General features: G+C 44.3%; 5 protein-coding genes and 1 long non-coding RNA gene across 7 annotated transcripts; 1 reads left to right on the top strand and 5 right to left on the bottom strand.

Annotated features, from left to right (window-relative positions):
* Positions 1-13,728: 13,728 nt before the first annotated feature.
* Positions 13,729-16,565, bottom strand: LOC125549182 (CASP-like protein 5B3). Its single transcript, XM_048712650.1, has 3 exons — positions 16,289-16,565; positions 14,681-14,813; positions 13,729-14,111 (listed from the first exon to the last, which is right to left on the bottom strand). Exons 1-3 carry the CDS (start codon positions 16,417-16,419, stop codon positions 13,908-13,910), a joined length of 468 nt encoding a protein of 155 aa, XP_048568607.1. The 5' UTR covers positions 16,420-16,565; the 3' UTR covers positions 13,729-13,907.
* Positions 16,566-20,780: 4,215 nt separating this feature from the next.
* Positions 20,781-23,330, bottom strand: LOC125545944 (CASP-like protein 5B3). 2 transcript variants are annotated; one of them, XM_048710001.1, is made up of 3 exons: positions 22,988-23,330; positions 21,814-21,918; positions 20,781-21,340 (listed from the first exon to the last, which is right to left on the bottom strand). In XM_048710001.1, the coding sequence occupies exons 1-3, from the start codon at positions 23,087-23,089 to the stop codon at positions 21,137-21,139; spliced, it is 411 nt and encodes a 136-aa protein (XP_048565958.1). In that variant the 5' UTR covers positions 23,090-23,330; the 3' UTR covers positions 20,781-21,136. The 2 variants fall into 2 exon arrangements, with proteins under 2 accessions (XP_048565958.1, XP_048565957.1); XM_048710000.1 differs by having other exon boundaries at positions 21,814-21,946; positions 22,988-23,320.
* Positions 23,331-28,232: 4,902 nt separating this feature from the next.
* Positions 28,233-28,950, top strand: LOC125545943. Its single transcript, XR_007300357.1, has 2 exons — positions 28,233-28,557; positions 28,775-28,950. It is a non-coding gene; the product is annotated as an uncharacterized LOC125545943 (long non-coding RNA).
* Positions 28,951-29,094: 144 nt separating this feature from the next.
* Positions 29,095-32,102, bottom strand: LOC125545942 (CASP-like protein 5B3). The gene is made up of 3 exons (XM_048709998.1): positions 31,788-32,102; positions 30,212-30,344; positions 29,095-29,616 (listed from the first exon to the last, which is right to left on the bottom strand). The coding sequence occupies exons 1-3, from the start codon at positions 31,883-31,885 to the stop codon at positions 29,413-29,415; spliced, it is 435 nt and encodes a 144-aa protein (XP_048565955.1). The 5' UTR covers positions 31,886-32,102; the 3' UTR covers positions 29,095-29,412.
* A 16,612-nt stretch (positions 32,103-48,714) lies between these two features.
* LOC125545941 (CASP-like protein 5B3) lies at positions 48,715-52,272 on the bottom strand. Its single transcript, XM_048709997.1, has 3 exons — positions 52,091-52,272; positions 51,013-51,145; positions 48,715-48,909 (listed from the first exon to the last, which is right to left on the bottom strand). The coding sequence occupies exons 1-3, from the start codon at positions 52,219-52,221 to the stop codon at positions 48,715-48,717; spliced, it is 459 nt and encodes a 152-aa protein (XP_048565954.1). The 5' UTR covers positions 52,222-52,272.
* A 13,427-nt stretch (positions 52,273-65,699) lies between these two features.
* Positions 65,700-69,063, bottom strand: LOC125545939 (CASP-like protein 5B3). The gene is made up of 3 exons (XM_048709996.1): positions 68,677-69,063; positions 66,699-66,831; positions 65,700-66,200 (listed from the first exon to the last, which is right to left on the bottom strand). The coding sequence occupies exons 1-3, from the start codon at positions 68,805-68,807 to the stop codon at positions 65,997-65,999; spliced, it is 468 nt and encodes a 155-aa protein (XP_048565953.1). The 5' UTR covers positions 68,808-69,063; the 3' UTR covers positions 65,700-65,996.
* Positions 69,064-70,675: the final 1,612 nt, after the last annotated feature.

Below are 70,675 nucleotides of genomic sequence, written 5' to 3'. Positions count from 1 at the left end.
CGGAGCCTAATGAATAAATGCTTGAGTTGTAGAGTTATGTTGTGATGCCATGTTGTATTTACCCATATCGAGCATATTGTGTGTATGATTGAAATGCTTGGTATGTGTGGGATCCGACAATCTAGTTGTTTATCCTTGGCAGCCTCTCTTATGGGGAATGTAGTCTAGTGCTTCATGAGCCATAGTAGTCCGCTACAACCCGGTTCACCGGAGTCCTGTTAGCCGCCACTACTGCTCAGCACTTGACTGCTGGCATGTGTTTCACTTCGTTCCTTTGTCTGTCCCTTCGGGGAATTGTCATGCGGTGACATCCGAAGTCCTGTTAGCCCAGTGCTACAGCCCGGATTCACACGCTGCTGACCGACATGCTCAATGTGATTCATGTATGCCTGTTCCCATAGGTTAGTGCCGCTTTGGGTTCACGACTAGCCATGTCGGCCCGGGTTCTCTGTCATATCAATGCTAGCGACACTATCATATACGTGAGCCAAAAGGCGCAAACGGTCCCGGGCCTTGTAAGGCGACACCGTGGGGAACCGTGTGTGAGGCCGCAATGTGATATGAGGTGTTACCGGCTAGATCGATGTGACTTGGAATCGGGGTCCTGACATATGGTTATCTGGGCTGCGGATATAGTTGAAGTCCCCCATGAGAAGCCAATCTTCATTTGTCGGAATAGATAAGGAAAACAACCAATTGGTATAAGTTGTACGTGGATCACCCTGGCAGGGTCCATACATATTCACAAGAGTCCAGGATTGTGAGGATTGTGTGGATTGAAATCTGATGACCAGGGCAAATTCCTCTGAAGCAATGACCGTACCAGTAAAAACAGCACTATTCCAAATGGTGACAATCCCACCCGAAGCCCCACGCGAAGGAACAAAAGCAAACTGATCAAAACGACGAGGGCAACATGATTTGATGAACGCATGATCAATAACTGGTTTCTTAGTTTCTTGCAGACATAAAACCGAATAGCCACTAGCAGCGATAGCATTAGACAGAGCTAATTGTTTGTCGCTAGAATTTAACCCGCGAATGTTCCAACATAAAACATTCCAATTAACCAAAAGACCCATGAGATGCGAAACACAAGTAAGTTAAGAAGAGGAGGACGACCCTGCAGCAGAAGAGGCCATGAGCGCATCTTCAGTCAGCTCCTCCATAGGAATGGCACATTTGAGCACGCCCACTTGTTGGATCACCTGGATAGGAGTGGGAGGAGGCACTGCATCATCCTCAATTTCCGTGATAATAACTGAAGAAGGAGCCGCCGGAGTGCGCCTTGGTTTAACCTTGGATGTTTTCTTCTTATTGTCAGAGAGAGCATGGACCCGGAAGCCATCGTACTTATTTGAGCGTGCGCTGCGCCGAAGGCTAACTGCAGATTCAGGGACCTAGATTTTTCCACGGTAACTAGCAGTTGCAATGTTGTCCTTAAGGGCCACCAAAGAGTCATCATCAGCAGAAGGAACAGTGGAGCTGCTCGGCATCAGGGTAGGCAAGGCATCCAGGTTGACAGCTTCAGTGATTGTCCCGCACTGCATAGTGGTGATAGAATCAGCATTCTCTCCAGTGACTTGATGTTCTGCAGTGACAGTAAGAGTGCCATTGTGGTCAGACACCTGAACATGGACATTCAGGCTGTCTCTGAATCCAAGACCCGAACTCCAAGGACCAAAAGATGCCAAAATAGGACTGACAGCCTGCATAAGAAAAGAGGAGATTTGTCTCGCTGGTCTAGCGTTATGAAGGAGCAAAGATGCAACCATGTTTCCCTGATCAGACCAAGACAAATGCAGACCAGAATTATTGAGGGAGAGATCAATATGAAGTGCTGGAGCAGGTTGTGCAGGAGCCTGACTAGCACTGACGGCGTTAGTAGTGTTGTTTCTCCACAGAGAATTCAGCAGGTTAACAGGTACAAGAACAAATCCATCAGAGTTAACACTGGAACTGGAGCTGCTGTGCTGAGAGATAGAATCATTCCAAGCCATGGCAGGGTTGTCTTGAATGTTGTTCTCTGGAAGTATACCGTCAGCAACCTGAAGGCCTTCACTTGCAAGCCATGCCTGAAAGTTATAGACAGCAAGAGGGGTGGGGGCAGGCCAAGCTCCCCAGTTCGCCTGAAACAGCAAGTTGTTGCCCTGATCAACCATGACATCATCAACTTCATTGTTAGCAGCATCGTTGACCTGATCAGCTGCCACATTTTGGGCCATCCAGTTGTGGAGTTGAGCCTGATAAATCTGCTCAGCAGTCAGACCCTCCCCAAAGAGAGGATGAGGGACACCATCATCTGGAGGGCGATCTTCTCCTACCGGCGGCACTTCCGGTAAGTGAGCATTCCAATCGCTGCTACGCAGCATGGTGACCGCAACCATCCAGTTGTGACGAGCTCCTCCAATCTGTCTCATCACAATGCTTTTAGGAACCAATTGAAGATGGATGACCCTAGCTTTTAGCAGAACAAACCTTCTGTCACCTCGTGGGTTATGCCACTCAATCAAAGTACCAAAAGTATCCACAGACTTGTGCAAATAGTGCTGAGTTTGATAGTCAAACGGGAATCCAACATATAGAATCCAAATCTCAGGCCCAAACGTGGTGAGACGCATGTTTAGCGCAGCATCATGGGGGACAAACGAGATAACAGTATGTTCCTCTGCTTGAAACTCATCTAGCTCAAACATGGTGCCCACAACAGAGTCACGATTCAAAGAATCATCAAATCCAAAAATGCCAATCCCTAATGGATGATCTTTAACTTCAGTGGGGAAGAAGTGGGATTCATGGAGCAAACCTTGGATAGTATCCCTGAGAGCTGCTTTCTGATGTTGCGGGATGAACCTGTTAGCTTCTGCGATTGCCAAGAAATCATGGCGGAGAGGAGGTACCGCACTAACCACCGTGTCACTCCGCATCTTCCGATCAGGTGGACCAAGCTCCACCATCATGCCCTGCAGGAGGTAGGGGATGATGTTGACGGGGAAGTTGGCCATTGATGGTGGCTGAGGTGTCTGCAGAGGAGCAGAGGAGGGAACGCAGGGCGAGGAGGAATGTGTATCGGCAGGCAGCCGGGAGGGCTTGGGAACCCCAAACTCTTTCTTGGAGCGTCGTCCTTGGTTGTAGGATGAGACTACGTGGCGTTGCCTACTAGTACTAGAGCGATGGACGGCAGCAGATCGAGCGTGCGGAAAGGGGGGTCGATAGGCAGGTGAGGTAAGTAAATGATGATATGTGGAAAGAATCCCAGTAGTGGTTGATTTGACCGGACGAGAATCAATTAGAGCATCGTTTCCCAACGTGGCTGTAGCAGAAATATTTTTGGATGCCAATTGCGTCTCAGTATCAACAAAAATGGGAGACTTGCCTTTCAAAGAATTATCCCGACCAAATACTGCGGTTGATTTTCCAATCACCGAATCCTTTCCCTCTTTGGGCCTCCAAAAATATTGTTTGGCAGTTGGATCAAAGCAATTATGCCTAGTGTGGCCCAAGAAGAAGCACCAATCACATTTGAGGTAAGCTGGACACTCGAAAAAGATATGCCTATTAGAGCCGCAAATAGAGCAGGCCCGAGAAAGCGAGCCATGCTGCAGGCCCAAGTCACGAGTAGGCCCTTTTTCATTAATCTGTTGGTCCGGGAGAACGCAAGAACAAATGTCATTAAGACATTCTGGGCAAGTAGTATTCGGACATAAAGCAGCCTGGTGACCCATAGAGTGGTATGCGAAGCACAAATTAAGCCTGCCATGAATGTAATCCATAGGAGGAATCGAGTCCAGAGACCAAATAGTCTTAATGTGAGCATCCGAATATCCAAAAAGATGTTGGTCACGAATATGGAATAACATAAAATTAGGAATTTTGTCCCAGATATTCGCATAAAACCGACAACCCTAGAATCTGTAATTAATGTCATTAATTCTGTCAATATTGCAAGGTTGGAAACTGCCAAAAGTAATCCCCGCAGATGAGGCAAGTGGGTAATTGCTTGCAATTAATGGTTGACCAAAATTTGAATCATGCAGCATCCGCTCTGGTGACCTTCTTGTCGCCGGCGATCTCTCCGGCGAGGTATCAAGAGGAGAGACCCCTACCTCGTTGGACAAAATACCAAATTTTGCAAGCTCCAAAGAGGACGAAGGTTGATCAATAGTAGCCTGCTCTATGAACTTATATTTGGATTTAATAGCCATCGGTGAGCGAGCAGCCACATCAGTGATATGATCATCGAGATGCCACAAAATATCAGGTATGAAATGGCCATTAGAATTGGGCCGAAATAGATTAAAATGGCACACAAAGTCAGGCCAGATTCTGTCCTTGAGACCATAAATGTAATGTCCAGCCTTATTGGAGGCCACAGAGAACCTATATCTTCTTCCAGAGAGATGTAAAACCTTGAGACCCGAAGGGTTCCCCCCAATGCAACATTGTAAAGCAATGGCCACGGAATATTCATTGAGGGGAAAACTTGCCGAGAAGAAATGAGCCACCAAGAAGAACTCTTTGTGCGAACCAGAGGGGGAGAAGTGCACCGAGGAGCCAAAACATTGACGCACCTGAGCCGCGACCGCAAGGCCGGAGGAGAAATCCCAATGTAGTAAGTCGTCCATGATGAACTAGGTGAGAGATCACCATCGTTGGTTTTGTCACAATTATCGTCATAGAAGTGTCATATGTATGACAGAAAAAAATTCGTTCGGCCCAAAATGTCACGGATGTGTCTCTTTTTTTGTAGTGGAACTTTCTTTGGCCATGTTATTTTGAGAAGACATAATTGCTTAGTTAGTATGCTTGAAGTATTATTATTTTTATGTCAATGTGAACTATTATCTTTGAATATTTCGGATCTGAATATTCATACCACAATTAAGAAGAATTACATTAAAATTATGCCAAGTAGCACTCCGCATCAAAAATTCTTTTTTTATCATTTACCTACTCGAGGACGAGCAGGACTTAAGCTTGGGGATGCTTGATACGTCTCCAACGTATCTATAATTTTTGATTGCTCCATGCTATATTATCTACTATTTTGGACATTATTGGGCTTTATTATCCACTTTTATATTATTTTTGGGACTAACCTATTAATCGGAGGCCCAACCCAGAATTGCTGTTTTTTTTGCCTATTTTATGGTTTTGAAGAAAAGGAATATCAGACGGAGTCCAAACGGAATGAAACCTTCAGGAACGTGATTTTCTCACCGAACATGATCCAGGAGAGTTGGACCCTACGTCAAGAAATAAAGGAGGAGGCCACGAGGTCGGGGGCGCGCCTCCCCCCCAGGCGTGCCCTCCACCCTCGTGGGCCCCCTGTTTCTCCACCGACGTACTCCTTCCTCCTATATATACCTACATACCCCCAAACGATCAGATACGGAGCCAAAACCCTAATTCCACTGCCGTAACTTTCTGTATCCATGAGATCCCATCTTGGGGCATGTTCCGGAGCTCCGCCGGAGGGGGCATCCATCACGGAGGGCTTCTACATCAACACCATAGCCCCTCCGATGAAGTGTGAGTAGTTTACCTCAGACCTTAGGGTCCATAGTTATTAGCTAGATGGCTTCTTCTCTCTTTTTGGATCTCAATACAATGTTCTCCCCCTCTCTTGTGGAGATCTATTCGATGTAATCTTCTTTTTACGGTGTGTTTCTTGAGACCGATGAATTATGGGTTTATGATCAAGATTATCTATGAACAATATTTGAATCTTCTCTGAATTCTTTTATGTATGATTGGTTATCTTTGCAAGTCTCTTCGAATTATTAGCTTGGTTTGGCCTACTAGATTGATCTTTCTTGCAATGGGAGAAGTGCTTAGCTTTGGGTTCAATCTTGCGGTGTCCTTTCCCAGTGACAGTAGGGGCAGCAAGGCACGTATTGTATTGTTGCCATCGAGGATAACAAGATGGATTTTTTATCATATTGCATGAATTTATCCCTCTACATCATGTCATCTTGCTTAAGGCGTTACTCTGTTTTCATGAACTTAATACTCTAGATGCATGCTGGATAGCGGTCGATGAGTGGAGTAATAGTAGTAGATGCAGGCAGGAGTCGGTCTACTTGTCTCGGATGTGATGCCTATATACATGATGATACCTAGATATTCTCATAACTATGCTCAATTCTGTCAATTGCTCAACAGTAATTCGTTCACCCACCGTAAAATACTTATGCTCTTGAGAGAAGCCACTAGTGAAACCTATGGCCCCCGGGTCTATCTTCAGCATATTAATCTTCCAATACTTAGTTATTTCCTTTGCTTTTTACTTTGCTTTTATTTTACTTTGCATCTTTATCATAAAAATACCAAAAATCTTATCTTATCATATCTATCAGATCTCACTCTCGTAAGTGACCGAAAAGGGATTGACAACCCCTTATCGCGTTGGTTGCGAGGAGTTATTTGTTTTGTGCAGGTACGAGGGACTCGCGCGTAGCCTCCTACTGGATTGATACCTTGGTTCTCAAAAACTGAGGGAAATACTTACGCTACTTTGCTGCATCATCCTTTCCTATTCAAGGAAATCCAACGCAGTGCTCAAGAGGTAGCAATCATATGCGATATGGACCAAGCTTGGGAACATGTTCTCGACCATGTCTCTCTCGCGCACCAACAACATACGGGTCGCCCTCACCAATGCCCAGAAGGGCTCCCATACGGTTGCTGCATATTTTGGTCATATGTGGGCCCTCTCCGACGAGCTCGCGGCAGCGATCAAGCCGATCGGCGAGGATGAACTGCTCTCCTTCATCATCGTCGGGTTGGACATGGAGTACTAGCCCATCATCTCGGCGCTCAATGCACGAACAGAACCGGTCTCCGTCGACATCCTCTTCTCCATGGTGGCAAATTTCGATCAGCGAGTCGAGATGTTCCATGGTAGAAACGCCGGATCCTTCAAATCATTGGCGAACTCAACATCTCGTGGTCGCCGGGAAACACCAGAAACTACCAAAACTAGCGGAGTGGTGGAGGTGGTGGTGGATCTCGTGGTGGTGGCGGCCAGTACGGAGGCGGCGGGGGGCGGTGTGGTGGTGGCGGTGGCTACCACAATAGTGGCAACAACCAGGGCGGTGGCGGTGGCTACCACCCAAACAATAGTGGTGGCGGCGGCTATCTTGGTGGCGGCGGCTACCACGGTGGTGGTGGTGGCGGCTATCCTGGTGGGGGTGGGGGTGGCGGCGGCTACTACCACCAGGGCACCCTTGCGGTGGAAACAACACCCCCCCCCCCCCGGCAACAACAATCGGGGGCGCAATTTCCAAGGCTACGAGGGGTATGAATGGAAGTGTCAGATCTGTAAAAAGACAAACCACATAGCTAAATATTGTGATTGGCGCTATGCTGATGACAATTCTTAAAAGAAAAAAGTTGTTGCCGCTGATGATATGTCATATGGTGTAGATACAAATTGGTATATGGATACAGGTGCCACCAACCACATCATGAGCTGGACAAGCTGACGATGCGTGAGAAATACCGTGGCAATGACCAAATCTACACAGCTACAAATGGTCCAGGTATGGAAAGAAGTCACATTGGTAAATCAATCATTGAAACCCCACACACAAATCTTAAACTCAATGACATTCTGCATGTTCCTAATGCCGCTAAGAATCTCCTATCTGTCCATCACATTGCTCTTGATAATAATGTGTTTCTAGAGTTTCACCCTTTCTTCTTTTTGATCAAGGATCAGGTCACAAAGAGAGTTCTTCATAGGGGTGCCTGTGTGCAAGGGCTCTACTCGTTGCTCCCAAGTATTGCAAATTCAATAAACAAGTCTATGGTGCCATCAAGCTTTCTGCTGAGAGGTGGCATAGTCAATTATGTCATCCATCCTTTGGTACCGTTCATCAAATTCTTAGTAGGAATAAACTCCCAGTTGTTGGTGAGAGAAATTTAGAAACTATTTGTGATTCATGCCAAAGAGCAAAAAGTCATCAACTACCATATCTTGTCTCTACTAGTGTGTCTACAAAACCCTTGCAGCTTATTTTTTCGATGTTTGGGGCCCAGCACCCACTTCTGTTGGTAGACACTCTTATTATGTGAGATTTATTGATGATTTTAACAAATATACTTGGATATATCTTCTCAAAAAGCATTCAGATGTGTTTCAAGTTTTCCACGACTTTCAAGCCCTTGTTGAACGCAAGTTTGATTGCAAAATCATTGCCATGCAATCAAACTGGGGTGGTGAGTATGAAAAATTGAATTCCTTCTTTCAACAAGTAGGCATATCTCACCATGTGTCAAGCCCTCACGCACACCAACAAAATGGCTCTGTTGAACGTAAGCATAGGCATATTGTTGAAGTAGGATTAGCTCTTCTGGCTAACGCCTCTATGCCCTCAAATTTTGGGATGAAGCCTTTCTTACCGCCGTTCACCTTATTTATATGTGGCCGAGTCGAACTATTTCCAATGAAACTCCCACTGAACGCCTCTTGCATGTCACCCCAGATTACAACACTCTTAGAGTTTTTAGTTGTGCCTGTTGGCCCAACCATCGTCCCTACAACTCTCGCAAACTTAGCTTTCGCTCCAAATAGTGCGTCTTTCTTGGTTATAGTGCTCAACACAAAGGTGTCAAATGCCTAGATGTATCCACTGGTCGTGTGTGCATCTCTCGTGATGTCGTGTTTGACGAAACCCAGTTTCCCTTTGAAAAGCTCCATCCCAACGCTGGTGCCCTTCTCAAGAAGGAAATCCTTCTTCTTCCTTCTCATCTTCTTGGAAATGAGTGTGTGGGTGTTATTAATGATGATTCCATATTGACTAATTCCTCTATGGTTCCACATGAGCTCCCTGCTACAAGACTAAACCATGCAGAAAATGACGTGGAGAATGGTACAATTTTTCCTGAAAATATTGAGCAGCACACCTCTGGTCTAGACACAACAGATCTGGTCGGATCTCCCTCGGGACTGGCGCGGCAGCCTGCGCCCGAATCCGCCCCTGGATCGCTGTGGTAGTCTGGGCCCGTATCCACCTTGGGATCGGCGGCCTGCACCGACCCTGCCTCCCCCGCTCTACGTCAACCCGTGGCGGGCACGTGTATGTCGCGCCACCCACCACTAGGGCACAACCCGATCGACCGAGACCCACCCTCCGGGCGCTACGCACCGACGCCGCGCGTCTACACCAGGCGATTGCCCCGCTCTGTGCCAGGTGGGACCGGCGCTCCACCCGAGCCTTCTCCGTTGGATTCCCCTGGATCTTCTGTGGCACGTCCCTCTTCAATGACCTCTGCTTCTGCCACTGATGATCTGACCGTGGCAGCCGCCTCAGGATCGCCTCGATCAGCTGCAGATTCGGGCGGCTCATCTGTCCAGGAGGATTCTGCCCTCCCTGGATCTTCTGCGCAGCTGCAGCTACCTCGTACACGACTTCAAACAGGCACGATTCATCAGGTTAATTACAAAACTAAATATGGCTTGGTTGTATCTGATACATCTGCAGGAGAACCTCGTATTGTTCATGAGGCACTTGCTAATCCCAGATGGAAACATGCCATGGACGAGGTGTTTTGTGCCCTTCAGAAAAATCACACTTGGCACCGTGTTCCTTTCTCTCCGGGTACAAACCACATTGATTGCAAGTGGGTCTTTTGCATCAAACGGAGGTCAGACGGTACCATTGATTGTTATAAAGCACGCCTCGTTGCAAAAGGATTCAAGCAGAGGTATGGACTTGACTATGAGGATACTTTTAGTCCCGTTGTTAAAGCTGCTATTATGCCTGGTTCTCTCCATTGTTGTGTCTCGTGGCTGGTGTCTTCGTCAACTAGATGTACAAAACGCGTTTTTTCATGGTGTTCTAGAAGAGGAAGTATATATGAAACAACCTCCTGGGTTTGAAGATCCAAACAGGCCCTTCCATGTCTGCAGACTTGATAAGTCACTCTATGGACTGAAACAGGCTCCACGAGCATGGTACTCTCGCTCGAGCTCCAAACTGCAAAGTCTTGGTTTTGTTCCTTCCAAGTCTGACACTTCTCTGTTTATTTATCGCCGTTCCCACACAAATATTTTTGTGCTCATTTATGTCGATGATATTATTGTCACTAGTTCATCCAATGAGGTAGTCACAGCTCTCTTGAAAGATTTACAGTCAGATTTTGCTCTAAAAGATCTCAGTGACTTGCACTTCTTTCTTGGTATTGAGGTCAAGAGAAACCAGGAAGGTGGTCTTCATCTTTCTCAAGAAAAATATGCCACTGGTCTTTTGAGCAAGGCAGGGTTGCAGGGATGTAAACCATCACCAACACCACTCTCTAGTTCAGAAAAACTGTCTCTTGCAGAGGGTGTACCTTTGAGTCAAGAGGTTGGTACTAAATACAGAAGTCTGGTAGGAGCACTTCAGTACTTGACACTCGTGAGGCCTGATATTTCATTTGCTCTAAATAAAGTGTGTCAGTATCTTCATGCACCTACTTCTGGTCACTAGACTGCTGCTAAGCGCATACTGAGATATGTGAAGAACACACTAAGCATTGGGTTAACATTCACCAAGTCAACCTCTACACTTGTTGGTGCCTTTTCCGATTCTGAATGGGCAGGTTCCTTAGATGACAGAAGGTCTACAAGTGGCTTTGCAGTTTTCTTTGGACCCAACTTAATCTCTTGGTGTGCAAAGAAACAGGCCACATGATCAAGATCAAGTACTGAGGCAGAATACAAAGCACTAGCCAATGCTACTGCAGAAATTATATGGGTTAAGTCTTTGCTTAAAGAACTTGGAATATTTCACAGACAAACTCCATATCTTTGGTGTGACAACATTGGTGCCACTTATCTCTCTGCTAATCTTGTTTTTCATGCAAGAACGAAACATAGTGAGATTGATTATCATTTTGTTAGAGAGAGAGTTGCTAGCAAAGAATTGCAGATTCGGTTCATTCCATCAAAGGATCAGGTTGCTGATGGGTTTACAAAGGCATTACCAACAGGACCATTTGAAGAGTTTAAGTGTAATCTAAACTTGAGAAGTTCAGATTAAGGTAGGATGTTAAACGTAATGTTATGAGGTTGTTGGGCCGGACATCTTGTATATCATGTTGGAATAGTAGGTACATATTTGTGTTGTATATCCTTCTATCTCATGTTTAATATCTCCTGTAAGATCTCTTGTTGGTTAGCCTAGACTCTGCCAACTCTTGTATTCCAAGCAATCTATCAATATATACTCATGCGGCTCCCCTGTTGGGAGTAGGAACGCTTAACCACGTTTTACACTGGGATCACAATGAGTATTGCTCGGGCTGTGACCAGATTCTTGAATCTGCTAAGCACCTCATCCTTGATTGCCCTTTTGCGAAATAAGTTCGGTACAAGGCCAGCAACAACTTCCCAGCTGCTGCAGTGCTGCTCAGGCGGCCATGGGTGCAACCTCCATCTCGGATTGGTGGAGCAAAATACGTATGAAGATGAAAGAGAATGCAACAGACGAGTACACGGCGGCAGTATACATTGCTTGGAACACATTTGGATTGAGATAAACAACAAAGTCTTCAAAGCTTCAACGAACTCCAGTATTACGGTGTTGCTTCTTGCTACAGATGCGATAAGCCTCCTTAGGGAGGTAGGGGAGTAGTTTCCTTTTGGGTGTGAAGCTGACTACTCTTGGGCTTCAGCTTCTTTTCTTCCATTGGTGTTCTTATCCTTTTTTTCTCCGACTGCTCCCTCCAGCAACCTTGTACAGTATTCCCTCTAATATAATGAAAAGGCAGAGCTTCTGATTTCCGGTCAAAAATTTTTTGAGGGGCAAGAGGTTTCTAGGTATATGCTTGATTCAGATAATCGCAGGCATTTTTTGACAATGGAACACTTCCTTGACAGGTTTGTGTGGGTAGTGCCAAGGTCACACCAAAGAGGTCAACATCATACTTGAAGCACTGGCATCAAAAGACTTATGGCTTTGGCATGCTATTTTTGTCGGATTACTACAACGACATCAATGTCTTTCATCGATCTCTGTTTTTCAATAGACTTTGTGATGGGAATGTCCCGACGTGCAATTACACTGTCAAGAAGGATAACTATGCCATGGGGTACTACCATGTCGATGATATCTATCCTCAATAGCGGTGTTTGGGAAGACTATACCCGACCCCCAATGTACAAACGATGTCTCTTTGCACAAATGCAAGAAACTGCTGGGGAGGATGAGGAAAAGACATTTGGAGTGCTCGAAGCTCGTTGGACTATTGTTCGTGGAGCTGCAATGAGCTGGGATTCGATGACAGTACAGCAAGTGATGATCTGTCATGTAATACTACATAAGGCAGAATGTTCTTCGGTTGACTTTGATCTGAAGTTCACAAGTTGAGTGGGAAGGATCAGCCCATGATGCTAGAATTCTAACAAACAACATCTCTCGACCTGATGGAATCAATATCCCCAATGGAAAGTTCTACCAAGGAGATGTTGGTTATGCATATCGGCCTGGTGTTCTTCGACCCTTCAGGAAAATCGGGTATCATTTGAATGACTTATTTTCCACGAACTATCATAGGACTCCAGAAGAACTATTTAATCTCAGACACTCTAGCCTAGAGTTACGATTGAGAGGGCATTTGAAACTCTGAAGAATAGGTTTAAGATCTTCCTCTTCCTCTTCTTCTTTTTTTCAGCCATATGGCACTTAATTTCTATTGCCATTTCTAAGTAGGTAGGATAAACTGTCATTTGTTTCCTAGATAGGACTAAGACGATGTTGAAATCGTGTGTGGTAAGATCACCAGTAGTGAGAAATGGTGATCACACCTTATGCCATTCGCAACCAAACAACATGTAGTTCTTCTAGCAAGTGTGACTCAGGCAACCAAACACCATGATAAAAATTACTTCCCTGATACAGCTAGCCTACATGGAGGCTACCAAACGATGGGTAGATGATGGTTCTTTGTCTGGTTCCTCAGCCAGGAAAAAACGATGCCGAGAGGAAATCTGAAAACTAACAATGCCGAGAGGATGACAAGCCGGTGAATAGTTGTGCATTAGTATGGCAAGGTAGTGTGGTGAAGCAGCCCACCTTTCCCAGGTTCGGTGTGCATAATTGTCCACATTACTTTACTGGGACCTGGACCTGGCTGTCAAGTTCTTGGAAGATTTTTTTGAGCTCAAACTTCTGTTCAAGGCAATTGGGAGTGATTGCTGTGGATCACTCTACTACAGTACTATTCACATGCAGTTAGTGAGACTCCCAATGTTTGCTGGACCGAGTAGTACTTCACCAACAAGTCCTTTTTAGACAGAAAATATCCCGTGGAGCTTAGGCTCATGGACACCCCCTTATCTAGCCATCCATTTTTGCATCGTAATTCATGCAAGTACTTTTTTCTTTTTTGTTTCTTCAATATAGTTTAACATATGAACTTCAAACTTTTCAGCACAACAAAACATTCTTACTAGAATGTGGGAAAAAACTTTCAGATTTTTTCGCACATTATAAATACTAAAAATAAGATTATTTTTTTAATTAAAAAAAATCTCATTTTCTATATTTTTCTTTGACAAACAAATCTGAAAGTTTTATCCCGCATTGTTCTAAGAATGTTTTGTTGTCCTGGAAAGTTTCAAGTTCATTTGTTGTTTTGTTTTGAAGAAACAAAAAAGAGAAAGTTTTCAGGTAGTAAGTTCGTTGTGTAGCACAAATCTTAAAGCAACATTAGATGATGAGGATAGGAGGTGTCCAGGAGCCTGTGCTCTAAAAATCCGTGTTACTTTTTAGACTGGTGATGAACTGAACACATGAAAGAGCTAGCTGTTGGATTTTGGCAATATGCTTTCAGATAAATCTAGTACACCTTCTATTGGTTTAAGATTTTGCAGGGCCTGAAAACCTTTACGCTGCGAATTATGATGAGCACGTGAATCACTAGAAGAACGAAATCAGTAGCCAGAACCCCGAGAAAGAAGATGCAGCTTGCAGCAGCCATGTGATGAACGCCAGGACGACCGAAAGCGCGAACTGCCGGCAGGCCAGCCGCGAATATGCGTTGCATAAGTTCACATCCCACAGGAATAAAATTGTCGGGCTTGCGGAGGCACAGGATCCGGAGAACATGAAAATCGCCACGACCTGCAATGCATTCACAATTGATGTGTTCACTCAGATTGACCTTTGCTAGCTCAAGATTCCAAGAACTGCTCGAGTAAAAAAAAATCACTGGGTTTTTTTTTGCAGGGTAAGATATTTGGACTGTGCTTGTGAGATGTACCAACTTTGGCTGACAGAAATGACAGCCATTAGTTCTACTTCTAACAAGAAAAAAGAAGCTTCGATAAACTATACCGTTGGTTAACCAATAAGTCATGCAAAGCATATTGTTTGTTAAAATTTCTTGTTCAAATGGACAATTCGTTGGCAAAGTTCGATGGAGCACCTGTGCCAACAAAGGCTACCTTATTCTTTTAGAGGGAGGCAGAACAAGAAGTTGGCCAATAGAGAAGCATGAGTTGCACACATGCACTTATCCTGATTTTTTTTTTCTTAAGAACTAAAAAAAAAAGAACAGCCTGGTGCACGTAGAAGTCTCACAATGCAACAGCTGTACCGCTAAAAAATTGGGTTTAATTGCTTCAGTGCATGCCTTCAGTTAATTCAGACGTAGCTCATGGACAATAGAAGATACAGAGCGAACGACTTACCCAGTCAACTGTAACAATGAACAATAGATTATCCCGGGTGTGAAGATCCTTTTTATTCCTTAGAGAAAAGATATCCTTATAAGCAAGGCGCGAACTCCACATAAGCTGCAGGATCAACGCTAGAATCAAGTAACTGAAATAAAGGGAAACCAGAATACACTCATTAGATGATTGATTGATGTCAACAAAACACACTTGAGTTCCGGCCCAAGCAATTTTGAACACTGAAGAGTAGTCAAGAAATTAAATCCTTTATGCAGTTCATAGTCTGAATGACATGAACTTGATGTGAAAAATATAAATCCTTGGCGCACACCAGCGCACATACAACAGTCAAGACATGTGACATGTTGACACATAAAACCTAACTTCTAACAATTCTAATATAATATTATTATGGGAGAAAAAACTGCATGTAAATGAAAAGCATATAGCTTCGTTACACGTACCCTCACAAAAGCACATCCAGAAAGAAAACATGTCCAATGAAAATCATATAGCTTCGTTCCATTTTTTAACAAGTAAGGTGTTGTTCACAGAAAACATTAATAGAGGATAACATAACACTCCAGTTTTTGTTATGGAAAAGAACACCCAAGTTTAAGTAAACTCCAGAGATCATCGACAATTGAACATAAATATGTACGATGTCATGTTTGTAGTCCTCATGCAAATAAGCATGAAGTCTGTAATGGAACGAAATCCACTGCATAAACCATCTTAGAACTCCAATAAGGAAGTCATGTGAACGTGATGAAGCTCATTTCCTTTCCTCTGCTCCGGTGAGGCCATAAATCCTATATACATAAAAAGTTGATTCCCACTACCATATTTATCTCGACATGCACACATGCCAGATGCCACCTCACCAAAGACCCACCACTACATGCAAGAGAAACAGTTTTTCATTATTAGTTGATCTCATGCACACCTTCCACCTCACCACACATGCCACCTCATCAAAGGTCCACTCAAAATGCATGAAAAAAGTTTTCCGTTACATTATCCCACTTATATTCAAAAAAAAACCTAAGTACACAATAATCAAATACAACATATAATATTTATTTTTAGCTTTAGTTCATATATTATTAATTCAACTATGGAAGCTTCATACAATCAAGTCAGTGAAATACATTGCAATCGATTCCCGCAGCAATGCGTGGGGTATTCTCTAGTTTACTACGTACCAGTTACTAATTTTGAGAGCATTGAAGTTTTAAGCCTAGAAAATTTTGTGGCGAGCTTAGCTTGCAAGGCTGTGCAAAATGTGAATCCTTGTAAGCAAAACCAGTCACCTGCTTGCCTCCATCTTATTCCTACACAACCCAAGACCAAAGCCTTGAAAGACCCGAACTGAAACTTAGTTAATGCTCGATCGGCAGTGCCAAGACACTGGAAAGCTATGGAGCTCCAATTGATCGGCAGTGCCTTGTCCTCCAAAGCCAGATCAAACACAACAGAGGCACTCACATAGGTTGCTACTACTTGAGTGATGCTCATGGATTTGCAAGAAAACACACGAATGGGGAGGACATTCTACAGTAGAAAAAAAGAAGTAGCATTTGCGGGAAATGAAATTAGTAGTAGGGTGAGGGGAGGGAGTACAAGAAGGCGCCGTAGTTGGAGTAGCCGAAGCCGGAGACCAACGAGAAGACGGAGGCGGCGGCGAAGACGCACTGCGACAGCCGCAGCGCCATGCCGCTCCATGTCCCCGGGCTCCCCACGACGCGCTTCATCCCCTGCTCTGCTTGCTACGGGCCGCGGAGAGGTGAGGCGGAGACACCGATGGAGTCCTTCCTGGCGTGGATCTGTGGCAGTTGCTGTGTGCGCTTAGCTCGTGTGGGATGGGGAAGGTGATGGGTATGAGCAGGAGGTGGCTATAGACAACACTTGTTATGTGCGCCGTGCGCTTGGCTTGGGGTAGGCCAGATGGGAAAGGTGATGGAAGAGCAGGGTACCTCTGCCTGCTGGTTTTCGAGATACAAATGGAACGCAAGTAATAACTCAACTGAGTAACCACATCGTACGTAGTAGTAGTACATTGGTTTGTCACATTTACTCCCGTCCCAACCTGTCCCTTGGTAGTCCTCTTACTAAAAAAAAAACTGTCTGCATGCATTCGGGCCCACCAAAACCCTACTCCCTCGCCCGTGTTCCCACCCGGGCTCAACCGCCCGCATTCACGTCGTTATAGAGCGGTCTCTTCACAGTAACGCCAGCCCAGAGCGGACACGGCCTTTAATTGGCGCCGATATTGAAATGTCGCGCCGATCAAGAGAGAGCTGTCAGCGCCATGTCCCTGGCATCCGCTTCTGTTCAATTCCAGGGCAACGTTTGTTGTATGGGACAGGACAAATATCTACCACGCTTGTTCATTGTATGCCGCCATTAAGCAGGCTCGCCGACCAAGGAACCAACTCCGGCACCTTGCATTGACGCGCCCGGATGATTGGCCTCATCGGAATCCAGTATTTAGAGGTGGCCACTCCACACCACAACACATCTGCTACACATCCTCCTTCTTTGCTCCATATTCGCCATGATCACAAGAGGGAACAGTCTGTGAGATACTCTGTCGTCGGAGATGAAGCACGAGGTGGCCGTCCTTGCAGCCACCGTGCCAGGCAGATCGAGCAGGGCATGCCGACCAGCTCGCCTAAGGTCTCCAACGATGACCCTATGGGCTCTGACGATGACACGGCGCTGGAGACTGCGCCGCTGCATGCCGGCCTGACCATGGAGCAGATGCGGGTGCACTACAACGCCGTCATAAGAGAAGCAGAGGTAGAACCTGCTCCTCCCCGAGTAGCACCAGCTGGCAGAGTGCCAAATCTACGGCGAGTGCGCAAGCAAGGCGACCATGGCCGTCATGGCCACGACGAACCCGGACATTGTTGCGGAGCAGCAGACGCTCTACGAGGCCACACGTGCACCGCTTGCAACACAGAGTCGGCGCAGCCGGATGCGGCCGCCAGCTACGTGTCCTACGTGCCGCCGTCCAACTTTTGGGGTCGCACGTGGCAGGTGGGCAGTGATGGACCGTCCACGTTTATCATCGACCTCAGGTCCACAGGCTCCGACGACGTACAGTTATAGACTCCTCTGAGGATGAGCAGGGCATGGGAGGCGGCATGCATTGTGTCCCAAGTGGGCTGGTCTATCTCACATGTTCTACTCTTCCTCGTCGGAATCCACACCTCCACTACATGTGTCTTGAACCCTGCCGCCGCTCATTGAAACGACAGATGGAGGATGTGGTCGCTGATGCGGAATACAAAGGAAGTAGACGACGGGCGCCACCGTAGGATAGGTTTAGGGTCGGGTTTCTTTTTTTGTCCTAAATGTTCGACATGTAATGAAAATACACTGTGTTTGCATGTATCTCGTCCCATTTATATGAAAATCCGCCTTGTTTGCATGAACTTCGTCCAGTTAGTTGGAACGTTGTTTGAAATGTATGCGCGCAGCATTGGATGGCAGCCTTTGACATCGGTGTTCGCGGATTGGTCCCCCTATTCGCTAATCCGAAGCAAATTTATAGGTCAACATTGTAGATGCCCTAACGTGGATCATCAAATTTACAAGTTTTTTTATCGATTTTTGATCACTTCTGCTTCCGTGCAACCCTAAACACATCAACACAGGAGATCTCTTCGTATTACTTCTATATCTATACCAATATAAAAAGACCCAAATTGGCAGATCCAAACCATCTCAACCGTCAAATCATGTTATCTAGTGGTTCAAGTCGCTCCAATGTTAAGCACCAAACACGTTTAACGCTCTAATTACCCACCACTGCCATTGGTTATAAACACATTTTGACTAAACGCTATCCCTTGAAATCTGCCATGTAATTAATATCCTACCATTCCCGTAAAAAAATAATCAATGTCTTATCAAATACCAACGTGCAACAGATATATCTTACCTAATATAACGTGTAATTAATATCTTACCTAATATAAACGTGCATTACACATACGTTATTACTAATCATAATAAATGATAGAATGGTTTTTTTTTAAGTTTGTCGTACGCGCCGATACACACTTATGTACGAACCCCCCACTCACACACCCTCCACACCACTGGCGGAGGAGTCCAGTGGGCAAGGTGTGGCAGCCGTCACACCTTGATTTGGCACCAACTTTTTTTATATATAAGCATATACTTTTCTTGATGGAAATGCAAACATATACTGATTGTTAATTTTAGACCACACTAGATTGATTCATCTAAACAAAGCTAGATGAAGCACATAAGTTAGATCGAAAGCACACAAACTGGCAGCTTGATTGTAGTGTTACCCAGCACATGCCCATCTCACTACATAGACGTATGCGAACCAGCTCGCTTCCACTGCACATGCCCATCTCACTATGTAGATGTATGCAAAATAACTATCTTTTGCATCTCTGAAGCCAAAAATACCTCCCAACAGATGGTGTAGATGCAAAAAAAATAAAATTTATTACATTTCCGCCTCCCAGTGATGCAAACTACAACACTTCGCGGTGCAAATTTGCATCTACAACATCTTTAGGAGATGTAAAACAGACGGCAGCACGTCAACTGCCCAACCGTCTTCGTTGCACTTCCGCTAGCCCGCCCGCCGGTGATTTTTGCCCTGAAATGTGTCGCTGTCGCCCGTCGGCCCATCCCCAACCCTGCCGCCAGCAGCAGAGTCGTCGCCGTGGCCGACCCGCCGATTTGAGTCTGCTACGCTGATGACTGCCCGCCTCCGCCGCCGGCGATTTGTGCCCAAAAACGCCGCCGCTATTGCTTGTCCATCCATCCCTAACTCCGTCGCGACCCCATGGCCTATCCCCGCCACTGCATGCGTCTTCTAGACGTCATTAAAAGATTCTGTGCAGTGCAGTGTGAATTGGCTATTATGTTTTTGCATCAATTTTTTTTTGAGGGGGCATCAATTTTGTCTAGTTGACAGTTTGCCACACCTTAATTTTTTTTCATCCTTCGCCTCTGCTCCACATTGTTGTACGCTTAGTACGACTGCGGTAACCAACTAGACTACTTTCTTGTTGTGCTATTGCTTCTTCAAGTAGTATACCACTAACCAACGAGAGCTTGTATGGTTTCTTTTTGGGGGGTTTTGGTTTCTCCGGTTTCTTCTATCTTTTTCACTTTTTCTCTCTTTTTTATTTTTATTTTTACTTTATTTTTAAAATTCATGAACTATTTTTAAATGGTGAACTTTTTTTAAATCTGTGAACTTTTCAAATTCGTAAACATTTTTTAAAACTAACGATATTTGTTTTAAATACATGAATTTTCTTTTCAAATCCATGAACACTTTTCAACTTTTATGAATTATTTTTCAAAGCACACAATTTTTTTTCAGACTCATTAATCTTTTAAAAAAAAATCAATGAACTTTTTTCAAATCCGTGAACGCTTGGGCCGGCCAAACAGGCGTACGACAAGAGCGTCGCCGTTGCCTAGTTGGGCCAACGCCTAAGCTTTTTCTTCTTCTTCTTCTTTATTTTTATTTTACTTTTTTGTTAATTCCAACTCTCCTTTTTGAACTTTTTTTTCTGAAACCTGCTCAAAAATATGAAATATTTTTTGGAATACCAAAATACTTTTATTGTTTTAAAATATTTCTTACAATTCAAAAAATAGAATTTATAAAAATGCTCTTCTTTTCAAATTTTTATTCACAAATTTAAGAAATATTTGTGTTTCAAAAAAGTTGATAAATTTCTTTAAAAAAGTACGTGTTTTGTAATTTGTGTTCAACATCAATTGTTGGGACCTTGTTAACGTTTGCTGGACCAAGTAGTAATTTATATTGTCACCAACATGTCCTTTTTAGACTGGCGATGAACTGCATGCATGAAAGAGCTGTTGGATTTTTGCAATATGCTTTCAAATAAATCTATTACGCCTTTATCAGTTTAAGATTGTACAGGCCTTGAATACCTTTATGCTTGGAATTATATTAATCGACGAAGTTGCTATGCTGTTTTTAATGGATGCTGTTGCAAACTACGATCTAAACCTTTCTGTCAATGAATATATATTGTTTCCTTCTGAATTTATGAACCAGGTTGAAACTATAGGGCAGGGCAAAGACTAAACTGAACTTTCTTCCAAAAATGTGTTCAACACATTCTTTTTTGTTTGAAGAGATATAAAATTCCATTGCACAATAACCAGAGCATTTTTCGGGTACCTTCGATGGCGACTTATCTCCATATATGCTACTCTTAATATTAATGAATCCCACATCATCAAGTAGTAACTATTCCACCACAAGGCGCTCATAACCAACTCCTAGAAGAAAGATGAGCTACTATCAAACAGACAATCCATCGATCCAACAAGGGATGAAATCTAGCAAGTGTCCCGAGCACATTTCAACCAACTCTCCTGACTCCTGACTGACAATTAGCATGATGTGACGGCGATTATGAGCACGTGAGATCACTAGAAGAGCGAAACCAGTAGCCAGAACCCGGAGAAAGAAGATGCAGCTTGCAGCAACCACGTGATGAACGCCAGGACGACCGAAAGCGCAAACTGCCGGCAGGCCAGCCGCGGGTATGCCTCGCAGAAGTGCACATCCCACATGAAGAAAATTGTCAGGCTCGCGGAGGAACAGGCTCCTGAGAACATGAAAATCGCCACGACCTGCAATGTATTCACAATTGATGTTTTCACTCAGATAGACCGTTGCTAGTTCAAGATTCCAAGAACTGCTATAGTAAAAAAATTGATTTCACAGGGTATCTGGACTGTGCTTGTGAGATGCAATGACAGCCATTAGTTCTTAATGACAGGAAAAAAAGAACCTTTGATAAACTATACCGTTGGTTGACCATAAAGTCATGCAAAGCATATTGGCTGTTAAAATTTATTGCTCAAATGGATAATTCATCGGCAAAGTTTGATGGAGCGCTTGTGCAAACAAATATCTTTAAGGCTTAGAGGGAGGCAGAACAAGAAATTTGGCCAATAGAAAAGCATGAGTTGCACTTATCCGGATGTTTCCTTTTTCGTAAGAACCAATGAGAAAAAATCTGGGTTCAATTGCCTCAGTGCATTACTTCAGTTAATTCATACTTAGCTCATGGACAATAGAAGAGACAAAGTGAACGGCTTACCCAATCAACCATAACAATGATGAATAGATTATCTTGGGTGTGAAGATCCTTTTTATTCCTTAGAGCAAAGATATCCTTACAAGCAAGGCCCAAACTCCACATAATCTGCAGGATCAACGCTAGATTCATGTAGCTGAAATGAAGGGACACCAGAATTACACTCGTTAGATGATGTCGACAAAACACAATTGTGTTCCTGCCCAAGCAGTTCTGAAGAATAGTCAAGAATTGAAGACTTTATGCGGTTCATAGTCTCAATGACATGAACTTGATGTGAAAAATATAAATAGTTGGCACACACCATCACAGAGTCAAGGCATGTATATTGACCTATAAAACCTAACCTTTAACAATTCTAAAAAATATTAAACTGTGGGTTAAATGAAAAACGTATGGCTTCGTTACACATACACAAAAAAAATATGTCCAATATTCTGATTCCATTTTTGAACAAGTATGGTGTTGTTCACTCCGTCCTGCAGGGAATTGAGCTTGGAACCTAATCCCGGCCCCAAAACATCCCAGGTCCGAGTTCTCCCTGACTACATCACACCAAGTGAAGGTTCACACAGAAACATTCTAGGGACAGATTAATTACCAGCCTTTTTTGTATGAAATGGTTCCAATTTCCAAGCACATCATAAGGTTTTTGTTGCTTTCCTTTGCAGATCAGAAAAGAACACGACGATGACTGTAAGGGGCTGCTAAGATTTAAGGTTGTCCCCGTAGTTGAGGTATCAAAAATGCTTTAATCTGTCAACTGGTTCAAGCATTTTGTACATTGCAGGCGGATATGAGTTATCTTCCTAATTGATTTGCTTTTTCAATGCCAAGGATATTTAGCAGAGCATTCAGAATCGTTTGCAGATAAAAGTGTAATGACCAGGTTTTCACTCCAGAAAAAGGCATCACGCTGCTTGGAAGGCGTTAAATCTGCCTCATCTGAGTTCTCTTAAACAAGGGTTGATAATGTTTTCTCGGGAAATTGTAGGATTCTAAGTCTTAATAAGCCTAGAAACTTAGGGCTTCACACCGGCCTGTGTCCTCCAAAAAACAGATCGAACGCAACAGACACTCACATGAGTGATTGCTCATGAATTTGCAAGAAAACACACAAAGGGGGGTACATGGGCAAGGAAGAGAAACAGGATTTGCGGGGGAATGAAATTAGTACAAGAAGGCGCTGTAGTTGGAGTAGCCGAAGCCGGAGACCATGGAGAAGGTGGAGGCGACGGCGAAGACGCACTGCGACAGCCGCAGCGCCATGCCGCTCCATGTCCCCGGGCTCCCCGCTACGCGCTTCATCCCCTGCTCTGCTCTGATCTGCTTGCTGCGGAGAGGTGAGGCGGAGAAGCCGATGGAGTCCTCTCCTGGCTGTCCGGCCGGGATCTGTGGCAATTGCTGTGTGTGCGCTTAGCTCGTGTGGGAGGGGTGGGAAAGGTGATGGCTATGATGAGCAGGATAGCGCTTGGCCTGTGTGAGTCAGATGAGACGAGATGGGAAAGGTGGTGCTTGCCTGCTTGGCTTTGTGTGAGACGAGATGGGGGTGGGGCGTACGGAGTACCTCTGCCCGCCTCGTGGTTTTTGACATACAGAGCGAAATGCAGATGGAACGCTGAGCATCTCTAACAGATTCCATAAAAACCCATAAAAACGGTCAAATCTTCAGAGAGAGAGAGGATTCGAGCCATTTTTTGAGCATCCCGTAAAACCGGCCAACGCCGGAGCAGGGGCTTGGCCACGCCCCACGCAAGCAGCGAGCAGGCGGAGGAGCTCGGTAGCAGCTGGCCAGAGCACACGGTAGGCTGGAGCGTCGCCGGAGCAGGCGGCGGGCCGAAGCGGCGCCGTTCTGGCTGGCCGGAGTTTCAGTTCGTCCCGGGAGAGAAGAAGCGTGAGGAGAAAAAGAAGAAGGACTTTTATCAAAAAGGGTTTCCCCTCGCTTTGTATTTCAAAGCAACCAACACCGGATACAAAGATCGCTGTAGCGAGCAGCACAACATATCAAAAGAAAAGGAAGAAGAAACAAATGCCAACCACGGCAGCTCGGCAAAGCGCGGATGACCCGCCACCACGGCGCCCACCGGATACAAACCACCACAGACCGAGGTTCCGAACCGCCGCGTACCAAGCAGCACATCCAAGAAAGAAGGCAACGCCGACAACGCTGCTACCCGGACAAGTCCTAGGGTTTCCCCCGGCACGCGAAGGAAGGTGGGGGTGAATACCACCGACACCCTCCAGGAAGGAATGGTGGCACCCGCAGGTGTCACCGCGTCGGGGCCGAAGCCGGCAGGGATTTCTCCCGCATTCCCAGACCCAACCGGATGGACCGACCCGCCAAACCATCGCCCACCCCCATGCGCCAACGCAGTAGCGCTGCCACCAACGCCGCCTCACTACGAACACCACCACGAGGCCAAGAGGACCGGAGAAAAGCACACCACGACGGGAGCAGCAACACCGACACCGAGCGGGAGGGAACCACCTCCACCGCTGTCGTGCGGGAGGCCCATGCCTCCGGCACCGTCGCAGTAGCCGTCCGGACATGGCCGTGGGGCATGCCGGGCCACCCCTGGCTCAGCCAGGCCCGAAGCGGGCCCGTTAAGCCCCGCCGGCCACGATGCAACAGGTCGGCGTCGGCGCCGCCAGCACCCAGCCACTCGTCGCGTCTTCCTGCCTCCCAGAAGCCACGCCGGAGACGATCCCCGCCGCCGGCCCGCACAGGCCCAGATCTGGGCCGAGCGGACGACACCAGATTGCGCCGCCGCGCCGCCCCGCCGCCAACGGCGGCGCCGCCGCCCAGCTGTCCGCCTGCGTCGCGCCACGGAGCCCTGCCGCCACGCCAGATCGTCGCCGCCGAAGTGCACCCCCCGGAGCAGCTCCGCCCGCGCCGGAGAGCGACCGGAAGGGGAAGGGCAGGGAGGCCGCCGCCACCAGCAGCCCCGGGACCAGGCCGGCCACGGGCACCGGCGACGGCGACGGGAGGGAGGGAGGGAGGGGGCTGGAGGGAGGAGGAAGGGCGAACGCGCGGCCGGTCGCCCACGGGGGGGGGGGCGACGCGGTCGCAAGAGCAGAAGAAAGACTTTTACCATACGAGTTTACAGAATCTGTTCCGCCCGATGACTCGCGGTACCGTAAATTCGTTTTAGGGGGACCTGTATACTATTTTCACAAGTGGTGTTTTTACGGGATCTGCTAGAGATGCTCTTAGGGTATCTCCAACGCCGACCCTCAAACCGCCCATCACATATGCCCGGGCGTGTTTTGTCATCCAACGCAGTCCTGTATCGGTCTGGACACAATTTTTCTTGCAAAGCGGAGACACAGTGGAGGGTTTTAAGGGCATCCGGACAGTCGCCACGTCCTCTTCCGACTGCCCTGACTTTCCCAAAAAAACCCACCCTCTTCTCATGTGTTTTCCATCGCAACACCCGTGGACCCCCAGCGCCTCCACCACCAAAGACGAGCTGGTGTCGCCCCCACCTAACAGTCGGCATGCCCTCATTGATGGGTCCTCGTCGTCGCCACGCCGCAACCGCCACCCGATAAAGGAGAAGTTGCCGCGCGTGATCACGGTGGCTGCATCCTCCACTACTTCAAAGGAGGTGGTTAATGCGGTGCCTCGGTCTCGAGGGTCGTCGTAGGTGGAGCGCACGGCGAGCCAATAGGCACGGTACAACCGACGAAATGCCACACACCGCTTCGCATTCGCCAAGAGCGACGTCGTGCCGGAATGGGTCCGCAACAACCCGGACCATGCAGCTGAGTGGCCGCTCGACCACTCCGTCACCACCCTCGAGACGGACGCTAGGTGCCGCCACCGCCTTAACAACGAGGGATGGTCACTTCGCGACTGCTCCACCAACGTCGGCAGGGGTAAGGCCGCCGGTAGGGCTCTGTCGGCGTCGTCGGCAGTAGCCAAGGCGGCCCTCCGCACCACACAACGGGATGCGGAGCGGCTCCTCCACGAGCGGCAGGAAGCCGCCAGACAAGGCTGCTACGGCCCTGCGGTGCCCTTCCACCACTGGAGGGAGGACAACGATGATGACGGCGCTGATGGTGTGGCGGGACATAGCAGCCACATGTACGAGGTGGTCGTCCGGTCTAGGGTTTAGGTTCTTTTTATAGTTTTTAGTTAAACGATCGAAATATCATCCATTTTAATTAAATTATGTGTGAACTTTAATGAAATCCATAGTGTTTGCATGAATTTCGTTCCATTTAGTTTAACTGTGTTTGAAACTTTGAAATGTATAAGGGTAGTGTTGGATGGCCTCCTCTCGCATCTGTATCTATGGACTGGTCCCCCTGTTCACGAACGGAAGGAATTTGCGGGTCAGCGTTGGATATGGCCTATCTGAGCATCCACCATGTGGTGTGAGTACCTCTGCTAGCTAAGCAGCCTAGCAGCTGGAAATTTGTGGTAGGTTCTTCCCTTGGCCACATCGTACGAGTATAGGTATATTTTTGTGCACGCGGTTTGTCACCTTTACTTTACTCTTCGTCCCAACGGATGCAAAATCAAAAGCTGGAGCTGGTTCTTTTACTCATTTGTTGGCAAACATTGGATTCATTAGATGATGATTTTAATTGCATGGAACTTGATGACTACATGTTCAAAGAGTTTGTTGATTTATCCGATTTTTCAGACAATGATGACGACAAAGATGCTGAGATGATGGCGATGATTAGCATCTAGGAAGAAATGGATAAGAAACATGAGCACATTCTTAATTTCAAGTATTCAGTAAATGGCATGATAGCTCTTGCCTGAGATAGGATAATTGGCGCAAAGGTCCGTGCAACGATAACTTCAAACCCGGCCCGGTATTTCAATGATGATGCAAACCTGTCGGGGATTTTTTGACAATAAAAAACATCCCCGACAGGTTTGCGTGGGTAGTGCCAAGATCACACCAAAGAGGTCAACATCATACTAGAAGCAATGGCATCAACAGACTTGTGGATTTGGCATGTCTGGTTCTTACAACGACATCAGTGTATTTCAACAATCTCTATTGTTCAATAGACTCTGTGATGGGAATGTCCCGACATGCAATTACACCGTCAACAAGGATTACTATTCCATGGGTACTACCATGCCGATGATATCTATCATCAGTAGATGGTGTTTGTGATGACTATACCCGATCCCCAATGTACAAACATTGTCTCTTTGCACAAATGCAAGAAGCTGCTAGGAAGGATGCGGAAAAGGCATTTGGAGTGCTCCAAACTCATTGGAATATTTTTTGTGGAGCTGCAATGATGTGGGATCCGATGACGGTATAGCAGGTGATGATTTGTCATCTAATACTACATAAGCCAGAATGTTCTGCGGTTGACTTTGATCTTAAGTTCACATATGTGTTAGCTAGGTGGAAGGGACCAGCCCATGATGTTATCATTCTAACAGATAGCATGTTTCGACCTGATGGCAAGTTCTACCAAGGAGATGCTGACTATGCGTATCAACTTGGTGTTCTTCGACCTTTCAGGAAAACCAGGTACCATTTGAAGTAGTTCTTTTCCAGGAACTATCATAGGACTCCACAGGAACTGTTTAATTTCAGACACTCTAGCCTTAGAGTTACGGTTGAGAGGGCATTTGAATCGCTGAAGAATAGGTTTAAGATCCCCCTCTTCTTCTTCTTCTTCTTCTTCTTCTTCTTCTTCTTCTTCTTCTTCTTCTTCTTCTTCTTCTTCTTCTTCTTCTTCTTCTTCAGCCATATAGCACTTAATTTGTACTGCCATTTGTTAGTAGATAGGATGAACCGTCATTTGTTTTCTAGCTAGGACTGAGACGATGTTGAAATCGTTTGTGGTAAGGCCACCAGTAGTGAGAAATGGTGATCACACCTTATGTCGTTCGCAACCAACCTACATGCAGGCTATCAAACGATGGGCAGATGATGGTTCTTTGTCCGGTTCCTCAGCCAGGAAAAAATGACCCAAACAAACAAACGTGTCCTTAGATGTTGAGAGGAAATCTGAAAACTAACAATAAACCCGACATAGTCTCGTATTCGATGGGTGGCGGATATAATAGACCATGGCACCCATACTTAGGAGAAGGACAAGTTCCAACAATTTTTCATGCTGCAAGACGCAGAACGCCAGACAAAACTTTCAGATATTTTTGTATTGTTTACAAATTTACTGTTCATCCTGAGTGTATGCACACCCACGAGTAGAAAAGCCACTCTCCTATTTTTAGTATTTGAATTTCTAACTATGTCGAGAAGGACTACATGTCTACTCCCTTCGTTCCATATATAATATAAGACATTTTCGCAAGCTAACATAGCTTGTAAAAACATTTTATATTATGGGACTGAGGGAGTACATCTACAAAGCATGGACACGGCTGGAAGTGCCGAACTGCCGTTCTGATACGGCAGGATACGGGGATACGCCAGGATACGCCGGGATACGCGAACTTTGCAGTATCCCCCGAATTTCGATTTTAAAAAAGGAAAAGAAAACACAGGGATACGCTGGGACACGTGTGGGATACGTTTGGGACACGGCCTGGCCCAAAACAGCCTCGGCCCAACCCAGTATACCTAACCTATTTGCAGGAACTCCCGCACGCTCTCGTCTCAAGGACGAGGTGCTCCCTCCCAGCCTCCCCGCGCCGCCAGCCTCCTGGATCGAAGCCGCCTCCGCCTTGACTCGTCGCCGCCGCCGCCGGCGACGCCTGGATTCGACCGGCGATAGCTGGTGCTACCCCCAGCCTCGCAGGTAACCAAGCAGCCTCTCCCCTCTCCCCTTTCCTCGACCTCTTCCTCTTTTATCCTTCAGATTTGCTTGTGCTGCTGGATGTTGCTTGCTGGCTTGATGCTTGCTTGTGCTGCCGCTTATGCTGGTGGTGCTGCTGCTCATGCTTGCATTATCTTCCAATTATGTCTTGTCTTCTAATCTTCTGTACTGTCTGTGTTTGATGTGTTTTGCAAGATAGATGCAGCTTGCAATGACAACATGACATGGGGGGATGAGGACCAATCAATCATCACTTGATAAAAGAGACACCAAATGGGGCATTATCCTCTATTATGATCTCTTTCTTATTAATTTTCTGTCTTAATTGTATATTATATGGCATATTTTTATTTTATTTTATATATACTCGCCGTATCCCCGAATGGCTGTTTTTAAAAAATGCCGTATCCCGTATCCCCGTATGCGTATCCCCGTCTTTCCGTCCCCGTGTCCGTGCTTTTTAGGAGTACATTGCTCGGCAACAAGAGAATGGCTTGTTCACTGCGCAAAGCGCATACAAAATAGCTATGGATGCAAAGCAACCAGAAATGGTTGGTCCCAGCCATTTGAAGAGATATGAAATTCCATTGTACAACAACCAGAGCATTTTTCAGGTACCTTCGATCACGACTTATCTCCATATTAATGATCCCACATCATCTAAACAGTAACTGTTCGACCACAGGGCGTTCATAATCGACTCCTAGAATAAAGATGAGCTACTATAAAACAGACAATCCATCTATCTAACAAGTGATGAAGGATGCGTGCACATTGCAACCGATTTACCCTCCTGACTTAGCATGTCGCGACGGCGATTATGAGTGCGTGAGATCACTAGAAGAACGAAGCCAGTAGCCGGAACCCAGAGAAAGCAGACGCAGCTTGCAACAACCACGTGATGAACGCCAGGGTGGTCGAAAGCGCGAACTGCCGGCAGGCCAGCCGCGGGTATGCCCCGCAGAGCTTCATATCCCACATGATCAAAATTGTCAGGCCTGCAGAGGCACTTGCTCCTGTGAAAATGAGAGTCGCCATGGCCTGCAACACATTCAGAATTGATATGATCACTCAGATATGCCTTTGCTAGCTCAAGATTCCAAGAACTACTCGACTAAAAAAATGATTTCACAGGGTATTTGGACTCTGCTTGTGAGATGTAACAACTTTGGATGAGAGAAATGACAGCCTTTCTAACAGGGAAAAAGAACCTTTGGTAAACTGTACCGTTGGTTAACCAAAAAGTCACGCAAAACATATTGGTTGTTAAAATTTCTTACTAAAATGGACAATTCGTTGGCTAATTTTGATGGAGAGCCTGTGCCAACAAATCTCTTAAAGCTACCTTATTCTCTTAGAGGGAGGCAGAACAAGAACTTGGCCAATAGAGAAGCATCAGTTGCGCTTATCCTGAATTTCATTTTTCGTAAGAACTAAAGAAAGGGACTGCCCAGTGCACGCAGCTCCGCTTGTGCAGGGTCGCGCAAGGCAACAGTTTTACCGCTGCGCAAACGCTCCCCATCTTTTCTCGTAAGAACTAATATTAAAAAAATCTGGTTCAATTGCTTCAGTGCATGCCTTCAGTTAATTCAGACATAGCTCATGGAGAATAGAAGAGACAAAGTGAGCGACTTACCATGTCAATGCAAACAATGAACAATAGATTATGCCAGGTGTGAAGATACTTTTTATTCCTTAGAGCAAAGATATCCTCACAAGCAAGGAACAGACTCCACATCAGCTGGAGGATCAACACCAGATTCATGTAGCTGAAATAAATGGAGACCATAATACGCTCGTTAGATGATGTTAACAAAACACACTTGAGTTCCTGTCCAAGCAATTCTGAAGAGTAGACAAGAAATTGAAGACTTTAGGCGGTTCATAGTCTCAATGACATGAACTTGAAGTGAAAATATAAATCATTGGCGCACCCCAGCATTTGGTGTGATGACACATAAAACCTAAATTTTAACAATTCTAATAAAATATTATCATTGGAGAAAAAACTGTAGGTTGGATGAAAAACATATGCATGCATTGCACATACACCCACAAAAGCACATACACAAAGAAACATTTTCCAATATTCCGGTTCCATTTTTGAACATGGTATGCTGTTGTTCGCCCCGTCCTGTGGGGAATTGAGCTTTAAACTAATCCCGGCCCCTCAACATCCCAGTTCAGGGTTCTCCCTGACTACATGGCACCAAGTGAAGGTTTACTTGGAAAAATTCTAGCGAGAGATCAAATATCAATTACCCGTCAATTCCAGAAACCATTTTACCAGATCATAAACCCTTCGCAGGGTGGCCTCAACAAAAACATACATGTTTCCTAACTTGGTCAACTTGAATACTAGACGGTAACAAGAGATTTGGACACAGCTGACAATCAGGATTCCAAATGCCATTGGAAAATTAAATTGGTACAGCTCGCATTTTAGAAGGAAAAAAAACACTAGTCACAGAAATATTAATAGAGGATGACAGAACACTCAAAGTTCTTGTTATGAAAAAGAACACTCAAGTTCAAGTAAACTCCCCATATTATCGACATAAATATGTACGATGTCAAGTTTGTAGTCCTGCTGCAAACAAGCATGAACTCTGTAATGGAACAAAATCTACTACATAAATCCGTCTTAGAACTCGAATAAGGAAGTCACCCAATGAAGTCTCATTTCCTTTTTTTCCGGTGACTAGTAGTTGGGTGGTTGGCTCGTCGAACAACAGTTACACTAATTTTGAGAGCATTGAAGGTAGTCATGGAGATATGTTTCAACGAAGTTTATCAAATGATGAGGCCTCCTGATTCAGCACTACTGGCGTTAAACCCGGCTCATCTAGTTCTCCTAAATAAGGGTTAAGGGTTGATATATGATGTTTTCTCAGGCAGGTGTAGGATCCTAAGATTTAAGCCAGGAAACTGTTTGGGCGAGCTCAGCTTGCAAGCATGTGAAAAATGTGAATCCTTGTAAGAAATGAACCAGTCCCCTGCTTGTCTCTACCTTATTCTCAAAAAAATTCTCTTGAAAGAAAGAGTATAAAAGTCACCCAACCTTGTCCTCCAAACCCAGATCAAACCCAATAGACCAAGACGGACACTCACATAGCTTGCTACTTGAGTGATGCTGATGGATTTGCCAGAAAAAACACAAAGAGGGAGGACATTATAGGGAAACAAGAATTAGCATTTCGATAGAGTAGTACAAGTAGGCGCCGTGGTTGGAGAAGCCGATGCCGATGCCGGAGACCATGGCGAAGACGGACGCGGCGGCGAAGACGCTCTGCGACAAGCGCAGCGCCATGCCGCTCCATGTCCTCGGGCCACGGAGAGGTGAGGCGGAGAAGCCGGTGGACTCCTTCCTGGCGTGGATCTGTGGCGCTTGCTGTGTGCGCTTAGCTCGTGTGGGACGGGGAAGGTGATGGGTATGAGCAGGAGGACGAGGAGCCGGAGAGGTGGCGCTTGGCTTGCGTGAGACGAGATGGGAAAGGTGATGGGGAGAGGAGATGGGAAAACTGATATGAGATGGTTGGTGCTGGCCGTGGGGTACCTCTGCCTGCCTGCATGCCTGCTTGTTTTTGGGATGCAGAGTGAAATGCAAGGAGTGATTACTCACCGTCCACCATGTGCAGTGGGTAGCTCTGCTATGCTAGCATCTAGAAATTTCGCGGTACGATTCTTTCCATGGCCACATCGTCCGAGTATACCAGCATTTTTGTGCAGGCGGTTTTTCATTTCAGTTTAGCTACATAACCTAACTTTTTTGTTTGGGTTTTTATCATTTATGCCATCGGTTGTATCCCACTACTCAGTTTTGCCACTAGGAATTTCAACTGCTCAAAAATGCCATCGCTTTGTTAGACACGTGTTCAAAAATGTCACTAGGCATCATTATTGTGATCTCAAATCTCTTTTGCCATGTTATAATGACATAAATACCTATGAACCAGCATGCCAGCTCTACTTCTATCTTACTACAATAAAGTGTGGGGCCCACTTGATCCCAACGACATTCTTATTTTTCTATAAAATTATTCGCTTGGTTACTCCTGACAAGTGGGGCCACACTTATCATTGTGAGATAGAGAGAACTGACATGTGGGTGTAGGCTTATTTTTGTCATATAACATGGTCAATGAGTTTGATGTGAAAATAACGATGTCTAATGGCATTTTTGAGGAAACATCTAACGGAACGATGGCATTTTTGAGCAAACATCTCACGGATCGATGGCATTTTTGAGTAGTTGTAACTTCTAATGGCAAAACTTAGTAGTGGGACACAACTAGTGGCAAAAATGATAAAAATCCTTTTCGTTTTGGTTCAGTATGATTTTTTTTACTCCAAATATGCATGCATGCATGCATGCGAGATTGGCTTTGACTAGTTGTACGAGTAATGCCACACATACAAACGAGTTACAAGGTTTTATAAAGAGGGTTAATTTGATTGGTCAATAGGTGGCGAGGCGGCCCACCCCCTGAAAATAGGAGGAGGGGGGGCAAGTTTATGATTGATTAGTAGATGGAAAAAATCCTAGTCAGCGTGTAATTGCGTGTAACTCTTTGTATGTTTAGCATTATTGCTAGCTGTATGCATGGCTACATGCGGTGCCATGCCTTCATGCCTCTGTATAGGCCCCACCTTTTTTTATCTTTTCTTTTTCTGCATGTTAGTTTTTTATGCGCCCGTGTGTGTGTTGTGTTTCGTGCATATGTGTGAGACTGGGATGTACCATTGATATGAGATACGGTTCAAATTAATTTTTGACATTTGTATGTGTTTTTGATTTTTTTGGTCGGTTTGTTTTTATATGAATGTATAGACACAACTATTACACAAATGAGTGTAAACTACAATTAACTGTGAAAATTCATCATTCTTATTTAGTTTTAGTTTTTGGTTTATTGTATTTCTTCTTTAATTCTTTCTTAGAAAATTTCCTTTTGGCGAAAAATTCACTATTACAAGTTTATTCTCGCATATTACAAAAAGTGCAATTTATGTGTAAATTATGTGCAATTTTTTCATTTCCTTTCTTCTGGAAGGGTAATAACAATGCCACTAATTCATTCTTCCTTAGAAAAACTTCATTATTTTGATTTTGTTTTACTTTTCATTTTATTTTCTTTATTCTTTATATAAGGGTAATACCAAGCCATTAATCGATTTCTTCTTAGGAAACTTCCTTTTCACAGAAATTGCACTATTATACACTTATTCTTACATATTATAAAACACACATTTTTTGTATAAATTTTGTGCAAATTTTTTTATTAATTTTTTCTTTCTTTTCTTCTTAAATGGTAATACAAATGGCACTAATTCATTCTTCCTTAGAAATTTTTTTCTATAAGGGCAATACCAAAGCCACTAACTCATTTCCTATTAGAAAACATTTTCTTTTAGAAATTACACCATTATGTGCTTATTCTTGCATATTTAAAAAGTGCAATTTCATTGTAAATTGTGTGCAAATTTCGGTTTAGTTTTAGTTCTATTGTATTTTCTTTCAATTATTATATGTGCATTCTTGCATGCTATAAAAAAGTACAATGTATGTGTGAATTGTATGAAGTTTTTTCACTATTTGTTTTAATTTGCATCAGTCAACTAACCCAAATTTAATTTTCAGTCGATTAACATGCATGGCTGGTTACTAGATTGAAATGCATTAATTTAGCTACCCTCGATCGATGGGAGGAAGTGCATGTGCGTACAGATACTTAAAGTGACGTGGTACGATACTTTTTTGCAACTAGTCATGTACAGTATGTGAAATGCATCCATCCATGTGTTTGAAGGCTCCGTCCTCCGATCCAAAAGAAAAGAAAAATGAGGAAGAGGAAGGTAGCTAGCTAGCAGTGTTGGTTTATCTTAAAAAGAAAAAAGGCTAGCAGTGTTGGTGCAGATACATACGTACGCACGTTGTGTACGTGCACTGCTCAATGCTGCGCGTACAAATTCCTCGGAAGCGAATAAATATCGCGCGTGACAGTGGCCAGCCACACTAAATTTTCAATCGACTGACCCGTAGTCAGTCCCTTTTCATTTTTACTCTTCGCTCCAGCCGATACAACGGTGTGAAAATCCTCATACAGGCAAGTTAAAAGATGGAGCTGATTCTTTCGCTCATTTGTAGGCAAATGGCGCGGTGCCGCTCCCCCTCCCCTCGCGCCATCGCGTCCTGCATCTCTCTTCCCACGTCTTCCTCGGAGGAGTGCTCCATCGTGCGCACTGTCGTCCATACAGTAGTTTCGCACGATGAAGCGCAACAAGCCGTCCATTCGTTGAGTCAAAGTGAACAGCACCGTTGAATACTCCATCGTGCGCAGTTCGTCTGGCTACTGTCGTCCATACAGTAGTTTCGTCCTCGGAGGCCCCCTCCCCTCCTCCCCCACGACCAGTGATGCGCTCTGTCATCGTGCCATAGGAGGTGGGCACGACGTTCGGGCCCATTGTTCAGGGTGGCGAGCCTGGTCCCATCCGCGAGCGGCCGGCCGGCGAGGCGGCCTAGCAATCCAAGCGCGGCGGGAAGCACAGGAGCCACGCCCTGGCCCCATTCCCTCCAAGGAGGCGACGCATCCTCCCCACCTCGCGCGTGCTGCGGTCACGCATCCCGGTCGAGTTCTACGGGTGCTGCTACAATCGCGGTGACCCAGAGCATACCCAGAACCTACCATGGTGTGTGCGGTGCAGCGGTGATGGGAACATCTCCAGTGGTTGCACGAGGCCTCGCAACCCCTCCCAACTCACCCAATCTTCACGCCCACCGCTGGCACTTCGCTACAGCTTCCTGGTCGGGTAGTCATTGCCTTCGCGCGCCCTCCCCATCCACCGCCCATGCGCCAATCGGTGGAACCCACAACGCTTCCCCCATCGCCTCCGTGCCCTTCCCCGGCTAGCCAGAGCTAGCTGGGCCTTTATGGACAACATGGTGGAGACTTGCTTCATGGAGTCTTCTATTGACCTCGTACCCCTAAAAAAATCTAGTCCCTCTGTCACTGGTGGTCGTACCCGCGCATGCATGGATGCACCGCACTGCCGATGTGCTCATCAAAGGCCTCGGCTTTGTGGTGGGCGTGGCGGAGCAAACGGAGCGGTGCTTCGACATGTCGGGCTACAAAGTGTGGCTACGCACTGACGACCCTGCGGGAATTTTCGAAGCAGGGGCAAACCACAGGTCAAAATGCTTAAGATGTAACGGTAAAGAAAAATGCTTAAAATGCTATTTTAGTTATGGCAAATTGTCATGGCACACTCTTTCAAAAAAAAAAAAATGTCGTGACACCTTTCTTGGCTCATATGAATTGTGCTGGGAATGCAACCGTCAAAGAAAAAATGTGCTGGGAGTGCCAGACTGAAACGGAATTCTAAAAATAGGGGCACTTGGCTGCCACAAGAATTAGAAACACGAAATTTCTAAGCAACCCAACTCTTTATTACCAGTGAACTTTTTACTCGAGTCATGGCATCACGCGCCAGCAAGCCTGCCTATAAAATGCAGTGGTAAAACAAAGAAGCACCCATAAAACAGTTGCCTGAATTTATTCTAAAAATTTCAGTCCGTTCCGCTAGAAGCTCCTCCTCTTCTTGCATCTCCAACCCAGCCCAATCGTTCTTCCTCACCCCGACCTGCCCACCTCCATGGGCCTAATCGCTTGCATTGCCGCGCCCAGAATCGACTGAATAGAGAAACATTCTCAGTTGCCCGAAGAAAAGCAAATGCGCCAAAATATATGCATATGTGTTAATATTAAGAGATGTAGTTTTCCTCAGTATGACATTAATAATACCAACACGTTACAATGGAATTGCTTAAAAAGTGTGGCAATTCAGAGTGCGAACCAGTGGTGCCCGGGCACCATGGTGCCTGCTTTTGTGAATTTAAGAAAACATATTTAGAAGTTCCAAAAAAATTCTGTGAAAACTTATATGTGTTAACTATGGATCCATGATTTTTTTTTGAAAAATGTAAATTGTAATCTGTACAAACAACAAAATTCCGGCCAAAAATGAAAAAAGGCGGCCCAGTTGAAAATACATATTGGTCTTTTTTTGTACGTAAAATGTTGTGAAACTTTGCACATACATAGTATACATCTCTGTGTGTTTCTACAAAAAAAATCAAATTTTTTTGTGCTGTAGAAAATAGATTTTTGAAAAAGGACACCATGGTGCCTTTGCGCCGTTTGTAATTTTCACGCAATCATCCTTAATAAGAAAAATTAGCCGCATCTCACATTACTATAAGGTCCTCATCTGTGCAATATTCGGCGCTTATAACACCAATTATAGTGCATTTGGTAAGTATTTACATTTGGTTTATTCAGCTGACATGGTACAGTTTATATGGGTTTCTGGTTTGTATGGTATTAATACTTCGGTAAATACAATGAAATTAAGATAGAGTTTGGTTTCGGTATATACCAATTTATCAAGGTATGGTTTCGGTATATACCATAATAACTAGAGTTGACGCGAATTTGAAAATTACATAATAATAATTAGAGATTTTGACTCAAAACACATACTTTTTATACACACATTATATAACTATATATAAGTATTAGTTGAACGCCCGTGCGTTGCCAAGGGAATACGAAATATGATGTGAAAAGATTAGTCGACAGTGGACATTTTATATGAGTGCTTTTGATGGAGTACATTTCAATAACAAAACAATGTCAGAGTTTATTAGAAATCTATGAACATGGTCTTATTTTCTAGCCAACGCATTGTAGACTTTGATCAGATTATTCATTTGCTGAAATTTTATTTGAAGAGAACATGATGAAAAATGTAAACAGCGGAGCACGATGTGACACATTGGTAGGGGACCAACCCCATGAAACTGAGAGCTTCGATCCACCATTTGTACATTGCCATCAACTCTCACTTATTGGTCTTTGACACATAGTTTTTAGAAAAGGACACGGTGTGACTAAGTTTTCAAGCTCCGCGCGGCAACCAGGGCTTCACCGAAAAAGCACCATTCAGCATGGACAGCTTGATCAAAGAAGAACCCTTCTATGCCGCCCTAGACTTAAGTTTTATAATTTTTGGCTCTTCAATTTTATGTTTATTTCCCTGAGATTCTTCAGTCAGTTCGAACTCTTGTTGGTAGGTTGTATAAAACTTGCTGAGTTTTTGATCTCTTCCAACAACACCACCTTTGGACTCTTGTTGGTAGGTTCTTTTTCATGGTCAATAATATCCATATCTGGCATGGACACGTTCTGAAAAAGTGAAATATATATACAAATATGATTTAAATATAGTACTATCATTTATTCTTTTTCTTTGCGGGGAGTACTATAATATATTCATATACAGCATGCAGACTAAAAAGGTTAAAAAGACAGACATCTAGAATATGCAAAACAAGATTTGTTCTAGTCTAGCCAAGATATTTGGTAGCCCCGACAGACCGTCCAAATACCTCAGTTTCTTATGCTATAATATACAGAGAATGGCGTTTTGGCTCTCGGCCTCCATGGAGGCCTTTTTTTGAAAAAAAAAACAAAATTCAAAAATTTCAGTTCTGAACTTTTTCATACAAGTAAACAATGATGCGAGGCGTATGTGTGTAAAATTTAAGGATGAAATACGTGCAACCTGTACAAAAAGGACAAATTGATGATCGGGGAGGATGAATCATATCATGTGTTAAAAAACAACAAATTTGTATTTTTTGCACAGCCCACATTTCAACGTATTTTGTCCTCAAAATTTACACACTTGTGCACTATGCCTTCATCTATTTCTATATATTTTTTTTCAGAATTTGTTTGAATGTATAAATATGATTTTTTAAGAATTTTGAATTTTGGATTTCGAAATCTCCATGGAGCTCGGCCTCCAAAAGAAATTTCGCATAATATACACTAATATAAATAAAAAAATTATAGAGCCGTGTGACAAAAACAATTCTGCTACAGCTAGCACTCTCAGTCTCTTTCTCCTCGCTGCTCACCCCTTTCCCATTCAGCTAGCCACCCATGACCCACCCTGCTCCCCTGTGCAGCCGCCGGCGCGTCATGGTGCACGGCACCCATCCCGGCCCAACCTCCCACCCCGCGCCTCCGAACCGTCCCTACAGCCTACCCGCGCCATGGCGAGCCTCCCACACCGCGCCCCCATCACTCCCTGCTGTCCGGCGAGATCCGGGGGGCAGGAAGACGCGCGTAGTCTGGGCAGCGGCATCCACCACGCGGTGCTCCCTGCCCCGCGCCCCCGCCGCGATGACGCCACGTCGGTCCGAATCATCGGGTGGTAACGCCCGGCGACTGGCACGCGCCGTGCAGCGCGAGGTGGGCTCGATCTGCATCCACCGGCGGGATCGGGCTCCTCATTTTGGAGACCCTGCCGCAAGCTGTGCTCGGCCGGATGGGCGGAGATCGACGAGGAGTGGATTCCGTGGTGCAGCACGACGCCGACTGATCTTACCTCGTCACGGTCGGCTCTCGTCTCTCCCTCCGCGTCCTGCATTGGTAGCTCTGTTGGATTGGCACCGCCGGTGAAATTCGATCTTAGAGGTAAGCAAAAATCTGGAGGTAGAATGAACCTATCTTATATATACACAGTTTGAAAGATAGCTAGGTGTATAGTAATCAGTATACGGTTATGATTAAGTTTATTTTGTGAGATGAGGATAAAACCTTTCTTGGGTTGTCTGGATACAGAGTTTTTGCCAGTTTTGTTTCCCATAAACTCGTTTGAAGGTCTAACCACCTGAAATGAGTTAGCATACCAAAAATATAGTTTTTTTAGGGGCAGAAATAAGTAAAACTTTGTTTTAGTACAACAAGAAAAGTGGGTCTTAATAGTTTTTCTATAAACAATTTTAGCCGTTCCTATTCAAAAAGGCATGGCTTGAAACTTCAAAAAAAGAAAAAAAACTCTGGTCAAGGAGGCTTAGCTTCCTCTTCCTGGAGAGTCAACCTTCCAATGCTGACCAAATTCCAATTGTACACACACAATGCATTTCAACAAAGCAAAACACAACGGGGAATCATGCATATTTATGCAAGGTAACCTGACATAAAAGTCAGCACTGTCCAATGGTCACATTCATACTGATGTACCAATTGTAAAAAACGAGCGCAAAGCTCGGTTTGCATCTTTTGGCAAATGAGCTCAGCATAGCGCGCTATTGTGGTATTGCGAAAGCTTCCATTCCGAGGTCCTTGCCATTTTGTAGATTAGCGATGCTTGTATTCAGGGTCTAATATGACTCATTCTCCAGTCACCACAATGCTCTTGCTGAATAGCTTAAGGGTTGATGTTTCTAATCCTGCACTTGGCACTTTGGAATCACAGTCTGCAATGAATTTTGAGGCCTGAATTTAAGGACACATGCGTGCTAAATCTTATCACAGAGCTACAGAAAAAAAGCAGACGAACAGATTATGTTCCTTTTGTTCATATCGAGGTATCTATTGTCTTGAAAGACTCGTCCTTTAATAGTAGAGATATGAGGAGCTCACTAATGGCAAATTCAGCTCGAATTTGGGTTCTTCGTAAATTATCAGATACATAGTTCCTTATCCATGTATTTCCAACGAGAGATTCTATGGAACTGAAGTTTAAGTCAGTTTTTTAATTGCTACTCCCTCCTTCCCATATTCTTAGGCGTATTATTAGTAGCCAGCATGAAAATCAGCGCAGTTTAATTGTTACTTGAACCATCATACATGCTGTTGAGATGTAGGAATCAACGAAAGACCCAGCCAAAGATTTGTTTTTGTTTCCAAAAAAATAGCGACCGTGAGTGGTTGTTGCAACTGAATGAGACAGAGAAAGGCATCTGCGCCTTAGATTTTAGGACTGCGTGCAAAAACTTACGCGCCTAAGATTTTGGGAAGGAGAGAGTATATGATATTAGATGCCTCAGGTTCTTACCATATTAAAAAGCGTATGCCTTAGAAAGAAATACGACACCTTAGTATTTTTGTTCTTCTGTAGCAAGTCATTGTCCAAGCATCTTCATCCTTAATCTGTTTGCAATTTCACGCTGTCTGTTGTTATTTCTAGCTTAAACAGATGCATATTCAACCAAGTATAGAATGGGGAGATGTCGCGAAAGGAATACTCATGGTTTCTGAAGACTGATTATGCTCACAAACTCAGGTTAGTGTGCATTAAGATCTACAATAGGAATGCATAATTGAACATACTTTACCTGAGTTGTTATAATTTGATCTGGTGACTTCATGTGCTAAGGACTTCCTTGTAGGCTATGTTCTTCATGGTCGTTAATAAGGGTTCAAATATTTTCCGCTTCTTTGAAATCTTGCTTTGTTCCTTGCCCTTGCCCTTATCCTTGCCTTTACCCTTGCCGTTGTCCTTGATGGCGAGAATCTTAATGTTCCTCTTCGCGTTAGCTCTAGACAATGCAACGTAGAGCTGACCGTGAGAGAAATATTTATAACTGTATTGTACTGTAATTAAGAGGATTTAGCAATATTCTTTATGGAATAGGGGTCTTCAATATGAACTTAAGTCTGGCAATTGAACACGTGTCTACAATATGAAATTGGGTGAAAAGCATGTCAATCTCATGGCATCAATTCTTAAATTTTTTAACTTTGTTACATTTGCTTACATTCATTTGCATAGAGTGGACTTGCTGCAAAGACAAGTTTGAGATGCCATGTCACACCCGTCCACATTAGCACACATTATACATTTGTTTCATGTATTAATTCCCAGAAGTTGATGAGCCTAATGAAGCACCTTCACAATTTGGTAGCTGGTACATAGCTTAAAATCATGCATGCTTTGTTCAATGTACTTGGAGTAGGACTTAAAGATGCAATCCGAGTACCACTATATTTTTGAGGTCACATCATGAAGTTCTGAACAGGAGTTTAGTATCTTTCTGATGTAAAAAAATTTGCTGAAACAGTTGAGGTGGCAAACCTAGGGCATGGTGGGCACCATCAAACATAACAAAGGTGGATCTCAGTCCTTTGCCGTCGGAGAGGTAGAAGACGGTAGGTGAAGAACTGTGAAGATGATGGCAAGAGGATGTAGCGGCGACATCAGGAGATAGACGCAGCAACAGCCGTCGATCGCAGGTTCTGGTTCAGGGGTGCCGAGGTTGCGGTTCAGCATGCAGGAGATCAGAGGTTGATGGCAGCAGAGGCTGCGCTCGCACAACTCACATGAGAACGATGTGGCCGAACGGCGAGTGAACCGGCGATTCTCTCCTTGACGTAGTGCGTCAGTGGGTCGATGGAGCTCGTACGCGAGGAAGAACTGGCATTTCTCTCTTTGGAGACGTGCGTTAGTGGGTCGATGGAGCTCGCAGGTGGTTTGATTTTTTGCCGATGGACCTTGTTCGTGGGTTGAGCTGAACTGTTTTTTTTGGCTGGTTTGTTGATCGATGGGCCTCGTTCGTGGGTTGAGCCGAATTGTCTTTTTTTTGCTGTGGATCTTGTACGTGGGCTGAGTTGGCCTTTGATTTTTGGGATGTTGCGGGCGTGGCCCATTGCGTGATGGTTGTCGTACGAAGGGGGTGGGGATCGAACGAGGTCGAACCATCACGACGTTTGATCCCCCTTTAATAGTAGAGATATATTCATGCATGGATTCATGCCTTGATGGTTATGTATGTACCTAGCATTCTTTCCAAGAGAAGAATGACTATGTTACAAGAAAAATGGATGTGCTTAGCACGAAATATGTCTCCAGTACAAAGAAAATGAGTACTTGTATGCTTGTTCACCTTAAGAATTATAAATATAATTTCACTTTGGTTAATTCGGTTAACCGTCGAGTTTTGGTTATATAAAATAAAAAAAATCAAAACGGTATGGAAAGAACATACCATACCGAAACCAAAAACCACAAAATTGGTTCGGTTCGTTTTTTTTTCAGGATGGTTTTCCTGTTAGGTTTTAAAATGCACAGAGTGAGCATTTGGTGTACAATGCTGGTTTTTTTTTCTTTTCGTTGCTTCTCTGCCGGTTTATTGTTTGGTCGTTTTTTCTCCTGATTCCCTTTTTCTCTTTTTCTGATTTTAAATTCATGGTTTTTTAAAATATGATTTTTAAATCCATGAACAATTTTCAAATTCACAAGCATTATTCAAATTATAAACCTTTTCAAATCCGCAATCTTGCATTCAAATTATCAAATAAAATCTATGAAGAATTTTTTTTGAAGTCAACGGTCATGCAGGCGGTGGAGTAGTGTGAGTGCCAACCACTCTCAGCTGATGGCGCAAATAAAAAAATTGAGACAACTAACCTAATGGTTCAAGGCCTGCTGCATGGCGCGTGAGAGAACTATACGTAGACGGGCGCGGCTATACTGCAGCGACTATTTGTCGCATTAAGCGAGTCCACAGTGTTGGGCCAGCAACACTGTTCATGTCGCGCACAGATTCAGAAAGTCAGGAATAAACGCGCCATCCCCTAGAATCAAACCCTGGTCTCCTAGGCTTTCACCTGAGCAGCAAACCACTCCGTCTATCTCATGTTACTAGTTGGTTATAGGATCGAGGACTACTAGATGCCACCAAGCCGGTCTTCTCCATTTTTCTTTTTACTTTTTTTCCTTTTCTTTTATTTCATTTCTTTTTTTCTTCTTTCTTTTTCTCATTCTTTTTCCTTTATTCTCTGATTTAATTCAATCTTTTTCGTTTTCTTTTTTCTCTATTTTTTGTTTGGTTTTCATTTTTCTTCTCCATTTGTTATTTTTCTTTTGTGTTTTCTTATGTTTTTCTTCGTTTTCACTCTTTATTTTTGTACATGTCAAAAATATTTTTTGTATACACGCTCAACATTATCCTAACGCTATTTCAACATTTTCCAAATACCTGTTCAACACTTTAATAGTTATTTAGCATTTTTTGAAATACTTTTTCAACATTTTTAATACTTATTCAGCAATTTCAAATACTTGTTCAACATTTTTCTATACTCTTTCAACATTTTTAATATCTATTTCAACACTTTTAAAATACTTGTTCAACATTTTTCTATACTCTTTCAACATTTTTAATATCTATTTCAACACTTTTAAAATACTTGTTCAACATTTATTTAACATTTTCAAATACTTGTTCAACATTTTTAATATACTAGTACAACATTTTTAATACCTATTCAACATTTTCAAGTACTTATTCAACATTTTTAATACTTATTCAACATTTTTTAAATCCTTGTTCAACTTTTTTAATACTTATTCAACATCTTTTCAAGAATAGAAAACAAGAATATTTGAAGAATACTTGAAAGTATAAAGAAAAGTACAAAAATAACAAACAAAAACGAGAATAGAAAACGAAAAAAAAAGCAGGTTGTGGCTCCCGCGTGGCTGGGCCGGCCCGTCTGTGGCTCGCCCCGACGCGAGCGTGTTCCCTCCGCTCGCGTAACGCGAGAAATAGGGGCGCCCCGGCTAGGTGGTTCTATTTGACGCTCGCGTGCGTCGAGGAGAAGTGGCTTCGCTGAAGCGCGGGAGTAGCTGCGCGAGATGGGCCGGCCCACTTCGCTAGTTAATGCAGAAGGTTCCCTAAACCGGTTTCTTTCTTCTTTTTTTCTCTTTTGCCGGTTTTCTGTTCTTCCTGTTTCTTTATTCTTTTCTTCTTCAGTTTATTTATTCTGTTTCTTTTTCTTTTTTACTCCTATTCTTATTTTATCCTTTTTATTTTTATTTTCGTCCGTTGTTTCAAAAAAGTTTGAAATTTCGTATTTTCTTCATGATTTCATAAAAAATTTATGTTTTTAAATTTTGTTCACAATTCAAAATCTGTTCAACGTACATTACAGAAATGTTCAATGTATTTTCAAAAAAAAATTCGGTGTATATCATAAAAATGTTCAGTATGTATTTAAAATTGTTCAGCGTATAATGCAAAAATGTTCAATGTATATTTAAAAAATTGTTCATCTTTTTGGAATTTCGAAATTTTTGTTCAACTTTCTAATGATTATTCACGTTTGAAAAGTTTGTTCAAATTTCAAAAATTGTTTATGGTTTGAAAAAGGGTTTCGCGTTTGTCAAATTTTGTTCAGAATTTTCAATTTTTTGTTCTCGATTTTCTTGAATTGTTCATAAATTTTCAAAAGTTCTTGTTTACTTTAAGCTCTTGCGCCGCTTGCAAACCAGTACAAGGTTTCAGCTTGACTGGTTTGGTTATGAAATTTCCGAGCGGGACGTCTTGTGTTCGTTCTCTCTCTGGCGCGGGGTATTTTTGGCGTTTTTTTACGCGCTCGAGCTACTGACCGTTAAATGGGCTGGCCCATCTGTATCTACCTTCAGCGAAAGCTACTCTGCCTGACGCTAACGAGCGTCAGACAGGAGCTCTCCCCCGGCTATACCTTTTTTTTGAGCAAAAAGCTAAGCTTTATTCATTAGTCGGTATTGCTACCGATATTACAGAAGTGTCATGTGGTAGCCCCAGCCAAATATGTCGGCCATGAACCAACTTTACAGCATGCCTAGCTAATTTGTGAGGCTCAAAATTTGAGACTCTTGATTCAAACTTGAAACAGCATGAACTAAACGAAGATTGCCACAAACTTATCTCTTTCACCACTCCATCGTAGTTTCCACCTGATTTTTCCTTGATGTGCTTCACTACTTCTTGACAGTCCGACGCGATCACCATATTCTGTAGCCCAAAATCTTCAACCAGAGATAAGCCTTCTCTACATGCAATAGCCTCTAAAGTAGGTGGATCTATCAATCCTCGAACGACGAACGCCGAGGATCCAAGATAGTCTCCGTTATTGTTCCTACACACAGCCACGACTGCTCCAACTCCTCGAGAAACCGCGGCGTCCACATTGATTTTGGCGCAGCCCGGTGTTGCCGGAATCCATCTTCTCGGTACTGCACTCTTTGGTCTGATCACATGGTCCTGAACTTTGTTCTTCTCCTGTTCTAGCTCTGAGATGAAATGTGTGATGAACATATATGTCGACAGAGGGCTTTGATTTATTCCTTCATGTATTAGCTTTCTTCTCGCCGACCAAATGGCCCAAAGGGTGACTGCTACTGTGATGAACTTTTCATGTGAAAGTTGCTCGATCATGGTAAATAACCACCTTCTTGCGTTTTGTTCGGTGTTGCTCTGAAGTTCATCGATCAATTCTTGATCAACTAGTGACCAAACACAGCGAGCAGCAATACACTCCAGGAGACTGTGCTTCCACGAGTCCGGAGTCCCACAAATAGCACACGTGCAGCTCGTAGTCATATTCCAGTGCATCCTGACATCTTCCGTTGGGATAGACTGGCGCGCAAGCCTCCACAAAAATACCCGGATTTTAGCCGGAACTGTGGTCTTCCATAGTCGGACCCAAGCGAGCTCATCCTCTCGGCGGTTAGACGCAGCCGGGCGTGACTCCAACCAGTCCTCCCTCCTCTTATTGGTTTCAACTATCATGCGATAACACGACCGTACACTGAAGATGCCCGATTTCTCATACATCCAGGACCAATAATCCGCCACGTTCCTAATGCAGATCGGAATCTGAAAGATTGCCTGTGCATCAAAAGGCAGAAAAACCTGATTCACCCGCTCCATATTCCAGCGTGCATTTCCTGAGTCAATCAACTCAGCCACTAGTTGGGGTGGATCTAGGATTCTAGAGACGAGTGGTCTCATTAACTCAGCCCGCGGGATCCAATTTGTGCTCCATATTTCCGTCTCTGATCAGTCCCCAATTCGCCTAATCAGGCCCTGCTTCATAATATCCCTTCCTTCCAGAATAGCCCTCCAAACCTGAGATGGATGGCTTCCGATATTTGCATCAAGGATTGAGCTGTTTGGGAAGTATATTGCTTTTAGAATTCGAGCACTAAGAGAATCCGGAGAGACCAAGATCCTCCAAGATTGCCGAGCTAGGAGAACGAAGTTAAAAAGTTCAAAATCGCGAAAGCCAAGACCACCCATATTCCTTGGCATTGTCATACTATCCCAAGACACCCAATGGGGTTTCCTTTTCCCTTGTTTGCTGCCCCACCAAAAGGCTCTTATGGCTGAGGTTAACTTTTCACATAGTCCTCGAGGAAGTTTGAAACAAGACACCGAGAAGACCGGAATGGCTTGTGCAACCGATTTGATAAGAACATCCTTCCCCGCAGCTGAGAGTGACTTCTCCATCCATCCTCTCATCTTGTTCCATAAGCGATCAATAAGATACTCGAACGCTCCATTCTTGGATGAACCTACGTCTGTAGGCAGCCCCAAATATTTCTCACTAAGCTGTTCATTGGGAACTTGCAAGACTTGTTTCACCTGCTGTCTCACTGATTCTGGACATCCCTTGCTGAAGAAACATGAGGATTTGTCCCTGTTTACTCTTTGACCAGAAGCCCTTGCATAAGTCTCCAATAAGAGAGAAACTTCTTCCGCCCCTTCCGAATTTGCTTTAAAAAACAGCAGGCTATACCTGACTTGACACGAGTTGGACGCCAGCCTCGACTTGGGCCGGCCAGCTCGCAGGCAGCCACAACCTCGTTTTTTTCTGCTTTTTCATGTTTTTTCTTTTTCTTTTTTGCCTTTCCTTTTACTTTTGTTTATACTTATAAATATTCTAAATATATATATCACAAAAAACATTGTACATACAGTTTTTGAAAAGAAAATCTAGCATTTTAAAAATGTTAAATGTGCATTCAAAAATGTTTCTTATGTATATGACAAAATGTTTACAAAAATGCACAATGTATATGAAAAAAGTTGATCATGTATTTAAAAATTTTAATCAAACATTTGAATTTTTTATCATGAATCAGAAAATGTTAATCATATATTTTAAAAAGCTAAACTGTGCAAATCAATCTTTCTGTGCACGAAATATCAACATGAATGAAATAACTAAACCAAAGGAGTGACAAGGTTGGAAAAAGCGGTTGGCGTAAGCGAGGCGGTTGGCCTTCGCCTAGTGCCTAGGCAGTGCCTAAGCGCCCTAGGCGTGGCCTAGGCGGTAATATAGTTTTTACTCGTAGTGTCTTTGTGATTATTATATGGGTGTTGATATTAGTTTAGGGCATATAAATAAGTTGATTACCATCTACTGTCATTGGAATATCACCCGTTTTGCATATTAGTGCAGTATGTGGCATGATTTCTTACTTGGGTAAATAGTTCCTTGCTTGCCCTGCCTAGACCTCCATTTATGCCCTAGGCGAGGCGTTTGGCCACTGCCTAGCGCCTAGGCGTGCCTAAGCGCCTCCTAGGCACTGACTTTTCCAACAGAGGGAGTGAGGTATATGTCATATATATAATAATCAATCAAACACTAATAGCATGAAAGGTCTGAGAAAGATCAACTAAATTCTTTAGGGCCTCCAAAATTTTAACCAAGCTCTCCTTGCTAGGCAAGCTTGGCAACTCATAGTGTTCCCTAACAGTCTATGTGCAAGGGTTATGAAGGCTAAATGTTATCCCGGGGTTGATTTGCTACACAGCATTTATTCGAAATGCATAAGGCATCATGAACGGTTTGGAGTTGTTGAAGAAAGGGGTGTATGATGTATTTGTAACGGCCATAGTATTCGCACATGGAGGGACAATTGGATCCTGAGAGGAAATCTCAAAATTAACATAAACCCAACAAAATCACATATTCGATTGGTGATACCCATACTTGGAAGGAGGACAAGGTCAAACAATTTTTCATGCCTCAAGATGAACAAGATATCCTTAGCATTCGACTTCCAAACTATGATGAGAAAGACTACATGTCTACATTGCTTGGCAACAAAAGAAAGGCTTGTTCACAGTGTGAAGCACATCCAAATTAGCTAGATGCAAAGCAACCGGAAACAGTTGGTCCGAGCAACATGAAGATATATGAAATTCCATTTGTACAATAACCAGAGCATTTTTCAGGTACTTTCGACCGTGATTTATCTCCATATATTAATGATCCCACATCATCTAAAAAGTAATTGCTCCACCTCAAGGAGCTCACAACCAACTCCTAGAATAAAGATGAGCTACTATCAAACAGGCGATCTATCTAACAAGGGATGAAGGATTGAAGGATCCGTGCCCATAACTGAAATCTAGCATGTGTCCCGAGCAGATTTCAACCGACTTACCCTCTTAACTGACAATTAGCATGATGTCACGACGATTATGAGCACATGAGATCACTAGAAGAATCAAACCAGTAGCCAGAACCCGGAGAAAGAATATGCAGCTTGCAGCAACCACGTGATGAACGCCAGGACGACCGAAAGCGTGAACTGCCGGCAGGCCAGCCGCGAGTATGCCGCGCAGAAGTTCACATCCCGCATGAAGAAAATTGTCAGGCTCGCGGAAGCACAGGCTGCTGAGAACATGAAAATTGCCACGACCTGCAATGCATTCATAATTGATGTGTTCACTCAGATAGATCTTTGCCTTGGCTCAGTGGTTAGGCATGCGGTTGTGCAGTCTAACGATCCGAGTTCAATTCTAGAATTGACAGGTGATGCACAGGGGTTTTCCTCATTTATTGAGGATCAAGTTTGGTGTGTGTGGTGGAACCACTTATCAAAAAATATCTTGATGCTTATTTAAAAAATTCTGAGGACCATGTTTATCTTGATACTCATACTAAAATGACCGTATGCATCCCTAGTTGGTGCAGAGGCCGGGGAAGTGAAATTCTCCCCCATTTTAAAAGGATTTTCTTACTCGGTTCCCTCGAATACCCTTCCCTCTCCCCTCCAGACCCCGTCGGCCGGCCCTCCCCCACTCCTCCTCCTCCTCCCTCGCCGCCACCCAAGGGCGCGGCCAGGCGAAACCTGGTCGTCGCCGGCGGCGGCAGGGACTCGGGCCCTCTCGCTCGCGTGGGGCTGGCGCGGGCCGGCACCCCTGGGCCGGAGCGTGGCGGCGGGCCGGACGCCACGACGGGTGGTGGTGGCGCCTCGGCGACTTCGCCCCCCCGCGGCAGGAGGCCTCGCGATCTGGTGTGTCGCGGACGCCAGGGACGGCGACGGCGTGACCGGATCGGTTCGCGGCGGCACGGCCGGATCTATGCCCAAGCGTGGGCCTTGACCGCTGGTCTGCCGTCGGCACGGTGGCGGGTGCGACTCGTCGGCAGCTGGGCAGATCCTCCGGGATTCTACCCTTGTCTGATCCTTGATAGGGCGGACATCTCCGGGGGAAACCCTAGATCTCCTTTGGATCGAGTGATGACAGCGATTTTGCGTTGTAGTCCCTCTTTAGGGCATCGTTTTGGAGTTTACTCCGGTTGAAGGGACCAGCGCCGTCGGTGGCGCACGTCTGCTGGAGCAACTGCCGATGAAAATCACGCCGACTACGGTCATGGCGGACGATGACGGCGTCTTAGATGTCGTTTCCTTGTCGAGGCATCATCGTTGCAGTCTGCGTCATTAGGTTCGGGATGCTCCGGGGGAAACCCTAGATCTGGGTCTTCCGGATCGGACGATGATGGCGTTTTATCGCTTTCCCTCCCGGGGGCATCGTTTTGGAGCAAGTGATGGCTAGGGGGATGGTGGAGCGGTACCTCATCTCACACATTGATGGCAGCGGAGATCGGCGGCATGGCGCTGTGGAGGCTCGGCGTCCAATGCGCGGAGATGGACTCGCGCAGGAGGAGGTAGCTGTCTGGCGTCATGGTGACGTCGATGGCAGAGTGGCCAGACAAGGTAGAAGCCTCAATATAATCTGAAGACGGACCTGTGGAAGATGGCGGCGACGACACACGAGTGCGTCTGACCGGATTGTGCCCCAGACCCGGTATGTGGCTCGGCTGGGGCTTCTGACTTTTGATATTAGGCTTAGGTGAGTTGTTTGGGTAGTGGCCCAGCTAGCATCCCTTCATCATATGGATAGGAGTAGCGGCATATGTTGTCAAGATGGTGGATTCAGGTATATTGTTTGTAATACTTTGTTAGGTCGCCGAGAATAATCAATAAAATAGCAGTATGCATCTCCTAGATGCAGAGGCCGAGAGTCATCCTCCTTTTCTAAAAAAATAAAAAATAAAAAGATAGACCTTTGCTAGCTTAAGATTACAAGAATTGCTCGAGTAAAAAAATGATTTCAGAGGGTATTTGGACTGTGCTTGTAAGATGTAACAACTTTCGCTGAGAGAAATGACAGCCATTAGTTCTAACAGGAAACAAGAACCTTCGATAAACTATACCGTTGGTTAACCAAAAAGTCAGGCAAAACATATTGATTGTTAAAATTTCTTGCTCAAATGGACAATTTGGCAAAGTTTAATGGAGCGCTTGGCAAACAAATGTCTTTAAGGCTACCTTATTCTCATGGAGGGAGGCAGAACAAGAACTTGGCCAATAGAAAAGCATGAGTTGCACTTAACCTGAATTTCTTTTTTTCGTAAGAACTACTGATAAAAAAATTTGGCTTCAATTGCCTCAGTGCATGCCTTCAGTTAATTCATACGTAGCTCAGGGACAATTGAAGAGACAAATTGAACGACTTACCCAGTCAACCATAACAATGATCAATAGATTATCCCGGGTGTGAAGGTCCTTTTTATTCCTTAGAGCAAAGATATCCTTATAAGCAAGGCCCAAACTCCACATAAGCTGCAGGATCAACGCTAGATTCATGTAGCTGAAATAAAGGGAGACAAGATTACACTCGTTAGATGATGTCAACAAATCATACTTGAGTTCATAGTCTCAATGACATGAACTTGATGTGACAAATATAAATCATTGGGGCGCACCAGCACACTTGTTGACACATAAAACCTATCTTTTAACCATTCTAATAAAATATTATCATGGGAGGAAAAACTGCAGGTTAAATGAAAAACATATGGCTTCCTTACACATACACTCACAAAAGCACATACACAAAGAAAACATGTCCAATATTCCGGTTCCATTTTTGAACAAGTATGGTGTTTGAGCTTGGAACTAATCCCGGCCCCTCAACATCCCAGGCCGAGTTCCCCATGACTAGACACTTCTTCTTTGATACAACCCCTAAACACATTAACGGACCAGGTCAGTAAAATGAGCCGGCCCAGCAACTATCTATTTCTAGTGGTTGTATAGTGAAAGAGCGAAAAATCCTAAAAATAAATTGTCACATCAGGAATCGAGCCCATGACTAGACACTTCTTCTTTGATACAACCCTCCTGGTCAGTAAACTGGGCCGGCCCACATCAGGAATCGAGCCAGGACCTCCCGCAAACACACAAACGAGCAGAACCACTAGGATCAGCGAGCTTTCTTGGCTAACTAACTGCGCAGAGATTTAAGAACATGACCAGCGACATATTTGAACTTTTTTCTGGAAATTTGATGTGACTTTTTTAAATGCGAATATTTTTCGCAATTGTAAATAAAATTTTGAAAGTGCATACAAATTTTTAAACTCCGATTTTTCTAAAAAATGGTACTTTATAATTTCGAATTTCTTTTGAAAACACAAACAATTTGAAAATCTAAAGTATTTTGAAACATGACCATTTTGTAAAAAAATTTGAAAAAATTTAATAAAAAAATACATATGTTGAACATTTTTAAAAATTTGTGACATTGAAGTACAAGAAGGCGCTGTAGTTGGAGTAGCCGAAGCCGGAGACCATGGAGAAGGTGGACGCGGCGGCGCAGACGGACTGCGACAGCCGCAGCGCCATGCCGCTCCATGTCCCCGGGCTCCCCACTACGCGCTTCATCCCCTGCTCTGCTCTGCTCGCTGCGGAGAGGTGAGGCGGAGAAGCCGATGGAGTCCTGGCTAGCTCGCTAGGCAGGATCTGTGGCGCTTGTTGCGTGCGCTTAGCTCGTGTGTGGGGTGGGAAAGGAAAGGTGATGGCTGTGAGCGGGAGGTGGCTGTAGCACTTGTTATGTGCGCTTGGCTTGGTGTTGGGGGAGACGAGATGGGAAAGGTGATGGCAGAACAGGAACCAGGATGAGATGGTGGTGGGGTACCGCTGCCTGCCTGGTGTTTTTTGAGATGCAGAGTGAAATGCAAATGGAACGCAAGTAATAACTGAGCTGAGCATCCACCATGTGGTGTTGGGTACCTCTGCTAGCTATAGCATCACGAAATTTCGTGGTAGCTTCCTTCCTTGATCACATCATCTTAGTATATGTGTGTCAAAACTACGAGGAAGCGTTAAACCCTTTACTCGGGCCGCATTGTATTATATAGAAGGTATGCCGTGGCTTACAAGGAAGGAATCGATCGAGAGAAGAGATAGATCAATGCCCGGTTGGTTACAGAGAGGAATAACAGAAGAGGAGATAAGAGAAGATTACAAGTTTAAACTACTCGTATCTCTTTACAACTTATTCTAACATTCCCCCTCAATCTGAACCGAATAAACTTTACCAAGGTTAAGATTGTTCTTGAACTCATTCAATCTTCCTGTAGTAAGAGGTTTTGTAAAGCCATCAGCAAGTTGATCACCAGTTGGAATAAAACGAATATCAAGTAGCTTCCGAGCTGCTCTTTCTCTGACAAAGTGAAAATCAACTTCAATATGTTTGGTGCGTGCATGGAAAACAGGATTAGCTGAGAGATAGCTTGCACCAATATTATCACACCATAATCTCGCAGCTTGTGGAGCCTTGATCCCAAGCTCATATAGCAAAGTCTGTATCTATATTACCTCAGCTGTAGCATTAGCCAGTGCTTTATACTCAGCCTCTGTACTTGATCTAGAGACAGTTGCCTGTTTTCTTGCACTCCATGACACAAGATTTGTTCCCAGAAATACAGCAAAACCACCTGTGGACCCTCTGTCACCAGCACATCCTACCCAGTCTGCATCAGAGTATGCAGTAACAAGCATAGACAATGACTTGGTAATCTGAAGTCCAAGACCTTCTGAATATTTAAGATACATCAAAATCCTTTTTACTGCAGTCCAATGAGTTGTTCTAGGTGCATGCAAATATTGACATACCTTATTAACAGAATAAGAAATGTCAGGACGAGTAGAGTCAAATATTGCAGAGCACCAACAACACTCCTGTACTTTGTTGAATCTTCTGGTCCAAGCACCTCTCCACTCTCAACTGTAAGTTTTTCTGAAGTTGAGATTGGTGTACTCACAGGTTTACAATTTTCCAATCCTACTCTCCTGAGTATGTCAGTGGTGTACTTTTCTTGTGTAAGAAGTATACCATTCTTTATTGGATTAACTTCTATACCAAGAAAATAATGTAGATCACCCAAGTCCTTGAGAGCAAACTCCAACTTCAGATCTTTAAGCAGACAAGTGGTAGCATGTGCACTGGAACTGGCCACAATTATATCATCAACATAGACAAGCACAAAAATAGTGATATTATCTCTATGATAAAAGAACAACGAGGTATCTGCTTTAGATGGTGTGAAACCAAGTTGTTGTAGTTGCATATTCAACCTTGAGTACCAAGCTCTTGGGGCTTGTTTCAACCCATACAAAGCTTTATCCAACTTACAGACATAGTGTGGTACACTTTGGTCCTCATATTCTGGTGGTTGCCGCATGAACACTTCTTCCTCAAGAACACCATGAAGAAACACGTTCAGAACATCTAGCTGGCGTAAACTCCATCCTCTAGAAACAGCAATAGACAGTACAAGCCGAATAGTAGCAGACTTAACAACAGGACTAAATGTATCTTCATAATTAATACCAAACCTCTGTTTGAAACCTTTAGCAACTAGTCTAGCCTTGTATCTATCTATGCTTCCATCAGATTTTCTCTTTATCTTGTATACCCATTTACAATCAATGATATTGTGACCCTGCCTTGGTGGTACTAAATTCCATGTTTTATTTTTCATGAGTGCATCATATTCATGATCCATAGCTTCTTTCCAATCTTTATGGACAAGAGCATCATGCAAATTTGTTGGTTCACCAATATTACTAAGAAAATCATGTTTTACTTTATCATACCTGACCGTACCATCAGTGTATTCTTTTGCTTTGGTAATGCCTGATTGTGACCGAGTATGTCGCCGAGGAGCCGCTGGTGCTGTAGGCGCAGAAGATCCTGGTGCAGAAGATGCTGTGGGATCCTGCACAGAAGATCCCAGCTCCGGATCCAAGGGAGATTCGCGCACAGAATCTGTAGAGGGGCCCGGCTCGTGATCCGAGGGCGATCCTGAGCGCACAGACCCTGCGGGTGCCCCGCTGTCGGCGGCGGTTGGCTCGATCCGTGGGCTCCCGGCTCGTGAGGCGCCGCGTGGAGACGCGGTGTCGCCCGCGCATGGGCTGGCGCGTGGAGTGGTGGGGTCCACCTGGTGGAGGCTGTCGGCCACAACCACGTCAGGACGAGACGGGCCCGCGTTGGCGTGCGCCTGATTGGCTGCATGCCGATCGGCATCAGATCGCGCGACGACAGGGACAGCGCTGACGCGCGGATCGGCACCGGATCATGCGCCGCTGCCGCCAGGTGAATCAGCTCCGTTTTTTGCACCATCTGTGTCCTGTTCTGCACACATAAAATGACGCCCCAACCTTGCACAAACATCATCAAAACCACTGTTTTCATCAGAATTTTGCACATAGTCAGTTTTATTTAATTCACCCCCGTGATCTGGGAGTAGTGCTATCTCAGTACGAAGAAGGGCTCCGGCGTTTGGATGAAGTTTAGCAAACGGAAAAAGAGTTTCATCAAAGACGACATCTCGAGAAATATAAATCCGTCTGGTTGCAACTTCTAGACATTTGTATCCTTTATGAAGATTGTTGTAGCCAATGAAGACACATTGAGTGGAACGAAGCTCAAGTTTATGACGATTGTAAGGACGGAGATTGGGATAGCAAGCACACCCAAAGATTTTGAGAGAGTTGTAATCGGGTTTCTGATGATATAACCGCTCCAATGGAGTGATGTTGCCAATAACTTTACTAGGGAGACGATTTATAAGATATGTGGCAGTAATGAGTGCTTCATCCCAGTACTTGAGAGGCATAGATGCATGGGCAAGAAGAGATAAACCAACTTCAACAATGTGGCGATGTTTCCACTCAGCGGAGCCGTTTTGTTGATGAGCATGAGGACAAGACACATGGTGTTTAATGCCTATGCTACGGAAGAAAGAGTTGAGTTTTTCATACTCCCCTCCCCAGTCACTTTGGACTGTCAAGATTTTTTTGTCAAAGTGTCGCTCAACAAGTTTTTGAAACTCTTGAAACACAGAAAAAACTTCTGATTTGTTCTTGAGTAAATAAATCCAGGTAAACTTGCTGAAGTCATCAATGAAACTAACATAATATTTCTTTCTGCCAAAGGAGTCTCTTGCATGACCCCATACATCACTGAAAATAAGCTCTAGAGGAGCATGAGATACACTATTCGACTTGGGATAAGGTAGTTGGTGACTCTTGGCACATTGACAAGCTTCACAAACGGACTCACTAATGGGACTATGTGACAACGAGAGATTGCCTTTATTAACTACTTGTTTAACAATGATCGAAGACGGATGTCCTAATCTTTGATGCCACCTTGCCAAAGAGGGCTTGATGATGGAGAAGACTTGACGATGCTTGCGACTAAGTGCTCCAGATGTGATGGGGTAGAGACCTCCAATGCATCTACCGTGATGTAGGAGTTCCCTCGTTGCCCGATCCTTTATAAAAAAGTAACGAGGGTGAGTTTCAAAGAAGATGTTATTATCATTGGTTAAACGAGACATGGATGCAAGGTTCTTGTCGGCTTGGGGGACATGAAGTACATCTTTTAACACTAGATCACGTTTAAGTGTAGGGGAATTAATAAAAGCTTGACCAATGTGCTGGATATCCATACCTCCACCGCTTGCGGTGTGAATCTGATCATTGCCATGGTACTGTTCATGGAGGGCGAGCTGTTCTAGTTCACTTGTGACATGGTCCGTTGCACTAGAGTCAATGTACCAAACTCCTTCTCCTCCTTGTTCACGCATGGCGGCAGCAACATGGCGAGAGCCAGGCACAAAATTCTCATCGTACCTGTGCCAACACTCCATGACTTCATGGTCCGCCTTCTTGCAGAGTTGACACCGGGGACGAGCGCGTGAGGAAGAGGGACGGCGGCTATTGTTGGAGTTGAAGCCGCCACCCCCTGCCATGTTGTTGTTGTAGCCGCTGCTGCCACCGGTGGTGTTGTAGCCGCTGCTGTTGTTGGTGGTGTAGTCGTTGCTGCCACGCCCGCGCCCACTGCTGCGCTGTCCCTGGTGACCGCGTCCACGACCACGGCCACGAGACGCAGCGTTGGCCGAGGATTGACGAACGTTGGTGCCATGAAGGAGGCTGAGACGAGCGTCGAAGCTCAAAAGTTGGTTGTACAGCTCCTGAATGGTGATCGGTTCCACCCGGGCAGCAAGGGCGGAGACAACTGGATTGTAGTCCATGTCCAAGCCGGCGAGGATCTTCGACACAATCTCGGAATCGGAGAGCGCGGCGGCGGTGCAGGCTACTTCATCGGTAAGGGTTTTAATTTTTCCAAGATATTCGGCCATGGTCATGTTACCTTTTGCAGATTCGTGAGCTCGATGCGAGTGTTGATGGCTTGAGCTTGACTTTGGGCAGCAAACATGGCGTGGATCGCCTGCCACACATCGGCCGGCGTCGGGAGCGTCGCGACCTATGCCAGAATCTCGTGGGATAGGGATCCCATCAAGAATCCTTGGAGTTGCTGCTGTTGTGTGTACCAGAGGGATCGGGCGGAGTTGACAACCTGTTCGTCCTTGCCGTCCTTGGTGATGGTGAGCGTGGCCGGCGGTGGCGGGCTCTGCGCGTCGAGGTGGTGCTCCATCTGTGCGCCCTTGATCTAGGGCAGCACGATGGCCTTCCAGAGAAGGAAGTTACCCCTCGTGAGCTTCTCTTGCGGCGGCGATCTGAGGAGGGAGGTGTTGGTGGAGGTGGATGAGGAGGGGGCAAAAGCGGAGGATGAGGCGGTGGTGAGCGCACCCATGGTGCTGGCCGTCATGGCGGCGGTGGTGGTGGACATGTCACTCGGTCGCAAGGTAGCTAGATGCGATCTATTCCTGATCTATCGAGGAAGAGGCTCTGTTACCATGTGAAAACTATGAGGAAGCGTTAAACGCTTTGCTCGGGCCGCATAGTATTATATAGAAGGTATGCCGTGGCTTACAAGGAAGGGATCGATCGAGAGAAGAGATAGATCGATGCCCGGTTGGTTACAGAGAGGAATAACAGAAAAGGAGATAAGAGAAGATTACAAGTTTAAACTACTCCTATCTCTTTACAACTTATTCTAACAATGTGATCTTTTTTCATGGTAATATGCAAGGATGGCAATGGGAGCGATACCATATCCATACATGTGTAGTCAATGAGTATAAAATTCTACATATACCTATATCCATGGGTATGAACCTTTACCTGTAGTCATACCCGACGGGTACCCATACCCATGCGTACTCAACGGTTAGATCAAGCAGTACACAAGTTATTCACAATTTTACATCATCGATGGCACATTTGACAAAAAAAATGATCTCAACCCAAGAAAACATATGAAGAAGTATCTCAACTCATCGATAGCTCATTTATCTCAATTCATCGATAGCATATTTTACATCATCTTGACATGTGGTGTGGGTACCTCTGCTAGCACCTGGAAATTTTGCGGTAGGTTCCTTCTCTGACGGCATCATACGAGTGTACGATACATTGGTTTGTCATCTTTAGGGCATCTCAAACGCAGACCCTTAAACCGTCCATAACATATGGCTGTCGGGTTTATTCTCCATTAAATCTTACTCCTATCAGTATTGCTTTTATTATGTTTACTTTGCTATTCTATATTACTATCCACCACTATTTATTTTTAATCTTGTGACTGGCAAGACAAAGACAACCTCTTTGTTACGTTGGGAACAAGCAATTGTTTTGTTTGGGTGTAAGTGTTGCTTATCTTGCTATGTTATAAAATTCTACTGTTTTGATAAACCTTGGTTTTTAATTGAGGGAAATACTTTTGCTACCGTGCTACATCACCACTTCTCTTTGGGGAATCGAACACCTCCTAGAGCAGCAGTTTTTGACATAGTATTTAAGGCACTATAAAACATATGGAGAATTTACCATCTTTTGTTCCATGATTAGGATAATTCCTTATGGCCTACTTCATGAGATCCCACGCAAGCACAAGTAGCTCACGGTCTTCCTGCTTAAAACTTTGTTATCTGCGAACGCAGTTGTGTAATTTTTGCAGGTGGGCGAAACTTAGATAAATACTTATGGCAACACTCTGCCCATGAAGTTATATTACCTATAAGCAACGCTAGAAGCTATTCTTTGGCTTTTCCTCTATAAGAGAAATGGAATAGATGCAACTTCAAGGAGTCTAGATCATAATCATTTATGCATGTCATGTTATATAATTCAAAAAAATTATGCAAATGCATACCAACATCCTCAGAAGCAGAGCTTCTAAATTGTTCATGTTGAACCATAGAGACTAGGTTCGGTTTTATCTCATACTCAGCGACAATAACATCAGGTTGTGCAATTGGTTCTCGCATTAAACTATTGTTAGGAGCAGCAAAGCTTCCAACATTACGAGGCATGTAATCTTTTGGGGTTTTCTTGTGACAACACTTGCAACGGAAAGTAAACTAAAAACTGAAAACAAAACTGAAACAAAAACTCTAACAAAAACTCTAATAGAAATATTAGACACACAAATTCGCCTCGACAACGGCCCCAAAAAAGGTTTGATTAGCCTTTAGTGATCCAGCAAAGGCCCCAAAGATTGTATTTGTGTTACCATACTAAACCTTATGTCACGGGTGTTCAGAATAACACTTCACGCTATCCCTGCCCTTAGCCTCTCTGTGGCTTGTTCTCCATGATCATACGTACCCGCAGGGATGGAAGAGCATGGACGAGAAAAGACACAACTACGAAGCAATTTTATGTTACACATACGGGACGTTAATTCAAAGTACTTCCACCAATCCCTTCAACAAATACATCAGGTTGTAGGGCTATGCCTCAACCCATGACCTTACCGAACTACTCACACATGGAGATCAAATAACAAGGAGGAACCATTAAAGAACACATCAGGAAGATTGATTGATTGAGAATACATCTTACAATAGTTGTCCAATGTAATACAATATTACAAAAGTATGGCCATATGGATGAGTACTGTGGTGGTGGAGATGGTGGTGGTTATGGAGATGGAGATGGGAAATTGCGGCGGCTAGGGTTATTGATGATAGACATGGTGAATTCTGCGATCTTGGCGAATGTTGTGAATTGTTTTTTTGCTCTTATGGTGTGGGGACTTTTATAAAGTCTGTTCGGGTGCATCAAGCAGTGTTAGCAGGCCATACGATCGCTCATATGAACGCTGATGGTTGTATGGAATGTTGTCTGTTGCTCTGTTTTGTCTGGTGTGCCTCCCACTTGATCTCATCTATCTCTCCTTTACTCCTTTCCATGTATTAGCTTGATTTCATCAATAAATAGCCCATTCCTATGGAAACAAGACAAAGATTGGATATTTGCAATCCTTTGCATTCATTAGTCATTAGTAGTATTATCAGAGTGAACATCTCGGTTTAAACTCAGGTTGGATGAGCATAAAAATAACACTCATCATGGTGCTTTTTTGGCGGACCGTTGAGCTTGAGGAGTAGATGCGTCGAATTATTGCATAGGCGGTGCAGCTGTGACGGACTGTTGAGTTGGTGGTGCCGACGCATCAGTGTGTTGAGCAGGCTTTGCCTACATGTTGATTTGCTGAGCACTTGCCTAAGATCGCCAGAAGGGATGTGTAATACGGCTATGAATCGTCTTGTAAGGTCAATCAATCAATACCGATCTTTTTAAATTTTCCCAAACTCGCTCAATTCGTCATGGATGGATCCTCCTTTAGGAAAGCGATCAACAGCCAGATCCAGAGTTTCACTTCAGACTGGTGCAACATGAGTTCAAAGCCGTCCCATTACCTTAAAGAACTACTCACACATCGTAATTGGATCGCAAGAAGAAATCATTGAATACGATATAAAGATGGTTGATTGGTTGATCTATAGTCTTACAATGTTGGCCGATTGTGAAACTATTACAATTATGGATAACTCGAGGAGAATGGATGTGGTGGTGACGGATGTGATGGCTATGCAGATGAGATGGGAAATGGTGGTGGCTGGGTTTGTGAATGGCGTTTGGTTCTTTGTTTTGTCGATGCGCGGCTCCCCCTTCACAAATTAGGAATGGCCCCCTTTACAAAGTGTGCTTGGTTGGACGCCACGGTGCGGAAGACATGTGGTATGAATGTTGGTATGTGTAGGCACGGTCGTATCGTGCGTTGTCTTCTGCTATGGTTGCCTTCTAGTGTAAAACTAAATTTAAAATAGGCATGGGTATTAGGTCTTACTCTCACAAACTTATATTTGCGTGTGGGGTCTCATCTTGATATTAGACATAGTCCTAGAAGACACCCGTTACGAGGTGTTTGCAACATAATGAAGTGAGGGATTGTGTCCAAAGTACGTCTTGAATGGCTCGCGACCTACATCAAAATTTAGTTGTCCAACCAATGGCTCTTGTCATCGCACCGGATTACTCGGTTATTAAGAATTAATTCAGAACAAAGTGTTGGGAGTTTAATGACTACACCTCATTTATGCCCACGGGTTGCTTTCTGCTATCGTACTAATCCTTTGTGTCACAAGTTTTCATAACAGCATTCCACACATCCCCGCTTCTTACCTCCTCCTTGATTGATCTACTGGATCCTGGGTACTTGCAGGGCCTTAGAACGAGAAGAAGACAAAATACAACTCTGTTGCGAATCACGCGTACAAATAATGTCAATCAATCAAAGTCATTCCAACAATGCCGTCCACAAATACGTAGGGTTGCAAGGCCTTACCTTAACCCTTTGCCTTAAGGAACTACTAACACATGACGATCGGATCGCAAGAAGAAATCATCGAAGACAACATACGATGAATGATTGATTGATAATATGTCTTACAAGGTTGCCGATTTCTACACATTCGGTACAAGTATGGCTAACTTGGAGAGAGATGGTTTGGGTGATTATGCTTGTGATGGCCATGGAGATGAGATAGGAAATGGCAATGACTAGGGTTTGTAGACGGCGTCTGGTTCCTTGTTTGGATGAATGGCTCTCCTTTGTTGTGAATTAGACATGGCCCCTTTTATGAAGTGTCATGGTTGGACGCCCTGGTTCTGAAGGTGAGAAGTACGACCATTGGTAAGAGCGGGTGCGCTCGTACCATGTGTCGTATTCGACTTTGTTTCCCTTCCCGTGTTTCCTTTTGCCATGCATTTGATCCCTCACTTTCTGTTTCCTTCTATGTGACGAAATTCTTCCATGTTTGGGCTCATTCCCTGCGTAAACACATTAAACAAAAGATTTCACAATTTCTTACATTCAGTCACTAGTAGGCACACTAGTGGAAAAAGGGGCTTTCGTTCGGGCCTGGCCAGCCCATTAGTCCCGGTTCTGCCACGAACCGGCACCAATGGATGCATTTGTCCCGGTTCGTGAGCCCAGGGGGCCGGCCGGGGCCTCGTGGGCATTGGTCCCGGTTCGTCTGGGTCCATTTGTCCCGGTTCTTGGCATGAACCGGGACCAATGGGCCTCGCTCCTGGCCCACAACCATTGGTCCCGGTTTGTGGCAGGAACCGGGACAGAAGGATGGCCTTTAGTCCCGGTTCTAGCCACGAACCGGGACAAATGAGTTGCCTATATATACCCCATCGCCGCAGCAGAGCACTCCACAGTGCTCTGTTTTTTCTGTCCGGCGAGGAGAGGGCATTTGGGTGCTCTAGCTCACCTCCTATGCACATGAGGTGTTCGATGAAATGCCCGAGCCACACTAGTTAAGCTTTCTCCTCTGAAGCTCGACCTCCAAGCTCCACTTTCCCCGAGATTTGTCTAGGTTTAGCGGTCTGTCACGTCCCGCCCCCGTCTTCACCGCTGTCGATAGCCCGCACCGATCTCGTCGCCTGTACCACCATGGTGAGCCTCTTGTTCTTATCTTCTTCTGAAAGGAAAAAAATTCTTACTTTAGATAGATACTTGTCTAATTTTCTTACTTTTATTATTGCTTGTTATTATATAGTGCGATGGTTTTGGTATCCGCGGCCGTCGGCCCCCGTCCTGACTATGATTCGGATGTGGTATATATTATCTTTTATAACTATTTGGTTCATTTATTGTTTATGACAATTATGCCCATCAAGTTGGCATAGATTTTATTTATGTAGGAGGTAATTGAACCGGAAATTCCAACCGACCCTATTGTCGAGAGGTTAAATTTAGTTGAAGAAGAACACAATTACTTGAAGGAAAAAAAATAAAAAAATGAGGAAGAGAAGATGATATTGGAGTTGCATGTTGCGGATGTCGTCGATGATCACAAGATCAAGATGGATGCAATGCGGTTGAAGATTAAAAAGATTAGAAAATATGCCATTCATACCGAGGCTTTGTATCATTATGTCGTTGGATCAATTTTTACCTTGGTTGTGATTATGATCGCATTTGTTGTTGCATTGAAAGGTTTTACATAGTTTCAATGTATGGTTTAACTAGATGCTCTGGAGAGCTATATGTTGTTCAATGAGAACTATGTATGTACTTTGTTTTTAATGTGATGATGAACTTTTATTAATTTGGTCACTTATCTATTCATGAGAGCTATAGGTACTAAATTGATGATGTGGCTTTTGAATGGTGCATTTTGAACACAGAAAAACTATGGAGTTCAAACAAGTTCAAAAAAATGAAATCCCTTTGTAACAGACGAGTTTCCGTATGAAACACTGATACTTTGAAAGAGATTTTCCGTTTTGTACATGAAGTGCATCCAGTTTTTGCCGTAAGCCTCTCTACTTTCTTGCACATGCTATGTGGGTGAAATGATGATACCATGCCAACTTTCAACCTTTTCAAAGTTCATTTGTAGTGCTTTTCAATTTCAGGGTCTTATAGATGAAAAAAATCAGTAAATGCATGCAAAATAACAAATGAAGTTAGAAAGGATTAAAAATTGATGATGTGGCTTTGAATGGTGCATTTTGAACACAGAAAAACTATGGAGTTCAAATAAGTTCAAAAAAATGAATTCCATTGTAATAGACGAGTTTCATATGAAACCCTGATACTTCGAAAGAGATTGTCCGTTTTGTACACGAAGTGCATCTAGTTTTTGCCGTAAGCCTCTCTACTTTCTTGCACATGCTATGTGGGTGAAATGATGATACCATGCCAACTTTCAACCTTTTCAGAGTTCATTTGTAGTGCTTTTTAATTTCAGGGTCTTATAGCTGAAAAAATCAGTAAATGCAAGAAAAATAATAAATGAAGTTAGAAAGGGTTGAAAATTGATGATGTGGCTTTGAATGGTGCATTTTGAACACAGAAAAACTATGAAGTTCAAATAAGTTCAAAAAAATGAAATCCCTTTGTAACAGACGAGTTTCCGTATGAAACCCTGATACTTCGAAAGAGATTGTCCGTTTTATACACGAAGTGCATCCAGTTTTTGCCGTAACCCTCTCTACTTTCTTACACATGCTATGTGGGTGAAATGATGATATCATGCCAACTTTCAACCTTTTCAGAGTTCATTTGTAGTGCTTTTCAATTTCAGGGTCTTATAGCTGGAAAAAATCAGTAAATGCATGAAAAATAACAAATGAAGTCAGAAAGGGTTGAGAATTGATGGTGTGGCTTTGAATGGTGCATTTTGAACACAGAAAAACTATGGAGTTCAAATAAGTTTAAAAAAATGAAATCCCTTTGTAACAGACGAGTTTCCTTATGAAACACTGATACTTCGAAAGAGATTGTCCGTTTTATACACCAGTTATCTCAAAATATAACTTTTGTAGAACATCAAAATTTTGTAAGTTTGACCAAATTGTAGAAAAAAATCTAACACTCTTGAAATCAGCATTAGATCTATTGTAAAATATAGTCACAGTGTACTAATTGGGTATTACAATTGATGATAGTTATTCTATATATTTGGATAAACATGTGAAAGTTTGACATAGGGAAAAAGTTAAGCCTTAATATTTGGAAGTCTCTTTTGCATTCCCTTAGCTTCCATTAATTATGAGAAAGGTTTTGACATTGAGCGGAAAAATCGGTTATCGGGCAATAACCGCATATCCCAGTATTCCACAAGCAATCACCTTACCGAGCAAAATATCTCATTTTTTGAATTTGAATGAAATTTGACTGAATTTTGGATGATTTTTATCTGGATTCAAAATTCATTCAAAAAAAATCGCTCGGTAATCGCCTGGTATTTTTTGGTTACCGCGGTAACCAAAAATTTCAGTGTCCCACGAGATTGTCCTTTTCAATCCTAGATCCGAAACCTTATGAGTCACCAAACAGATACAAGGTTTGGAAGCAAGAACTCTTGTACACGAAGCGAACCAAACTAGTGGAATTTCTCAAGGGTGATATTGACAACGAGCAATTGCGTAAATCAGAGATTGAGGGACGGAGTAAGCAAACAATTATAGGAAGATGAGCAGTGGAAAAGCCTTGCTACCACTTGCAGATCGATCTTTCAATGAATGAAATATCGACACGAATGAAATAACTAAACCAAAGGAGTGAGGTATATTTCATATATCAATGAATCAAACACTAATAGCATGAAAGGTCCGACAAAGACCAACTAAACTCCTTAGGGCCTCAAACATTTTAACCAAGCTCACCTCGCTAGACAAGCTTGGCTTCCCTGACAGTCTATGTGACAGGATTATGAAGGCTAAATGTTATCCTGGGGTTGATCTACTAGACTCGGCATTTATTCGAAATGCATCTCCAAAATGGCAAGGCATCATGCATGGTTTGGAGTTGCTCAAGAAAGTGTTTGTATGGCGTATTTGTGATGGCCGCACTGTTCGCTTATGGAGGGGCAATTGGATCCCAAGAAGAAATCTGAAAATTAACATAAGCCCTACAACACTCGTACTCGGTGGGTGGCAGACTTAATAGACCATGACACCCATACTTGGAAGGAGGACAGGGTCAAACAATTTTTCATGCCTCTAGATGAAGAAGATATCCTTAGTATTCGACTTCCTAACTATGACGAGGACTACATGTCTACATTGCTTGGCAACAAAAGAAAGGCTTGTTCATTGTGCGAAGCAACCAGAAACGGTTGGTCCCAGCCACACGAAGAGATATGAACTCATTCCATTGTACAATAACCAGACATTTTTCAGGTATCATCGATCGCAACTTATCTCCATATATTAATGATCCCACATCATCTAAACAGTAACTACTCCACCTCAAGGAGCTGATAACCAACTCCTAGAATAAAGATGAGCTACTATCAAACAGGCAACATCTATCTAACAAGGGACGAAGGACTACCCATAACTGAAATCTAGCAAGTGTCCCGAGCACATTGCAACCAATTTATCCTCCTGACTGACTAGCATGACGTGACGGCAAATATGAGCGTGTGAGATCACTAGGAGAACGAAACCAGTAGCCAGAACGCGGAGAAAGAAGACGCAGCTTGCAGCAACCACGTGATGAACGCCAGGACGACCGAAAGCACGAACTGCCGGCAGGCCAGCTTCGAGTATGTCTCGCAGAAGTTCACATCCCACATGAAGAAAATTGTCAAGCTCGCGGAGGCACAGGCTCCTGAGAACATGAAAGTCGCCACGACCTGCAATGCATTCACAATTGATGTTTTCACTCAAATAGACCTTTGCTAGCTCAAGATTCCAAGAACTGCTCGAGTAAAAAAATTTATTTCACAGGGTATCTGGACTGTGCTTGTGAGATGTAACAACTTTGGCTGTGAGAAATGACAGCCATTAGTTCTAATAACAGGAAAAAAGAACCTTTGATAAACTATACCGTTTGTTGACCAAAAAGTCATGCAAAGCATATTGGTTGCTAAAATTTCTTGCTCAAATGGACAATTCATCAGCAAAGTTCGATGGAGTGCTTGTGCAAACAAATCTCTTTAAGATTACCTTATTCTTAGAGAAGGAGGCAGAACAAGAACTTGGCCGATAGAAAATCACGAGTTGCACATAACCTGAATTTTGGTTCGTAAGAACTAATGATAAAAAATCTGGGTTCAATTGCTTCAGTGCATGCCTTCAGTAAATTCAGACGTAGCTCATGGACAATAGAAGAGATAAATTGAACGACTTACCCAGTCAACCATAACAATAATGAATAGATTATCTGGGGTGTGAAGATCCTTTTTATTCCTTAGAGCAAAGATATCCTTACAAGCAAGGCCCAAACTCCACATCAGCTGCAGGATCAACGCTAGATTCATGTAGCTGAAATAAAGGGAGACAAGATTACACTCGTTAGATGATGTCAACAAATCATACTTGAGCCCAAATAATTCTGAATAGTAGTCAAGAAACTGAACACTTTATATATGCAGTTCATAGTCTCAATGATATGAACTTGATGTGGTTTGTCCATAAACAAGTTATTTTAACCAAGGACAACTTGATAAAGCGTAATTGGACAGGACCTACTAGGTGTAGTTTCTGTGGTCGGGATGAGACAATCAAACACCTCTTTTTTGATTGCCCATTGGCCAAAGTACTTTGGCAGACGGTCCACATTGCTTTTAATATCAATCCACCGAATTTTGTTAACGCATTATTTGGGACATGGTTTAATGGGATTGAGCCTAACTTAGCGAGACACATTCGAATTGGTGTTTGCGCTTTGATGTGGACTATCTGGACTTGCAGAAATGATTTGGTTTTTAACAGAATATCATGTATCCACTTTTTACAGGTTATATTCCGAACTACGGCATTGATCCATTCGTGGTCGCTACTCACCCTGAAGGAGGCCAGGGAGCATTTGGTTACTGGATCTTTCCGCTGGGAGATGGTAGCTCGGGATATCTTCAACCGGTTTGGATGGCGGTCATGTAATAGGATAGGCATTTAGTTTACCTACCTAGTTTTAGCCAGCCGGTTGTGGCATCTTTTCATGGCTAGTTGGTGTTTCTAGCCCGTTTTGGCTCTGTGTGATCTTTCTTTACTTTTTCATTATTTTTGGAGACCATGGAACCATGTTCGCACTGCTTTATTTGGTTAATAAGATGGCCGTATGCATCACTCTGATGCAGAGGCCGGGGAGTCCCCCTTTTCAAAAAAAAAAAACACCAGCACACAATCAGGGCATGCATGTTGACACATAAAACATGCGAGCTGCAGCATTTTAATTTTTCCAGTGTTGTTGGGAATCAAAGGGACACCGCTGACAATCAGGATTCCCAATACCACTGGAAGATTGAAATGTCGCAACTAGCATTTTAAACAAGAACTGTATCTGTAGTCATTCACAGAAAACATTAATAAAGGATAACAGAAATAAATGTCCAGTTCTTGTTATGAAAAAGATCATTCAAGTTCAAGTAAACTCCCAAGATTATCGACAAATGAACATAAATATGTACAATGTCGAGCTTGTACTCCTGCAGACATGCATGAACTCTGTAATGGAACTGTCTTAGAACTTGAACAAGGAAATCACCCAATGAAGCATCATTTCATTTGTTCCTGTGAGGCCATATATTTACTACTAGTTGGGTGGGTCACCAGACAAATACTAGTTACTAACTTAATTTGAGAGCATTGAAGGTATTCCGAGTTTATCAAATGAGGAAGTTGGTGGAGGCCTCATGATTATGTCGTATTTCGTACGTGCTAAGTCAAATGCAGATAGATACTTGTGTATGTACGATGGACTGATTAGCAGATATAGCTTAAGAAGTTATCCATGTGTTCCCCAAAAATTTGCGCATCTGAATTAGTTTCCTAATTGATTTGCTTTTTCAATGCCGAGGAGATTTAGTAGAACATTCAGAATCTACTGCACACAAAGAAGTAATCACCAGGTTTTCAATTGAGAAAAAAGCATCACCCTGCTTGGAAGGCGTTAAATCTGCCTCATCTGAGTACTCTTAAATAAGGGTCTCTACCTTATTCCCCAAAAATTTCCCTTGAAAGAAAGAGTAAAACTCACCCAACCTAAGAGTAGAACTCGGAGAGCATGCTAGATGCTACTTGAGTCTTGAGTGATGCTCATGAATTTGCAAGAAAACACACGAAGGGGGGAGGAAAGAAGTAGCATTTGCGGGGGAATGAAATTAGTACAAGTAGGCGCTGTAGTTGGAGTAGCCGAAGCCGGAGACCATGGAGAAGACGGAGGCGGCGGCGAAGACGCACTGCGACAGCCGCAGCGCCATGCCGCTCCATGTCCCCGGGCTCCCCACGACGCGCTTCATCCCCTGCTCTGCTCGCTGCGGAGAGGAGAGGAGGAGAAGCCGATGGAGTCCTTCCTGGCTTAGCTCGCCGGGCACGGATCTGTGGCAGTTGCTGTGTGCGCTTAGCTCGTGTGGGATGGGGAAGGTGATGGCTATGAGCAGAGCAGGAGCCCGAGAGGTGGTGCCTGACTTGCGTGAGACGAGATGGGAAAGGTGATGGGAGAGGTGGTGCCTGGCTTGCGTGAGACGAGATGGGAACGGTGATGGATGAGCAGGAACCAGGAAACTTCGCGGTAGGTTCCTTCCTTGGCCACATCGTCCGAGTATACGGACAATTTTGTGCACGCGGCTTGTCACTTTCAGGGCATCCCCGCCAACCCCTAAAAATGTTGGACGCGGATAATGATATGGAAGCCTGCCATACAACCATTCACGCATGTATTTCGAAGCAAATTTAAATAAGAGGATGAATTTTGTGCAAACTGAATGATTTCATTTAATCTGAATCAAATTCATTACATGGTCGACATATTTCAACTACGTAAACGAGGATGAGACCTTTTTAACCTAATTTAAAAGACCGCCGGTCGTGGCGGAGTCCATATCCCACGTTATATCTTCCCCGTATACGGCAAGCCCAACGGTCCTGAGCCCCGGGAAGTGAAATCGAAGGAGGAGGAGAATAGGAGTGGCCTTCCTGGGACCCAAGCCATAGTGGCGTCCCATGTGATACTCTTCCTTGCCTAAGTCTGACGTGGATGGTCCAGCATCTTGGTCGTGTCGGTGGGACGCGAACAACGGTGGCGGCGTGGTCAACACAGAGTTGACACCGTCCATGATAGGTCGGTCGCCTGTGTATCCTCTTCGGCCACCTCCGCGTCAATCTCCGCGAACAAGGCGTCCCTCTCCACCCGCAGCACGCGCAGCCACCATCGCCCGCGACAGATCTCGTGTGTGCTGCGCATTGACTGGTATAGCGTTCGTTGCTCATCCAAAAAGCCTGGATCCTCCACAACCATGATCATGACATCATCATCATTCGCCTACTCGACGATGATATGCTCCTTTGTGAGCCGGTGCTTGTCGAGGAGCCGAAGGTTGTAGCTTCGTTCCTACTACGCCTGCCGGGACACCGACAGTGGCGGCACCTGGTGCTCTTTCACCAGTACGGCGTCGAAGTGCGCTCGTGCCTGCTCCAAGGCGATGCCGGCGTGGACCGGCGAGGGCGGTGGCACCGGTGCGTCATTGTACGCCTTGTCTAACATCTCGTCCACGTCGCTATCCTCCGGCGAGCTCACCATCAAGCCAGCCTCTATTCGGCTCGCACAACGGGCCTGCCAGACAGCCGGAATGCCGACCAGCTCCTGCTTCTGTTTGATGGAGAGGCTGTCACATGGCGCTTTGGAGCTTGAGGTCATGACAAATGTGATGTACGGAGGAGATTGGGAGTGGCGTTTGGTGTTGTGCGGATCATGTCGGGCCTGGCCATGCATAAAAAGTGGACGTCGGTCGGGTCAAGCAAGGGTTGTGTGAAACACGGGCACCAGAGTTGGTTTCTCGGTAGCCGCGCTTGTTCAATGGCGGCATGAGGATGGATGGGCAACCGGTTTGAATGCGGAGAGAGTCGTCCAGTCAAGTCTCTCTGGCATTGAGCAGGCACAGAGAGCGGCACCTGGCACGGGCAATGCTCTCGGCCGGTAGTGTCGGCTCTAGTAAGAGGTTGTGTCCACTCTAGTTTGGCATGAATGCGGCGCTGACTCTCTGGAGCGGCATTGACTGGCATGAATTCAAGGCAAACGCTTCACGCGGAGAGGGTGTGGGTGTGGGAGAAGGTTTTGGGTGGGACCAGGGTGTCGAACGTGTGTGTGGTAGCAAACCAAATGCCTCAA

This window comes from Triticum urartu, chromosome 3 (assembly GCF_003073215.2).
Source record: "Triticum urartu cultivar G1812 chromosome 3, Tu2.1, whole genome shotgun sequence".
In the NCBI taxonomy this organism is placed as follows: Eukaryota; Viridiplantae; Streptophyta; class Magnoliopsida; order Poales; family Poaceae; genus Triticum; species Triticum urartu.
This window is presented reverse-complemented; position numbering and strand designations above follow the sequence as displayed.

Coding starts and splice junctions, on each gene's coding strand:
- LOC125545942 (XM_048709998.1), bottom strand. CDS start 31,885: ATGGCGCTGCGCTTGTCGCAGAGCGTCTTCGCCGCCGCGTCCGTCTTC. Junction 30,345..31,787: donor TCCAACCACGGCGCCTACTT/GTACTACTCTAT, acceptor CATTTATTTCAG/CTACATGAATCTGGTGTTGA. Junction 29,617..30,211: donor TCATTGTTTGCATTGACATG/GTAAGTCGCTCA, acceptor AATGTGTTGCAG/GCCATGGCGACTCTCATTTT.
- LOC125545944 (XM_048710000.1), bottom strand. CDS start 23,118: ATGAAGCGCGTAGCGGGGAGCCCGGGGACATGGAGCGGCATGGCGCTG. Junction 21,947..22,987: donor TCCAACTACAGCGCCTTCTT/GTACTAATTTCA, acceptor CCTTCATTTCAG/CTACATGAATCTAGCGTTGA. Junction 21,341..21,813: donor TCATTGTTATGGTTGATTGG/GTAAGCCGTTCA, acceptor AATACATTGCAG/GTCGTGGCGATTTTCATGTT.
- LOC125545941 (XM_048709997.1), bottom strand. CDS start 52,221: ATGAAGCGCGTAGTGGGGAGCCCGGGGACATGGAGCGGCATGGCGCTG. Junction 51,146..52,090: donor TCCAACTACAGCGCCTTCTT/GTACTTCAATGT, acceptor CCTTTATTTCAG/CTACATGAATCTAGCGTTGA. Junction 48,910..51,012: donor TCATTGTTATGGTTGACTGG/GTAAGTCGTTCA, acceptor AATGCATTGCAG/GTCGTGGCAATTTTCATGTT.
- LOC125549182 (XM_048712650.1), bottom strand. CDS start 16,419: ATGAAGCGCGTCGTGGGGAGCCCGGGGACATGGAGCGGCATGGCGCTG. Junction 14,814..16,288: donor TCCAACTACGGCGCCTTCTT/GTACTCCCTCCC, acceptor CCTTTATTTCAG/TTACTTGATTCTAGCGTTGA. Junction 14,112..14,680: donor TCATTGTTACAGTTGACTGG/GTAAGTCGTTCG, acceptor AATGCATTGCAG/GTCGTGGCGATTTTCATGTT.
- LOC125545939 (XM_048709996.1), bottom strand. CDS start 68,807: ATGAAGCGCGTCGTGGGGAGCCCGGGGACATGGAGCGGCATGGCGCTG. Junction 66,832..68,676: donor TCCAACTACAGCGCCTACTT/GTACTAATTTCA, acceptor CCTTTATTTCAG/CTACATGAATCTAGCGTTGA. Junction 66,201..66,698: donor TTATTGTTATGGTTGACTGG/GTAAGTCGTTCA, acceptor AATGCATTGCAG/GTCGTGGCGACTTTCATGTT.